Here is a 70,149-nt window from a genome sequence, read left to right as displayed (position 1 = left end):
ACACCTGGCTCAACTCCCAACACTGGCAAGGCCAGTCGTAGGAGACATCCTATACTTATACGTGGCGGTCAGTCCAGCCACGGTAAGCGCGGTGCTGCTAAGGGAAGAAGAAAAAGTTCAACAGCCGATCTATTTCGTCAGCCACACCCTGACGGATGCCGAGACGCGCTACCCATTGTTAGAAAAAGTGGCTTATGCAGTGGTGGTGGCTGCTCGGAAGTTGCGACCCTATTTTGATTCTCATCAAATAGCGGTTCTAACTGATCAGCCGTTAGAGAAAGTCCTCGGCAAGGTTGAAAAATCCGGTAGACTAGCAAAGTGGGCTTTCGAGCTCACCGAGTTCAGTATCGGTTATCAGCCGAGAACAGCCATCAAGGCGCAAGCCTTGGCAGACTTCTTGGCCGAGTGCTCCTATCAGGAGACTCTGGATGCAAGGAGGAAAATCTGGACCGTCTTCACGGATGGGTCCTCCACCGTGAACGGTTCGGGGGCAGGGGTCGTCATCACCTCTCCCGAAGGCAAAACCTTCGAGTATGCACTAAAATTTTCATTCAAAGCCTCTAACAACGAGGCCGAATATGAAGCAGCCATTGCTGGCTTAGACCTGTGCGTATCGTTGGAAGCCGAGCATGTCTACCTCAAGACAGATTCTCAGCTGGTCGCCAATCAGATCCGGGGGGAGTATGAGGCTAAAGAGCCTTCAATGGCAGCTTACCTCACAAGGATCAAATCGACAATTGCGAAGCTGAGATCTTTCGAAGTAGAGCTGATCCCAAGGGGTCAAAATGCTCAAGCGGACGCACTCTCCAAACTTGCAAGCTCAACTCTGACTGAGTTAAGCCGTTCTGTCTATGTGGAGGTGCGCCGAGAAAAGAGTGTAGCCGAAGCAATATCAATCTGCTGCGCTGCACTCGAGCCGAGCTGGATGGATGACATCCTGGCTTATAAACTCAGGGACGAGCTCCCCGAGGATAGGAATTCGGCCTCCAAGATAAAGCGGATCAGTTCACGATTCCTCGTCTTCGGCGGCCAACTCCTCAGAAAATCCTTCTCCGCTCCATTATTGAAATGCGTGGGTCCAGCGGATGCCGACTATATTCTCCGAGAGATTCACCTCGGCATCTGCGGAAACCACATAGGAGGGAGAACCTTAGCCCACAAAGCTCTCAGGGCAGGGTATTTTTGGCCTACAATGATCTCGGATGCAAAGAACATGGTCAGAAAATGCGAGAAATGCCAAAAATTTGCACCGGTAATCCATCGGCCATGCCTAGATCTCCAGCCAATTCTTAATCCTCTTCCATTTGCACAATGGGGGTTGGATATTCTGGGACCCTTTCCCGAGGCCCCATACAAAAGAAAGTGGCTGATAGTCGGAATCGACTATTTCAGCAAATGGATCGAAGCGGAAGCTGCTTCAAGCATATCTGAGCAAACTGTCAGACAGTTCATCTGGCAGAACATAATAACTCGGTTCGGCATCCCAAAAGTTTTTGTGTTCGACCACGGCAGACAGTTTGACAACCTGCCCTTGCGCCGATACACTGATCAATTCGGGATAAAATTGGCTTACTCCGCGGTTTGCCACCCTCAGAGTAATGGCCAAGCCGAAGCCGCAAATAAACAGATCCTTAACGCTCTCAGAAAAAGAGTAGAGGATCAAAAGTCCAAGTGGGTAGAGGAACTTCCGGGAACCCTCTGGTCACTCCGGACAACCGAGAAGGAGGCAACGGGGCATTCACCTTTTCAGCTGGTGTATGGATCCGAAGCAGTGCTTCCAGTGGAAGTGGGCTCAGAAAGCCTACGAGTGAATCTCTTCTCAGCCGAGGAAAATGAGCAGCTCATGAAAGAGTCCCTCGACTTCCTTGACGAGATTAGAGATCTAGCCCGAGAAAGGATGGCTGCACACAAGCTCAGAATGAGCAAGTCCTACAACCGAAGAGTCTATCAACGACCTCTCAGAGTTGGGGATTTAGTTTTGAGGAATGCTGCAGCTGTTCAAAAAAGTCGCATTCATGGCAAACTCTCAGCATCTTGGGAGGGACCTTATGAAATTTATCAAGAGCTTCAGCCCGGTACCTTCAGACTCAAACAAATGGATGGCACCGAGCTGAAAAACCATTGGAATGCCGATGTGCTCAAAAAATACTATGTGTAAATCCTTCGGATAGTACAATCTATGTAAGTACACTGATTTTGTTTATAAAAAGGCCATCGAGCCAGTATTCATTCAGATTGCGTGTATTCTTTAAGTCTTTATGCTTTCTACGGTTTTTCAAAAATTCAAGGTTTCATTCGGCGCTGTCCGGGGTATTGCATAATGATGCCTTGTACCTCGGCAAGCCGTAAAACCTGCCAAAAAAAGATACAAGCCCGAAGTATTGCATAGTGATGCCTTGTACTTCGGAGAATCTGTTCCTTTGGGCAAAAAGGCCATAGACTTATCCGAAACATAGCCTAAAAAATAGGAACTGATAAAGCCCCGAAGTATTGCATAGTGATGCCTTGTACTTCGGATGAATCAGTTCCGGGTGGTAGTTGCAACTCTGAAGTATTGCATGATGATGCCTCGTACTTCAGATAAACTGCTGCCCCGGCATGGTGTTTCGGATAGTTGTTCCCTTGGATGAATTGAAGAAAGTGTCACAAGAGTACCATCTCTAGAGTGAAAACTCTCAGGTGGGAAATCAGTACTTTAAAAACAGATGTAGAAAATAAAGCAAAGTGTTCAAAGATCCTCGGCTTAGCCGAGAAAAATTATCAGCCATTCCAGAATTCAGAAGACCTCATCTTCAGATTTCTGGGGGGGGGCAGAGGGAAATAGAGAAATGGCACAACTGATCTAATACCCTTCAGCTCAGCCGAAGTTTGATACTTATGTCAGTTTTTTCACAAGTTGAAAACATCCGAGTACAAACGGCAAAAAGAAGTCTCAGCAGAAATGATTCTCGCTAGCCGAAGTTCTGCACTTAGCAAATATTTGAAAGATCATTCAAAGAAAGCAGTAAAGTGCGAAGACTGGTAAAGCGAAGAAAAAAAAATACACAAGAAAGCTGAGAAAGTGAACTTCTTTGAAATAAAAATGTTGAATTACAAAAATAGTCGGCAGCCGCCCACAAGCGGAAAGTAACAGCTGCCGAAATACGTACAGGCAAAATAAAAATATAATAAGCTGTTGTACGATAAGGCAAGCTGAAGCAAAAAAAAACAAAAGGCAAAAATTCAGAAAGCGGCAAGTCTAAAGTTGAGCGCATGATGAACCGCAAGATTCTGAAGACGACTGCCCGAGTTCCTATGCTTCAGCCTGAGGATCAGACTGATCAGCTTCATTGGGCCCAATGGTGGTCTCAGCTCCAGCAGCAGAAGAAGCAGGCTTTGCACTTTGCCGAGCCTCCCTTTCCCTCTGCTCAGCCTCCAACTCCATCCTCTCAGCTTCTTCCTCGGCTTCCTCAGCCTTAAGGATTTCAGCTTCGATTGGAGTGGCATACTTCATGTGAGGGTCTTCGGGATCTTGGACCCATTCAGCACATTTGGACCAGTCCAGCTTCGGCTCAGCATGAAGGCAGACCCTTCGGCACACTCTGAACCCGTTTCTAAAACCCATTTCATACTCTTCTTGGGTATAGATACGGACTTTGAGTAGAGCCTCAGCATCGGCCAACTTCTTCTTCGTCTCCTCCAAGTCTTCCTCGGATCTCTTCAGCTCATCGACGAGCTTGGAGGAGGAGCCTTTCAGCTCGGTAAACTCTTGCTGAACCTGGGAAGCCTCGGCCTGAACTTGGACCATTTCTTCCTTCTTGGCAGTGAGCTGACCCTCAGCCTCTTGTAGCTTAGCTCTTTGAGCTTCAGCAGCAGCAGCAGCCCTTGAGAGTTGGACATCCCTAGCTTGGAGCATCTCTTCAGCAGCCATTCTGCTGGCTTCAAGAGATTCTAGCTGATGCTGCACTTCAGCCTGTGCAGCAGCTCCTTGGATTCGGCTCTCGATAGCAGCCTTGAACTTGGAGATGTCCACCCCCAGGTGCTCTTGGAGGAATTTTTCCCCTTCCATCAGTGGGGGAAAAACTTCCTTCTCCATAGCGTCGCAGAAGGTCTGGAGGGCTTCAGCAGCCTTTTTCTCGTACTCCTCAGCCTTCTGCTGCTTCTCTTCAGCTGCTGCCTGCTTCAGCTTAGCAAGCTTTAGCTCTTCCTCGGCTACCCTTTGATCGTGCTCGGCAGCGTCCACCCTATCTTGTAGGGAATCTATCAGCTCTACAGTGAGAGTCTGATTGTGCACGAACTGAAAACAGGGGCACAAGTTAAAAAAGTAAAAAATAATAGCTGAAAGGTTGAGTTCAGAAAGAAATCAAGGCAAGGAGAATTACCTGTATCATCAGCAGTTGGTTGGACCTGGCAGGGTCAGGAACTGATCTGCTGGATTCGCCCATCCCAGCAGTGGCCTTCAGCGACCAAATCCTTGCCCTATCTACTTCGGACAGGCCAGCAAAATCGCCGAAGTAGGCTGCAGCACCTTCTCGGTTCTGACCCCATATGAGGTCCCAGATGTGGTCTGGGACTGGAATTCGGGGGGCCGAGAAACCCATTTCTCCAGACTGCAGCGTCTGGAAGGAAGGGAAGGATGACGATGGAGCCTCTTTAGCTTTGGGTGGCTCAACGTCCTCCTCCTTCTCAGAAGAGTCAATTATTGTGACCTCTTCTTCTTCAGGTGTGAGGACGAAGGCCCCAACCTCTCTGGCAATGTCCGCCGTGAAACCCTCAGCACTGGGCATCACGGCGTCTCCATCCTTGTCCTCGGCGGCACTCTCTCGAGCTTCTTCCAGAACCTCTCCCTTAGGTTTGGGAGTTCTCTGATCCACCTCCATCTCGGGGGGTGGCGGAGAGGCCCTTGGGGGTGATTGAGGCGGTGGCCGGGGAACCCTCGGCGATCCATTGCCTTCCTCGGGTTCCCTTATTTCAACGCCGATGGTCATCGGCCTCCGCTGAAAGTCATGCGGGCCGATGATGGCCATTCTTCGGCGCCTCTTCTGAAGCGGCTGCTCGTCCATACCCGAGTCTGAAGACTCTTCTTGTACTTGGTCTTCGGGACGAACAGGGGCTTTCCCTTCCCTGTGTCTGCTGCTCTCTTCAGACTGTAAAGGGCAGGCAGGGGGAAGAATGTGAGTAAAAAAAAAAAAAGAAGAAAGACAAAGTTAAGTCTAAAGGCTCACCGAGGTCTTCAGCAAAGCCTCGTCTTCTTCAGCTGCCCTAGTCGCAGCTTCTTCAGCAACTCTGGAGGACCCTTCTCCACCTTCACAAGCTTCAATAACCCGTGCAACCTCTTCGGCTGTACGGGCAGCTTCAGCTTCTTCTTCCAGCAGCTGAAACAAGGGATCTCTCTTCTTCCACCAAGGCTTCTGCCTCTGATACAGAGCAACAGCCTCAATTTGGAAGTGGGAAGAGTCTAGGTGAACCTCTCGGCGCCTTGGTTCAGTGATAGGGGGAGCCCGATCAGTTACGACTCGTTCTCGGTTGACGCCAAGGCGAGCGTAATCAATGCCGACGTTGGTCTCGTCCCGTTCTGAAAAAGAAAAGGGGAGAAGTCAATTCAGTTAGTTCGGCACATCACAAGAAAGCAAAATGAAAGAAGAAAAGAGATAATTAAAAGGCCTCGGCCCCAGCCGAAGAAGATTACCATCCCTAAACTTTCGGCTGAGGCCGACAGCTGCCAGCATATTCTCTTGGAAAACATAGTGCGTATCGGGGAGCCAAGTCTCCGGGATATGCTGCATTCGGCCGCTGCCTCCCCGGTTCGGCAGCTTGCCGAAGATGTTCTGCTGATTAAGGTTCGGGTCTGGCCCGCTATCTTCGGGAGGACCTAAACTTCCCATATCAGGATCCGGCTCGGCAAGATACCGGGGAGCGCTGAAAACGTAAGGGTGGCTCGGCTCCGTGGGTGCCCTAACCCAAATCCATTGACCTCTCCAGTCCTTGTCTGAAGAGTCGTTCGGCCACATGGTTAGGAACGGGGGCCGAGACTCAATCCGATACCACCCAGAGCCATGGCATCCGTGCCCACTTTGAATGTTTGGCACTAGCCGATGGAGCCTTTTGAAGCAATGCAGGTTCGGCACGTACCTGAAGAATTTGCAGACCCATAAGTACGTCATTACCCTTCGGATGCTGGTGGGGGTCAGCTGGCACAGGGAAATGTTGTAATGGATCAGCAAGTCTCGGACGAATACGTCCAAAGGGAACCTCAGCCCGTACTGGAGTTGCCTTGTGTACACCCCCACATACCCCGGGGGTGGACGGTGGATTCTATCGGAGGCCGTGGGCATTCGGCACCAATACCCATCGGCTTCAAGGATGCCGTAATGCAACTCAATTTGCTCGGCAAACCGGTACTGATCAGCATTCTCCACCCACCATGAGTAGGGGCGGTTCTTTATCATGGCCGAAGCTACTTCGGCATCCTCCCACTCTGAAAACCCTGGGAGGATATCCCAAAGGACAGCGGGAACTTCATCATCCCGTCCTGAAGCGCTCACCCCCTCAGCCCTCTGAGGAGGAGCCGAAGAAATGGGAGTCGCCCTAACCCCTTCAGCAGGGTCAGACTCTGTCCTTCGTCCATTCCAGGTCCCAATCCTGTCCCTGGGATCGGGGATTAGCCTTGCTCTTCTTGGAGCACGGGCTCCACCTCTAACTCCCCTCACCATTGACGAATTTCGAAGGAAAAAGTCGAAAAAGGGGAAAGAGTGCAAAGTCGAAGAAAAATGAAATAAAATCAAAGGAATTTACCTTGATCTGAAGCAAAAGTCGCCGATTTACGAATTGGTAGTGACAAGTCTCAGCTTCTAAGCTTAATGCTCGGGGAATTTGCGAAGTTTTGATGCGGGCTCTTGAGCGTTCTTGAGAATTCTGGGTTTGTGTTGACGAATGAGTGGGGAGAGAAGACGCGCCTCTATTTATATCTCCAGAAATGGGAACTCAAGGAGTCTGCGTTTCAATTTCTCTCAAGCACCCCACTAAGTAACCGTTAAACACACGACCTTGCAGTTAAATCGCCCACTACCCGTCCAACTTCCGCAATTATCCACATTAACTGTTGTTATCTCATTAATCATGGGTTAATTACGGTTTAAATTCACATTTTTGGATTAACAAATCATTCACTTCCCTCCTTTTCTGATTAAATCAAACCCGACCTGTCATCCTTCCAAATCGGGTCTGGGGGGCAAGTTGTTTGGGTCCAATTTAGTCCAATTGGGCCTGGTCACTGAATGATCCAATTAAAAGCCCAAGGTTAAGGTTCAACTCTCCAAATGTGCTAAAGTCAAAAATCAACATCCTCAAAGCCATGTCAAGGTCAGTCAACGGCCCAATCAGCTTGGCCCAGCCCAACTGACTTCCGGGCCCAATCCGCCTCCTTCATTAGCCAAGGTATAAAAGCCAACAATTTGGTCAATTCTTGGTAAGACAATAAAGCCTCAAGCAACTAAACTCTTGCACAGCTTTCTCTCTCTAATATACTGACTTAAGCATCGGAGGGGCCTTCCTCGGCGTCCCCCCCGAGGCTAGTTTACGTGTATTTGTTGTGCAGGAAACCCTCGGCTCCTGCGTCGTTCGGACCGAGACCAAGTTCCCTCAAGATAAAAGGATCTTCCGAGATTCGATTGTTTTCATCCGAAACAGTGCTGAGGGTTTCACGGCGGACATTGCCAGAGAGGTTGGGGCCTTCGTCCTCACACCTGAAGAAGAAGAGGTCACAATAATTGACTCTTCTGAGAAGGAGGAGGACGTTGAGCCACCCAAAGCTAAAGAGGCTCCATCGTCATCCTTCCCTTCCTTCCAGACGCTGCAGTCTGGAGAAATGGGTTTCTCGGCCCCCCGAATTCCAGTCCCAGACCACATCTGGGACCTCATATGGGGTCAGAACCGAGAAGGTGCTGCAGCCTACTTCGGCGATTTTGCTGGCCTGTCCGAAGTAGATAGGGCAAGGATTTGGTCGCTGAAGGCCACTGCTGGGATGGGCGAATCCAGCAGATCAGTTCCTGACCCTGCCAGGTCCAACCAACTGCTGATGATGCAGGTAATTCTCCTTGCCTTGATTTCTTTCTGAACTCAACCTTTCAGCTATTATTTTTTACTTTTTTAACTTGTGCCCCTGTTTTCAGTTCGTGCACAATCAGACTCTCACTGTAGAGCTGATAGATTCCCTACAAGATAGGGTGGACGCTGCCGAGCACGATCAAAGGGTAGCCGAGGAAGAGCTAAAGCTTGCTAAGCTGAAGCAGGCAGCAGCTGAAGAGAAGCAGCAGAAGGCTGAGGAGTACGAGAAAAAGGCTGCTGAAGCCCTCCAGACCTTCTGCGACGCTATGGAGAAGGAAGTTTTTCCCCCACTGATGGAAGGGGAAAAATTCCTCCAAGAGCACCTGGGGGTGGACATCTCCAAGTTCAAGGCTGCTATCGAGAGCCGAATCCAAGGAGCTGCTGCACAGGCTGAAGTGCAGCATCAGCTAGAATCTCTTGAAGCCAGCAGAATGGCTGCTGAAGAGATGCTCCAAGCTAGGGATGTCCAACTCTCAAGGGCTGCTGCTGCTGCTGAAGCTCAAAGAGCTAAGCTACAAGAGGCTGAGGGTCAGCTCACTGCCAAGAAGGAAGAAATGGTCCAAGTTCAGGCCGAGGCTTCCCAGGTTCAGCAAGAGTTTACCGAGCTGAAAGGCTCCTCCTCCAAGCTCGTCGATGAGCTGAAGAGATCCGAGGAAGACTTGGAGGAGACGAAGAAGAAGTTGGCCGATGCTGAGGCTCTACTCAAAGTCCGTATCTATACCCAAGAAGAGTATGAAATGGGTTTTAGAAACGGGTTCAGAGTGTGCCGAAGGGTCTGCCTTCATGCTGAGCCGAAGCTGGACTGGTCCAAATGTGCTGAATGGGTCCAAGATCCCGAAGACCCTCACATGAAGTATGCCACTCCAATCGAAGCTGAAATCCTTAAGGCTGAGGAAGCCGAGGAAGAAGCTGAGAGGATGGAGTTGGAGGCTGAGCAGAGGGAAAGGGAGGCTCGGCAAAGTGCAAAGCCTGCTTCTTCTGCTGCTGGAGCTGAGACCACCATTGGGCCCAATGAAGCTGATCAGTCTGATCCTCAGGCTGAAGCATAGGAACTCGGGCAGTCGTCTTCAGAATCTTGCGGTTCATCATGCGCTCAACTTTAGACTTGCCGCTTTCTGAATTTTTGCCTTTTGTTTTTTTTTTGCTTCAGCTTGCCTTATCGTACAACAGCTTATTATATTTTTATTTTGCCTGTACGTATTTCGGCAGCTGTTACTTTCCGCTTGTGGGCGGCTGCCGACTATTTTTGTAATTCAACATTTTTATTTCAAAGAAGTTCACTTTCTCAGCTTTCTTGTGTATTTTTTTTTTCTTCGCTTTACCAGTCTTCGCACTTTACTGCTTTCTTTGAATGATCTTTCAAATATTTGCTAAGTGCAGAACTTCGGCTAGCGAGAATCATTTCTGCTGAGACTTCTTTTTGCCGTTTGTACTCGGATGTTTTCAACTTGTGAAAAAACTGACATAAGTATCAAACTTCGGCTGAGCTGAAGGGTATTAGATCAGTTGTGCCATTTCTCTATTTCCCTCTGCCCCCCAGAAATCTGAAGATGAGGTCTTCTGAATTCTGGAATGGCTGATAATTTTTCTCGGCTAAGCCGAGGATCTTTGAACACTTTGCTTTATTTTCTACATCTGTTTTTAAAGTACTGATTTCCCACCTGAGAGTTTTCACTCTAGAGATGGTACTCTTGTGACACTTTCTTCAATTCATCCAAGGGAACAACTATCCGAAACACCATGCCGGGGCAGCAGTTTATCTGAAGTACGAGGCATCATCATGCAATACTTCAGAGTTGCAACTACCACCCGGAACTGATTCATCCGAAGTACAAGGCATCACTATGCAATACTTCGGGGCTTTATCAGTTCCTATTTTTTAGGCTATGTTTCGGATAAGTCTATGGCCTTTTTGCCCAAAGGAACAGATTCTCCGAAGTACAAGGCATCACTATGCAATACTTCGGGCTTGTATCTTTTTTTGGCAGGTTTTACGGCTTGCCGAGGTACAAGGCATCATTATGCAATACCCCGGACAGCGCCGAATGAAACCTTGAATTTTTGAAAAACCGTAGAAAGCATAAAGACTTAAAGAATACACGCAATCTGAATGAATACTGGCTCGATGGCCTTTTTATAAACAAAATCAGTGTACTTACATAGATTGTACTATCCGAAGGATTTACACATAGTATTTTTTGAGCACATCGGCATTCCAATGGTTTTTCAGCTCGGTGCCATCCATTTGTTTGAGTCTGAAGGTACCGGGCTGAAGCTCTTGATAAATTTCATAAGGTCCCTCCCAAGATGCTGAGAGTTTGCCATGAATGCGACTTTTTTGAACAGCTGCAGCATTCCTCAAAACTAAATCCCCAACTCTGAGAGGTCGTTGATAGACTCTTCGGTTGTAGGACTTGCTCATTCTGAGCTTGTGTGCAGCCATCCTTTCTCGGGCTAGATCTCTAATCTCGTCAAGGAAGTCGAGGGACTCTTTCATGAGCTGCTCATTTTCCTCGGCTGAGAAGAGATTCACTCGTAGGCTTTCTGAGCCCACCTCCACTGGAAGCACTGCTTCGGATCCATACACCAGCTGAAAAGGTGAATGCCCCGTTGCCTCCTTCTCGGTTGTCCGGAGTGACCAGAGGGTTCCCGGAAGTTCCTCTACCCACTTGGACTTTTGATCCTCTACTCTTTTTCTGAGAGCGTTAAGGATCTGTTTATTTGCGGCTTCGGCTTGGCCATTACTCTGAGGGTGGCAAACCGCGGAGTAAGCCAATTTTATCCCGAATTGATCAGTGTATCGGCGCAAGGGCAGGTTGTCAAACTGTCTGCCGTGGTCGAACACAAAAACTTTTGGGATGCCGAACCGAGTTATTATGTTCTGCCAGATGAACTGTCTGACAGTTTGCTCAGATATGCTTGAAGCAGCTTCCGCTTCGATCCATTTGCTGAAATAGTCGATTCCGACTATCAGCCACTTTCTTTTGTATGGGGCCTCGGGAAAGGGTCCCAGAATATCCAACCCCCATTGTGCAAATGGAAGAGGATTAAGAATTGGCTGGAGATCTAGGCATGGCCGATGGATTACCGGTGCAAATTTTTGGCATTTCTCGCATTTTCTGACCATGTTCTTTGCATCCGAGATCATTGTAGGCCAAAAATACCCTGCCCTGAGAGCTTTGTGGGCTAAGGTTCTCCCTCCTATGTGGTTTCCGCAGATGCCGAGGTGAATCTCTCGGAGAATATAGTCGGCATCCGTTGGACCCACGCATTTCAATAATGGAGCGGAGAAGGATTTTCTGAGGAGTTGGCCGCCGAAGACGAGGAATCGTGAACTGATCCGCTTTATCTTGGAGGCCGAATTCCTATCCTCGGGGAGCTCGTCCCTGAGTTTATAAGCCAGGATGTCATCCATCCAGCTCGGCTCGAGTGCAGCGCAGCAGATTGATATTGCTTCGGCTACACTCTTTTCTCGGCGCACCTCCACATAGACAGAACGGCTTAACTCAGTCAGAGTTGAGCTTGCAAGTTTGGAGAGTGCGTCCGCTTGAGCATTTTGACCCCTTGGGATCAGCTCTACTTCGAAAGATCTCAGCTTCGCAATTGTCGATTTGATCCTTGTGAGGTAAGCTGCCATTGAAGGCTCTTTAGCCTCATACTCCCCCCGGATCTGATTGGCGACCAGCTGAGAATCTGTCTTGAGGTAGACATGCTCGGCTTCCAACGATATGCACAGGTCTAAGCCAGCAATGGCTGCTTCATATTCGGCCTCGTTGTTAGAGGCTTTGAATGAAAATTTTAGTGCATACTCGAAGGTTTTGCCTTCGGGAGAGGTGATGACGACCCCTGCCCCCGAACCGTTCACGGTGGAGGACCCATCCGTGAAGACGGTCCAGATTTTCCTCCTTGCATCCAGAGTCTCCTGATAGGAGCACTCGGCCAAGAAGTCTGCCAAGGCTTGCGCCTTGATGGCTGTTCTCGGCTGATAACCGATACTGAACTCGGTGAGCTCGAAAGCCCACTTTGCTAGTCTACCGGATTTTTCAACCTTGCCGAGGACTTTCTCTAACGGCTGATCAGTTAGAACCGCTATTTGATGAGAATCAAAATAGGGTCGCAACTTCCGAGCAGCCACCACCACTGCATAGGCCACTTTTTCTAACAATGGGTAGCGCGTCTCGGCATCCGTCAGGGTGTGGCTGACGAAATAGATCGGCTGTTGAACTTTTTCTTCTTCCCTTAGCAGCACCGCGCTTACCGTGGCTGGACTGACCGCCACGTATAAGTATAGGATGTCTCCTACGACTGGCCTTGCCAGTGTTGGGAGTTGAGCCAGGTGTTCACGGAGCTGCTGAAAGGCTGACTTTTGTTCGTCTCCCCATTCAATGCCTTTTGAATTTTGGAGCTTCAGCGCCTTGAAGAAAGGGAGCCCTTTGTCTGAGGCTCGTGAGATGAACCTGGACAAGGCAGCCATTCTCCCGGCTAGACGCTGAATATCCCTTTTTGTCTTCGGCTCGGGGAGGTATAAAGCAGCTTGTACTTTGGCGGGGTTTGCATCAATCCCCCTCTTGCTGACCATGAAGCCGAGGAACTTGCCTGACTTCACGCCGAAGACACATTTCTTCGGATTCAGCTTCATTTTGTATTTTCTGAGGGTGGCGAAGGTTTCGTCTAGGTCCGTGACATGATCTTTTTCTTTTATGCTTTTGACGATTGAGTCGTCAACATAAACCTCCATGTTTCGGCCTTTTTGCTCGGCGAAAACCTGATCAACCAACCTCTGATATGTTGCCCCCGCATTTTTCAATCCGAAGGGCATCATTCTGTAATTGTACAACCCGGAACTTGTTATGAACGCTGTTTTAGCTCGGTCCTCGGGGTGCATGAAGATCTGATGGTATCCCGAGAATGCGTCCATGAAACTGAGCAGAGCATGCCCGCTTGTCGAGTCGACCAGTTGGTCGATCCTCGGCAGCGGATAGGAGTCCTTGGGACATGCCCTATTCAGGTCCGTGAAGTCAACGCACATCCTCCAGTTACCATTTGCCTTCTGAACCATTACAACATTGGCCAGCCACTCCGGATACTGACAGGGTTCAATGAACCCAGCATCTAGGAGCTTATCGACCTCAGCTGCGATGTTCTGGTTCTTTTCGGCGGAGTAGTTCCGCTTTTTCTGCTTAATGGGTCGACTGGAGGGGTCGACATTAAGCCTATGGGAGACGAAGTCCGGATCAATCCCGGGCATTTCTGCGGCTGAGAAGGCGAACACGTCTCCACTGGCCCGTAGGAGTTGGACGAGTGCCGCACGGGTGTTTGGCTCCAGTGACGACCCGATGCTAACACATCTGTTCGGATCTCCTACGGTCAGTTCTATTGACTCGGTCAGGTCATCCGTCTCCATGCTCTTAGAGTTGGATTCCTCGAATTCCGGCCTGCTATCAATATTAGCAGACTTTCCTGACCGCGGCTGGCCATCAGAGTCGTTCGGCTCTGAGGCGGAGTCAGCCTTTTGGCCCCCATCAGATTTCTCGTTGTCTGGGGCTTCATTAGCCGAAACGTCTGAGCCTCTCGGCTTTTTGGCGTTTCGGTCCCGGTGCTTTTCCTCCCCATCGCCACGGTCGCCTCGGCGAGACGTGGATGGCTTGAGGTGATTGCATCGGCGGGCTTCTTTTTGACTGCCCTTTATTTTCTCGGAGCGTCCCTCGTCTGAAACGTATATCATGATTTGATGATACGTGGAGACGACTCCTTGAATGCCGTGAATGAGGGGTCTCCCCATGATCACGTTGTATGCAGATGGAGCATCTACGACCAAAAATTCGGCCATGATATTCCTAGCTGCTCGGCCTTCGCCGATGGTGACAGGAAGTGTAATCTTCCCGTCAGGATACGAGGAAGAGCCGTTGAATCCAGACACCGGGTAGGGTGCGGGGGCCAGGTGCTCGGCTCCCATCCTCAGCTGGTCGAACGCTCCTCGGAAGAGGATGTTCGCCCCGCTACCGCCGTCGACGAGGGTCCGCCAGACGTTGCGGTTGGCGATGCCCAGAATGATTACTAGTGGGTCATCGTGGGGGTATACCACCCCCTCACAGTCTTCGGCTGTGAACAGGATGTTCGGCGCCGGTGACTGGGACTGCCGAAGCTCAGCCTGATGAATCTGATGGGTTAGACCCCTCAGTTGGCGTTTGGCTGTGCCTCGCGAGATTCCCCCGGAAATAACTAGGATGTCGAGGGACTCCTTGCCCTGAGGTCCCTTATCCTTCTTCCGAGCGAAGTTGAGGTCCTGCCGAGAATCTTTTTCAGCTTTTTTCTCCTCGCGCCTGTCCGCGAGGTATTGGCTCAGGTACCCCTTGCGGACCAGATCCTCAATCTGGTCCTTCAGCTGGACGCAGTCCTCGGTGCGATGTCCGGGTGAGTCATGGAACTCGCACCACTGGTCCTTTCCCCTCGTCTGATGCCAGGGAGGCAACGGACGAGGTTTTTTGAATCTCCCCTCGTCCTTCGTCGTGCTGAAAATCTTAGCACGGGGAAGGGAGAGTGGAGTGTATGAATCGTACCTTCCCGTGTAGGGAAAGTGTCTTTCCTTCTTCGGCTCGGCAGCAGAGGACGGTTCTGAGGCCTTAGCCTTCCCTTTCCTCTGCGCCGAGACTTCGGGCTGCTGCCCTTTCGGCTTCTCAATTCTCGGACGAGACTGAGACCTGGATCTGTTCCACTCCTCGGCTCGGATGAACCTATCCGATGCTTCCAAGGCTTCCTCCAGGGTCTGCGGGGGATGCATGACCATGAAGTCCAGGAACTTTCCAGCTTGGAGGCCGTTCCGTAGCGCGAACACGGCCAGGCCTTGATCCAGGCTTGTGATTCCGGATGACTCGTTGCTGAAGCGAGTCAGATAGTCGCGGAGGCTCTCGTCCTCCGCCTGCTGCAGACTCATTAGCTCTGCAGTGGTCTTCTCTCGGCGGTTGGCCGTAGAGAATTTGCTCTTGAACTTGTTGGAGAGGTCGTTCCAACCGGTTATGGAGCCTTCCTTGAGCCCTTTGGTGATCCAGGATTGGGCAACACCTTTGAGGGTCGTAGGAAAGTATTTACACCAGGTAGCCTCAGACCTCGGGTTCAGATACATGTGCCCCTCGTAAGAGGCAATGTGATCCTTAGGATCTGAGGTACCATCGTAAGTAATATGTGCCGGGATTTTGACCGTTGGCACATGCTCTTCCAGAATCCACTTCTGGAAGGGCGAGTTCGATGGAACCATGACCGCCTTCCCCTTGTACCCAGCCTCAGGGACCTCGCTCCCTCCTCTCTCAGAGGTGGAAGTGGTTTTCGTCCCCGGCTGAGACAAGGTTGGGTGGGGTCCGGTATCCTCTGGGAAGGTGAGGCGGCTATGCACACTCACCTCCCTCGAACCCAAGCGTTCGTGAACGCTTTGGCGGGCGAATTCCGGGTCCTTGGAGGGCCCCATGGAATTCTGAGCTTCGGAGTGGTCAGAGGGTTGAGGGTTCCTCCTCCTCTCCTTACTGGAGTTTCGGGTGTCCCCTCGCCACCTCTGGCCGAGCTCTCTATGTGGTGGAACTTGTCCACCATCATCCTGACCGATCCTCCTTTTCAGGTTTCTCGGCTGGTGATCATCAGGCATCTGGATTGGAGCCCCTTGAGCTTTAAGGAACTCCATGCAGATGGCCACTGCTCTGGCCACTTCCTCGGTGGAGGGTCCGGAGGGAGGAGTCTCCCGCGGATGTGACCTGGATTGCACGCTATGGCGCGGCGGGGAGTTCCTCGCACCTGAGCCACTCGGTCTCGGGATGGCCCCGGCTGCCGAGTGTGGTGCGAGGTGTTCTCCTCCTGGAGGCTAGGACCTCTTGAGGCTTCCCTTTCCGGAGAAATGGGGGCCTCCGATTCGGAAGAGGCTTGCTCCGGGGAGGGATAAACCGGCTGGCGTTCCCTCACCGTAATCCGGCCTCCTCCCTTCTTAGCCTTCTTGGAACTCTTTCCACTCTTAGTCATGGCGACTGCCGGAGTGTTTGATGACTGACGCGAAATTTAGTAGCGTTCCCCACAGACGGCGCCAAATTGTTTCGGATGAAAACAATCGAATCTCGGAAGATCCTTTTATCTTGAGGGAACTTGGTCTCGGTCCGAACGACGCAGGAGCCGAGGGTTTCCTGCACAACAAATACACGTAAACTAGCCTCGGGGGGGACGCCGAGGAAGGCCCCTCCGATGCTTAAGTCAGTATATTAGAGAGAGAAAGCTGTGCAAGAGTTTAGTTGCTTGAGGCTTTATTGTCTTACCAAGAATTGACCAAATTGTTGGCTTTTATACCTTGGCTAATGAAGGAGGCTGATTGGGCCGTTGACTGACCTTGACATGGCTTTGAGGATGTTGATTTTTGACTTTAGCACATTTGGAGAGTTGAACCTTAACCTTGGGCTTTTAATTGGATCATTCAGTGACCAGGCCCAATTGGACTAAATTGGACCCAAACACGTGTAATTTTGTGTTGACTAAAAAAAATGTTATTTTCTGCGTCAAAAAAAAAAAAAAATGTTATTCCAAGTTGTGAAGGTCACGTATAATGTACAAGCTTGTCGACCATTAAGAGTTAAGGAGCTCCTTATATATAAGCGTCCATGAAGTTTGACATTTATAACTAATAACGAGTTGTATAAGTGTAGCACTACTATTTTAGAGGAAAGATAAATAAAAAAGAAAATACAAATGGGTCGTCGGATAAACTTCGTGGTGGTGGTGATGATATTAGCAACCATGACGATGAGATCGACAAACGCGGATTACGGAGCGTACACGCCATCGACCTCCTACACGCCGTCGACCTCCTATTCACCAACAGAAATATGGCAATCAGGGCATGCTACGTTTTATGGGGATGAAAGTGGCTCTGAGACCATGGGTTAGTCTTATTTTTAACAACGTATTATTAAGCTTTCGTATTAAAACGTATATTGTATACTTGGTACAATTTTATTCGTCCAATAAAATGTTTGAGTTTATTGAATATTTATCCCATACAATCATACAATACGTAATTAATTAATGTATATATAATGTTATAAACATACTACGTATATAGATACACATATATAGTCGCATACATTAGTAGTATGGATTGTTCCTCACCTCATGTAAATGTGGCCTTAGCAATATTAATATAAATAAATGGGTGTTTTTTTAAAAAAAAAAAAAAATATATCAACACTTTTACATTGTCAAATTTTGCATGATTCTATGAATAATAAAATGATGACCAAGAGCTAATTAATAATTTGGAGTTTTGCAATAATGTTGATTAGTATATTTTGGTAAAGAATGAATGAATTGAGTAAAAGATGGTGATAAACAGGAGGAGCGTGTGGGTACGGAAACTTGCATGATAGCGGGTACGGATTCGAAACGGCAGCACTTAGCACGGTGTTGTTCAACAATGGTAACGCTTGTGGAACGTGTTACGAAATCAAGTGTGTCGAGTCAAAATGGTGCTTCACCAATGCGCCTTCGATAAAGATCACAGCCACTAACCTCTGCCCTCCTAACTGGTACCAGGCTAGCGATGCCGGCGGGTGGTGCAACCCACCTCGCTCCCATTTCGACTTGTCTAAGCCCATGTTCATGAAGATTGCTGAATGGACTGCTGGCATTGTTCCCGTTAGCTATAGAAAGTATGTTTTCAATTCCTCCATTTCATATTATTTGTTCTTCATTTTTTTATTTCATACAACGCAAAGTAATCCCTATCATACGGTGTGGCCAGTCACATATGAAAGTTTCTGTATTCCTATCATATATTCATATGAAAAGCTTAAAAATATATTTTTAAAAAAAAAAAATTCTAACATCTTTCCAAATCAATCCAATCCATTATGACCGACAAACAACCCTATGTGTAATTTATTACAAAATACTCCGTAATATGTAATTCTACGTATAATATCATATAATATGTGTAACAAAAACTTACACTGTTACACAGTCCAAGATATGAGATTAAATCCAAATATATTCATGCATGCATGAGATCTACTAATAACCCGTATATGTGTGATTAAATCCAGATGTATTCTTACAATGTATGTGTGCGTTCTATTAATAATCGGGAAAAATTTATGTATATGCAGGGTATCATGTGGAAGGACAGGAGGAATTAGATTTCAATTCCAAGGGAATCCATATTGGCTCCTAGTGTCCGTGATAAACGTAGGAGGAGATGGAGATATATCCCAAATGTGGGTGAAAGGTACCGAAACTGATTGGGTTAGCATGAGCCGTAATTGGGGAGCTTCTTTCCAAGCATTCTCCAAATTAGGAGGCCAACCTCTTTCTTTCAAGCTACAAAATGCAGCTGGACAAATTGTTATAGCTTATAATGTTTGCCCTACTTATTGGTCTAATGGGCTAACTTATGAATCCAATACCAATTTTTATTAACCAACAACTAACCTAACCAGAAAAATAATGATCGATGATTTAGGACCGTCACATTATTTACGGCTGGTAGTCTTAGAGAATTGTTCACTTTTGAAATTGTAGCAATTTTTAACTATTGCTTTTTACATATGTAGGTAGCATTCTTTAATTTCTCTATATAATTGAAGAAAGCCGGCTACTCATTATGTCCTTGCGTGTTTTTATTGAATCCAAACATTTTGCTCTTTATTCATGATTCAAATTATAAACTATATAATACTTATAATTATCCTCTTAGTAAGCAGTAATAAATACTCAATAGAGATGGATTAGGTGTCTAAAAGACGTACTTCTATTGAATAAGGTTAGCAAGGCTCGCTCTTGCATTCAAGCATTCGACAACTTAAGTGCATGTACGTACGTCCAATAATAGTCAATGCTTATTAAAAAAAAAAAAAAAAAAAAAAAAAAAAAAAAAAAAAAAAAAGTCTTACATGATTCATATGTATTAACCAAATGGAGATCTCAATTCAAGGTCTAACACAACATATCTCACCTACCAAAAAATACCAATAATATTACTCACGATCAAGTTAACTTAGTGCTTAGACACTGATCAAAGAGGTTTTCCATGAAATCAGCCCCCAAGGCCCGGCCCCCTTCATGGCTACATGCATATTATATATTATTGGTCGTATGTGTTTTGAGTTTTGACATTAAACACAACCTTAAATCCTTAATAATTCTTAATTCTCATTAAATTGATTATTTAATACTCAAATTAAAACATACGGCAATAAAAACAGGTAGTCATATATTCATATGAGATTGACTATAAAGTGTATATACAAACTGCTATACAATTATAACCTTTCTTTTTACACGATATATAAAGTACTACATCTGCGTTACTAATCTTAAAACTATATGACCTACTATTAAAATTTATTTTACTTGAAAAATGAACTTGAATAACGCTTACTTTCCCTTATCAAAACATCTCAATTATTTTTCCTATATCTTACAATATCAAATTTATTAACTCTTTTTTGGAATTATTTTATTTGTTTGAAACAAAACAAATGGAAATATAGTGAAATTCCATGTCCCGACTTTAGTGGGGGCTCATAAAGGGATTAAATTATGGCAAAAGCTAATGAGCGCCCCCGGGGCGTTAGATAAGATAATTAAAATGCAAATATTAGAGTAAAATTAACATTAATTACACCGAACGACGCGTGATTTTGTCATGAATTCCTAACTTAATATCATTTCAACCAATATAATTTATCCTTATCTAACGCCCCGGGGCGCTCGTTAGCAAGATCGTTAAATTATTACTGAGTTTTATATTCATCAACTTAGGCAAATTGAAGTAGAATATAGAGAATTAATAGAGTAGTAGGCACTAGGCAGTAGCTGAAAATATATATGTAATAATTAAGCACCTCAATTAATTTAATTCAGTCACTTTAATCTCCTTAAATTATATGGTTCTTATAAGATTTGAACTCGCAACCTCAAATTAAAACTCCAATGTGTTAATCACTAAGCTATTACCATATTACATATCATTCAATAAAAATTAAATATTAATAAAGATTTTTATCATGAAAATAATGGAGTAACTCGGGACATCGCCCGGGCCTAACACTAATTATGATTTATATGGTGTCTGAAATGTATTGTCAAACATACTAGGTCTTGTAAAGTTGTAATTACTATACATGAGACATTAAACTTTTCCAATAAAGTTGTAATTACTATACATGAGACATTAAATTTTCCAATAAAAAGTTATTAAAGCCTTGCTTGTATGTTGGTAATAACCAATAAGTTTTAATCTCCCGCAATAACAATCGGGAGGGGACTGGAACCTAACCACCCAAAATTGATCCCCGAATCCGAATTAGCCCAAAGGGTGAACCGGGTAGAACACAAAAAAAAAATGTCTATATATATGCTAGATTATTCCTAAACCTAAAGTATTACTTGTATATATATTACCTCTAATGAATATTATGATACAACGTGTAAATTTGTCTGGACTAGCGAATGAAAGAAAAAGTATTATTCCAAGTTGTGAAGGTCACGTATAATGCATAAACTTGTCCACCAATTGGAGCTTATTAGGAGCTTCTTATATATGTTTGTTCATGCACTTTGACATTTATAACAAACAATTTACAAAAATAGCACTAAATAAAAAAACTAAAAAAAAATGGGTCGTGAGAAGTTGATGATGAGAGTAAATTTTGAAAGCTTCAACCTCATGGTGGTGGTGGTGGTGGTCTTGGCGACGATGACAACAAAATTGGCCGTCGTGGATGGGTCTTATGGACGGTCCTATGGCCACAATAAACATAGATGGTACACGTCGCCGTCTACCTCATACACACCATCAACCTCCTACACACCGTCAACCTCCGATATGCCATCGGCCTCTGACACTCCATCGGCCTCCTACACGCCATGGACCTCAGACGCACCGTATACGGACACACCGTCGACATCTGATATTCCCTCAACCTCTGATGTCGTGCCGTCAACCTCGTACTCGTCATCGTCATCGTCAGCATGGCAATTAGCTCATGCTACGTTTTATGGGGATGAAACTGCTTCCGAGACCATGGGTTAGTTTTGCTTCCATTTATTATATATGCCTTCATATTTTATACTCCATATAACTATATCAGAAAGACTTTTTGATGGCTACATACACAAAATTTATAGCTATTGTAAAATTAAAAGCTTGAAATTTAAAGAGGTTATATAATCTTGTCTATTGTTATATCATCATATAACACAAAGGGCATGCAAGTATTACAGACTACATACCTATGTTACCTTTGTCAGTCTGTCACATACTTCCTCCGTTCAATTAATATTGCAACAATGGACTTTTTGCACTATTCATCACTCTCGTTTGACCATATAACATGAGTTATACGTTAAGCAAAATATAGTCAAGTGAGATCTTGTTGGGTTCGTCTCATAAAATACTTTCACAATATCAACTTTTTATAATTTTTACTTTTACACAATTATAGATATTTAGCATATAAAATGTGTTTTGGATACGTAATTTCCTCCTTGTTGCAATATTAACTGAACGGAGGAAGTACATTTTATGTGCAACTTTTAAACCTTATTTATGATACATAAAAATATAATTAAATTTGATTATGAGCAGGAGGGGCGTGTGGATACGGAAACTTGCACGATAGTGGGTACGGATTTGAAACAGCAGCGCTTAGCACGGTAATGTTCAACAATGGGAAAGCTTGTGGGGCTTGTTACGAGATCAAATGTGTCGAGTCAAAATGGTGCTTCGCCAACGCACCTTCCATTAAGATCACAGCCACCAACCTCTGCCCTCCTAACTGGTACCAGGCCAGCGATGCCGGCGGGTGGTGCAACCCACCTCGCTCCCATTTTGACTTGTCTAAGCCCATGTTCATGAAGATTGCCGAATGGACTGCCGGCATTGTCCCCGTCAATTATAGAAAGTATGTATACAATCCTCTATTCTACTAAACATCCCTAATAGTGGACTTTTTTTTTTTTTTTGGGTACTATTAAGAGGCATTAAAGAAGTTTAGGTGCCACGTGGCGCGTTCTTACAAGATTTGAACCAACAACCTCAAGTTTAAACTCTAACGTGTTAGCCACTAAGCTATTACCATATTTCATGTCATTTAATAAAAATTTATTACTAATAAAGATTTTTATCATGGAAATAATGCAGTAACTCGGGGCATCGTTCGAGCCTAACACTAATGATCTTTTACTAATGTGCGGATTTGACATTGTTGCAGGGTGTCGTGTGGAAGGCAAGGAGGAATTAGATTTCAATTCCAAGGGAACCCATATTGGTTGCTAGTGGTTGTGTTGAACGTGGGAGGAGATGGAGATGTATCCGAAATGTGGGTAAAAGGTGCTCAAACAGATTGGATTAGCATGAGCCGAAATTGGGGAGCTTCTTTCCAAGCATTCTCCAAATTAGGAGGCCAACCTCTCTCTTTCAAACTCCAAAATGCAGTCGGAGAAACTGTATATGCTTATAATGTTTGCCCTACTTATTGGTCTACAGGGCAAACTTACGAAGCCAATACAAATTTTATAAACTAATACACTAATTATTCCGATCCTAACAATTACATGATATAGGCCATTCACGTTATTTACGAGTGGTATGTAGTCCTAGACAATTGTTCACGTACGGAGTTGTAACAATTGTTTATTGCTTCTTATATATGCAGCACATTCTTTAATTTCCCTATGTAGTTGAAGAAGACTGGTTACTCATCATGTTCTTGCGTGTTTTTAATGAATCCATACAATTAACACTTTATTCATATTCTTTATATCAAATATTCTACAAATTTTGCCTTATATATTACTCCTTATTACCCAAATCTATTAATAATTCTTGGGGATGTGTGTGTTTTTAATGGAGCAATATGTCATGATTCAAGTCCCACACCCACCAAGACAGCAGCAATGTCAATTGGGCACTAGGCAACAATTCGAGCCAAGGGAGATGCCCATGGATGCTAGGAAGCACCTTCCCCCTGAAGAGCTTTATGGCGCTAGGGGGCAGTTTTCCTAGTGAACACCTGATTAATAGTAACACAATAATGGGTCGTTTGGAGACCAAACGAAGCCCAAACTTTGGCTATCTACCGTTTTTGAACCCATGGAAGACATTGGTGCAGTCGGATTTTCGAGGAGAAGTCCGGAACATTCTATAATGTGTTAGGAGTCTCGGGATTTGTCCGGATACTTCTAAAACATTCTAGGATACCCGTATACATTCTCGTAGTCCTAGAACATTGTAGAATACTCCAAAATGTTGTACATAAGAGGTGTAACCAAAATTTGTATAGAAGTCTCTAGAAAGCTAGGCTTTTGGGACCCTCCATTTGAGGAGGTTAGAACTTTCTAGAGTAGAATTCTTTAGGCCTTGGGAACACTATAAATAGGGAGCTTCCCCCTCATTTGTACAATCATTTGTAAACACTATCATTCTCAAGCAATCAAAGTTCTCTTAACTTACTCTCTCTTGTGCTTACTTACTTTCTCACTTAATACTTAAGCTTTCGTTGCCTTCTTTGCTAGAAGCAATACTCGGGGTTAGGCCTTGACTAGCAGCAGGAAGTTAGTGGGGGGGGGGGGGGGGCGCGTGCACACGATTAGGGGAGTTAGTCCGCACGTGACAAATAGCTATTTTCTTAGAGAATATCAACACGTATTTTACATAATACAAGATGATATGATTAACCTTTAATTATTTACTTGATAAACAGTAATAAATTAAAGGAAAATATACATAATACGAGTATGGTGTTAACCTAATAGAGGTACTTTATCAACTATCAAGGTCCGTTTCCACATATTGTACCAAGAAAAAAACCAAAATAGCATAGACAACCATGAGTCCATGATCAGTTGATCAAAACTCAAATTTTTGACAAAAATGTACTCTTAATTACTTAATTTTCATTGCTAATCTTCGCATATATATGATCACACATCGCTTTTGACATCTCATCAACCATGAAGAATATTAACTTAATTCGAATTTAATTTAGCAATGTCGATTTAATTATAAACACAAATTTATGATTCAAGTGTAGAAATAATCTGAATAACCTAAAAAAAATCTAGTTGTCGTTTGAATGACGAAAAAAACATTGGTTAAAGATATATTATGTGAAGTACTTGTAAACTAAAACGTAAGTGAAACCCAAACCGATAGATGACGGTTAAAGAGGGCCGTGAGCGTGGCGGCACGAGCCCGGCACGACCACTGACCCATTTATGCTACAAACTTCATTTCACGTTTAAAATATAGGGGATTGTTCATATTTTCCAACTAAATGTTCAAAATTTGTAATTGTTCAGATTTTATACTAAATATTCAAAAGTATATGCGTAATACATTGCAATTGTTCATATATTTTTACAAAATGTTCAAAATTTGTGATATTCGGATTTTTTTTTTTCTAAATAATCAAAATTTGCAATTGTTCAGATTTTTTTTACTAAATGTTCAAAAGTATAGGCGTGGTACATTGCGATTGTTCAGATATTTTTATTAAATATTCCAAATTTGCGATGTTCGGATTTTTTTACTAAATGTCCAAAATTTACAATTGCTCAAATCTTTTTAGTAATTGTTCAAAAGTATATGTGTGATACATTGTGATTGTTAAATTTTTTTTACTAAATGTTCAAATATGCGATGTTCGGATTTTTTTACTAAATGTTCAAAATTTGCAATTGTTCAAATTTTTTTACTAAATGTTCAAAAGTACAGGTGTGGTACATTGTGATTGTTCTAATATTTTTACTAAATGTTCAAAATTTGCGATGTTCGGATATTTTTTTTACTAAATTTTCAAAATTTGCAGTTGTTCAAATATTTTTACTAAATGATCAAAAGTATAGGCGTGATACATTGCGATTATTCAGATATTTTTACTAATAAATATAGATTCAAATTACACAATCAACAATAAAATAATGGATCAATGAGCATAGAAGTCAGAATTATTTATGAATTGATCAATTATAAGCTATTAAAAATTAAAAATAACATTCAAATATACAAATAATCATATTTAGCAATGTATTCAGCAAATTGAACTAATATTGAAATAATTTCATACAAATTAATGAAATCAATCACATTCATACAAATTAATGAGAACGATCAAATTAATCGATCAAATTAGTGAGAGAAATCAAATATATCAATCAATCGATCATAATGGATTGAAATTGATCGGATTAGATTCAACAAATTCAATTGATATTAAAACAATGATTTCATTCATCCACAAATTCATCTCAAAATCAAAAAATAAATCAATATTGATCACAATGAATTCATAATAACTAACCTAGATTGGTCTCTTCGGGAATTTCGACAATTTTCATCACGTTAAATGCAACAAATCAATGGAAAAAATTAAAGACCAAAGGGGAGAGAAAATAAGAACTAGGGAAAAAAAAAGGAATGAATTAAAATAAAAAAGAAATAGAAATAGATCAGATTAAAAAAAAAAAATATTGTAAAGAAGAAAACAAAAAAGAAGAAGAAGAAGTTAAGATGGCAGGAAAAGCAGTAGTAAAAATGTAAAATGAGTTGCGTTTCATTCATATAGACATGTGTTTAGTAAGTGGTGACCAGGGACTATAGAAGAATTTGCAGCACGACACGGTGACCAATGAATAGGTCGTGTTGTGAACACGATTTCAAGAATTCGGCACGAGCATGACACGAACTTGTAGGCGGCATGGTAGTTTGGCCCGCCAACACATCACGCCAGGCACGACCATAAAATAACATAAATAATAAAAAAGAACTATAATAATAAAATAAGAATAATAAAAAGAACAATAATAATATAATAATAAAAACATAAATACAAATTAATAAAATTATTTAAATAATGTATCCATTTTAAAATTTGTTCAAAAAAATTTTAAAAATTATGGACGGCTCGGTGCTCGGCACGCGGCACGTCAGGCACGTGGGTTGGGGTTAGCTAAATAATGGCTCGACACGATACGACACGAGCCACCACCAAATACGGCGAGGTACGACCCACGGCGGTCCAACACGACACGCTGGCCACCTCTAATGACGATTCCTCCCAAAGCTTGCCCTATAAGTTTATCCAACACTTGAAAAAGCCCTTCATTTCCGCAATTTCCTCAAATGACAGACCCCTCTATGCAAATAAACTAAAAATAATTCACTTTGGTGCTCATCCTCTTAAATGGCGCTTTTTCTCCAATTCAACTTAATTATCCCCAAAAATTAGGGCTTTCTTCATCTTCCATCTTCTCTCTCTCCAAAAACCTCTTGAAATTTCCCCAATTTTCTCTCTCCTAGGGTTTTCAATCCCAGATCTCACCATTAATGGCGATTAATCTAACAGAAGGAGCAATCGAAGCGATGTGTAATGGCGACACTGAGCTTAAACCGTTGCTTCAAGTAGCCGATATTCGACTCGTTAATACTCAAAATGCGACCAGTGCGACTGAGCGTTACCGTCTTTTGTTGTCCGATGGTTTGCATTTGCAACAAGGGATGCTCGCTACTCAGCGTAATGAACTCGTTAAAACTGGGGCGTTGCAAAAGGGTTCTATTATTCGATTGATGCAAGCCGTTTGTAATGTCATTCAAGGCCGAACGTTAGTATCTTTTCTCTTCTTTGCCGTTTTCATTTATCTGTAATTGATGTTAATTGATTTTTAATAATTTGATTTTGGATTGATTGGTTGATTGTGCTTTAGATTGGGTTTTAATTGGAATCAGGGGTGTTGTTGGTTTTCTTTAATTTTTTATGTTTTTGTCTGGTTTTTAAAAGATTTAATTAGACTGTTTAAGTAGGTTTTTTTTTTTTTTTTTTTTTTGTGGGGTAGAGACTGTTTAAAAGGGAGGTTTTGGGGTTCTTTAAATTTTCGTGTATGAAGTTCTTTGAATTGGGATTGTGAGTAGGCGGGGGGTGTTCTTTGATTTGGGTTTTTGTGTATGTTTGATTTTGAAATATTTTATCGTTTTCAGCTGATTTGATTTGGTCTTTAAGAAACTAATGTTGGGTTATTATACTTGCTTTGATGGGTATTCCCTTTTTTGTTCTGATGGTAGGAAGAGAATTATTGCGTTAGGTTTCTGGTTTTTTAGTTTGTTGCTGATGGTTAAAAATTGGTTTTTTTTGGTGGGTTTGGCAATCTTTTGTGTATATATTGAAGATCGCAAGGATTGGATTTTGGTGGAATTGCATGAGGATATGTTTGTAATAGGCAAGTAGCAGTAACGGAATTGTTGGTGCTTCTAATTGGGCTAAAGGTTAGGATTGTTTGTCCTTTTTGTAAAGGGCTAGAGCCTTTACAGGCATAAGATTCATTAGTTCACTTTAAGATTACAACTTGAGTTGCTTAATGATTGATGCAATTGATTTTCTCATCTGAAGTGATTGTATTTCGACCGTGGCGAGGTATAGATATGTATTGTACTCTGTGAGAGTAAGTGAATGGTTTTAGCTGCTCCTGGATCTTTTGAAAGCAAATGTGTCATGTCTTCAAACATCTAGGTGATTATATACTTCTTATAATTAAAAAAAAAAAAAATCAGATGCAAGGTGTCTAGACTGTCTACTCTTCAAGTCCAGACACCAGACTTGTTGTAGTGGCATGGCTATTCATGTGATGCACTAGAATTATGATCTGGAGGGAAAGTCAAAGTATGCTGAGGAATCTATAAAATTTTAATTATGCTTTCAGTTATTCTTAGTTTGCTGATAGTTAATTTATAACATCCTCGATAACATAATTTTAGTTTGCTGATTGTTAGCTTATAGCATCCTTGAATTTATGATTTTAGTTTGCTGATTGTTAGCTTGTAGCATCTTTGATAATACATTTGCTGTGCTGGACTCTTTCTATCTGCTTATGTGTTGTTTTTAGCAATCCTTGATTTCTTGAAGATATTAAGGATTTGGAGTGTGCTGACTTGAATGGTCAAATATTATGCAGGATTATTATTATTATCGAACTTGAAGTGATACAAGAGACGTGCCCAACAATTGGCGAACCAAAGCAAATTGTAAATGGTGATGCTAGACACATTGCTCAAGTTCCTTCCCCTGTGGGTCAAACTGGGATGATTTCTGGGAATGTCCAGCAAGCAAATCTTCAGCCACCAGTCACTGGTTCCATTCCTAGACCTAGTGGTGCAGGGGGTGGTGTTTTGCAGCAGCCAAATCTTGAACGTACTGCTCAAGCACAGTCCTATAGTGGTTCTGTTACCACCCAGGTCTCAGGACATTATCCTACAAATAATGGATCTCCCTTGCGCCCTAAACCAGAATTTGCTGCTGGGAGCACTTTTAATGCTCCTGCTGCTGGTCCATATGGAGCCTTTCACAATGCCAAAACAGATTCCTTACGTGCTCCTACAAATGCTTATTCACGCAATCAGCAACCTGCCTATCAGCAGCAACCACCTTCAATGTACATGAATAGGGGTCCTGTTGCAAAGAATGAGGCGCCCCCTAGGATTTTTCCAATTGCTGCCTTAAATCTTTATCAAGGTCGATGGACAATCAAGGCTAGAGTAACATCAAAGGGTGACCTTAGGCACTATAACAATACACGTGGAGATGGGAAAGTTTTTTCCTTTGATCTTTTAGACGCTGATGGTGGAGAAATTCGAGTTACTTGTTTTAATGCTGTGGTTGATCAGTTCTACAACCAAATTGAGGTAGGCAAAGTATACATGATATCTAAAGGGACGTTGAAACCTGCTCAGAAGAATTTCAATCATCTTCCTAATGATCATGAGATATGCTTGGACACCACATCTATAGTGCAGCCTTGTTTTGAAGATGACAGTCAAATTCCTAGGCAGCAATTCCATTTCCGGCCTATCAGTGACATTGAGGGCATAGAGACCAATGGTATTATCGACGTGATCGGTGTTGTTTCTTCTATAAGTCCATCATCCACAATTATGAGGAAAAATGGAACTGAAACTCAGAAAAGGAGTCTTCACTTGAAGGATATGTCTGGAAGAAGTGTTGAATTGACCTTGTGGGGAAATTTCTGTAATGCAGAAGGACAGACCTTGCAAAGTATGTGTGATAATGGAAAATTTCCTGTTTTAGCTGTCAAATCAGCCAGAGTATATGAATTCAACGGGAAGGGTATTGGAACTCTTTCCACAAGCCAGTTATTTATAGAGCCAGATTTTCCAGAGGCTCAGAACCTTAAGGAATGGTTCGATAGGGAAGGAAGAAACATGCCTTCTGTTTCTATTTCTAGAGAGACAACAAGTTTGGCTAGGACTGATGCTCGTAAGACCTTATCTCAAATTAAGGATGAGAAGTTGGGGACCTCTGATAAGCCTGATTGGATAACAGTCTGCGCCACAATATCATTTGTCAAAACAGACAACTTCTGCTATACAGCATGCCCCATCTTGATTGGGGATCGTCAGTGCAGCAAAAAGGTCACAAATAATGGAGATGGGAAGTGGCGTTGTGATAGATGTGATCAGTCTGTTGATGAATGTGAATATAGGTATATTCTCCAGCTTCAAATACAGGATCATACTAGTCTAACCTGGGTAACAGCTTTCCAGGAAGGTGGTGAACAGATTATGGGCATCTCTGCTAAAAATCTGTACTATTTGAAAAATGAGGAACAAGATGATGAGAAGTTTACAGAAATTGTTCGTGCAGCTGTTTTCAATAAATACATATTTAAGCTGAAAGTAAAGGAGGAGACTTTCAGCGATGAGCAGCGTGTTAAGTCGACAGTAGTGAAGGCAGAGAAGGTCAATTTTACTGCTGAATCCAGGTCTATTTTGGAATTGATGAATAAAGTTAAATTAGGTGATTCTGGTGCCCCAGGTGCCAAATTAGGGAATGCCTCTGCCAATTTTGGAGCAAACAGATCAGGAATTGGTCATGCTGGAATTAGTCAGCCTGCAGTTTCTGGTGTGAGCTATGGAACAAACTCTGCTCTTTCTGGGAGAGAAGCAGGCATGCATACTAACAATAGCCAGTTTGGGAATCAGTATAGTGGTGGGTACGCTGGTGGTGCTACTGCTTCTGGAATGCCTATGACTTGTAGTAGCTGTGGTGGTATTGGTCATAGTTCAGCTACTTGCCCTAGTATTATTAACAGTCCAGCAACCTTTGGGAATCAAACAGTTCCTGCCGGTAGCAATTCTGGACAGTGTTATAAATGCCAAAAATTTGGGCATTTTGCGAGGGACTGTTCTGGATTAAGTGCTGTGCCACCAGCTTATGGTGGTAGTAACATGGGTCCTGGTAGATATGGTGGTGGCCAGAGACAACACGTTGGAGGTTTTTAAATTTTAGATATTAGGAGACGTCTGTACAGAAGTGTTGGCGCTGGATTTTGATTGATACTTTATATCTCCTGGCTTAGGTTTGACACTGTTTCTGGTGTGTTTTGACTCTGTACAGCAGTCCGCAGATGTCTGTAATAAATAAACTGATACTTTGTCATCTGAGCCTAAGGAGATTCTGGCACAGTAGATTGGTTTTGCTATGATATTGTAGTGTAGTTAAGAGGTTTCCTTTTCTTACATTATTTTAGTTTCACATTTTGACTTGGTTTATCGAATGGATATTAGTTTATGTAATTTAGTATAATCTGCTTTCACTCTGTACTATATGTAACGTTTCCTTAGCAGCTTGATTGTGCATAGTGCCTTTTGTTTCTCCTGGTTGGATGCAATTTCTGTTTTAAAAAGTCTTTTACTGTGAAATACTACTCATAAACTGATTTTGATGCTCTTTTTTCACAGCATTATGACAAAAAGGATACCCCCGTCCTCTGTTTTACATCAAGGACATTTGATAATCTATTTAAGAATACGGAGTAAAAGCAATTGTAGCAAAATTGATTTTTTTTTTTGGTAACGGAAAGATGTACAAAGCTAGGGGAGTCCCCTTTCAAGAGTTCAAGGCAATTGTTCGTTGCACAAAATTAACAGAACTCTTTAAAGTTGAGAACATTGTACTACGTATTTGCCTGTTTGGTTTTGTATTTTAGTTCAATATAGACAGACCGAAATAGTGTCAATGAAGATCACTTAACACAAACTTAAGCAAATTACAAACTAGTATAATCTACATAGCAAGCTTTATTGGTTTACTAACTCAATTAGTTCATAATGTCTTATTTCATCTTACTCATTCTTAGAAACATACATTAGTTCCAGATGAGCCTGCATTATTGTGCTTGCTGGAAAGTGTACCAAACATCACCTGCTGATTCCCACAAGAATTAGTGATGCTGTCATCAACACGGCCTGTACTACAGCCTGGAAATTCTTGATAAGCAGCTTTCTCTGAAGTTATAATTTGATTTTCAGTCACTGCGTTCATCCGAATTCTCTCTGCTCTTGAGCCAATTACCTGGCCTAGAATTGACGCACCAATTGTTAAGGCCATTGCAGTCTTGGGCATCAAGACAGCCTTTCTAAGCATAGCTACAAAGGGTACAGCAGCATGAACTGCAATGAACCATGACAATGAAAACTTCTGGGTGTGTTCTCTCCAAATCCCAAGAGGTACATTAGCTGCCATGCCCAATGCAGCAATGCAGAGCATCTTTGCTGGTAGAGGTTGCGGGCGGAGGTTTTTCACAAAGGCAGTTCGAGCAAGAGCAGCCCTGGCAGCCACTATAGCAGGTGGACAATGGAGCTTCATACCTGATGGTGGTTGCAGAGCCTTGGCAACTAGGGGAAGCACGTGACCTACAGCCCGGTAAGACTTTGCGATTGGGCAGTTCCCGCTTTGTAACCACTCATTGCTGAGGGCCTCATGTTCTGCTGGATTTCCTTCCTGAATATGAGAAAACATATGTAAAAAGGTTCTTTATTTTTTTTAGTCCCTCAAATGAAAATAAATGACAAGTGATGTTATGTAAAAATCATATAGTTTTGTGGTTCATGGTTTTCCTACAAGTATCAATTTCTCAGAGCACACCAAGAAAATTTTATGAAACTTGTATTCCAACGAGCCCACAATTTGTTCTTCAAGAAAAACGCAATAACTTACATGAGAAACACGATCCTTTTTTCCTGAAGACTCAGATTTCTGCTTCTGTTTCTTCCACTTGTCAGAAAAGAAATTGAAGCCAAATGGGCCCCCAAGTCCAAATGCTGACAAACTAATCGTGGCTGCCTTTGTAGCCAACGGGTTAAACATCGGAGAAGAATGGGGTTCCAAATGATCATCAGCATGAGAATTTGGCCTCCTTGTGAGTGGAACAACCCCATCCTTCCCATGGAAAAGGTTGAAAGCCAAATCGAAGTTTGGACCATCTTCAAAAATTGGACCCTTGGATCCAGCAGCCTGCAGCAGTAGAAGCAATTATGATTTTCGGAAATAGTGAAGAGAATTGACATCACTATGAAATAAGAAATAATATACCACCAAGTAATACGTAGTTGATAGATAAGAAATCTTGTGAATTTTCTAGATTAGAAAACCATAGACAAGAGACACTGGATTAGCAATTTAGCACTCACTGGAACTGGAAGATTCACAGGTGCGAATGACAAGTTTGTGGGTTTGCTAATGTTCCTCAAGAATGGACATTGCTGGATATCTTGTTCATCATAGGGGCATTCAGATGCCGTCTCCTTCATTTTGTTAAGAAAGAAATCCATAAAACCTCTTGTGGCTTTGGCCTGCAAGAAGAGAGATTTCCAGAAAATAAAAGCTAATCAGAATATGATATATTAGCACCGACAAGGCAACAAGCAACAGAAATGTTATGGAGAAATGCACAGGATTGTCTTCAATATGCACTGGATCAGTAAAAACGTATCAGTTAGGCTGAATCAGGGTTCTGCTAAAATTATATTAAGGAAGCTGGGGCGCTATCAATATTGATAGTAATCAAAGTACCAAAGTATATATCATCTAGCACTCTAGCAGGCTTTAAATGGACAAGAGTAATTTGCAGCCACCTCTACCCCACATCCTTTGAATGATTCGTAGGTTATTTATTTTTAATCAGTCCAGAAGTTTGAGTAGTTCCTCGTTTCCTCCAGTCAAATTTACACAGAGAAAGATGTCATCGAGAGAACTTTATACCTCCACTCTAGGAACAACAATTAGCAGTACTTCATACAAAAAAAGCAAAATTATTTCTGTAAGAATATTAAGCGTCGCAATTGTGATGGATTCTTAAGCTCATTCCCTTTGAGTCTCCAATGTAAACACAGGCAATTCAGCTAACACTATAGCCATTACCAGTAGAAAATATTGTTAACTTAGTGCACATATCATCACACTAAAACATATAAATGTTCATAATGAATCCTATTACAATGGTGAGCAAGTATATTCTACATCCATGATCCAGCAAGCTTTCTTGTTCAACAATGTCTCTAACTAATGGAGCTTTTGATCATGGCATTTTTAACCAAATGTAGCATGCGCACGCTACAACCAAGACTATTTTTTTACACGTACCGAGCAATTGATTGTACAATAGATATTGTAGACCAAACAACTAGCATGTACAGATTCCCCTAAGGTAGATTAACAAGGGTCCTATCTCACCTACCTTAAAACCCCCCAAAAACAAATTAAAATTTCCCAGTTACAAAATTGGACAGAACCCCAATTTGATTCACCCAAAACAACATATTTTCCCCAGAGAAATCCAGAAATTACAACAAATTATGATTCCAAAACAGTACAATTTTCGCAGAGAAACCCAGAAACCCATTTTCATAAATACAATGATTAAGAAAATGCAAATGTACAATTGACAAGAAAAGGAAAGATTCAATCTTTAATTATAACCAAATTAAATGAAAATACATTAATATTAAAAAGGAGAGAAAATCTTACAGAAAAAATGGGATTTGGGGAAGATGGAGAAACAAAGCAGAGAGAAACGTGTGGAGAGCACAAGTTTTGATTGTCCCTAAAATTTTCAATGAAGGAGAAAATTGGGGAACTTTTTTGTAATTTAATATGGAAAATAAATTAAGGTTAACATTGAAGAGAAGGAAAAAAAATTAAAAAATAATAATAATAAAATTGTTGGTGGAAGCTTTACAGCTCTGACCCCACCTGTATTGACTTTTTTGGTGGTCAACAAGCCTTTGTTTGGGTATAGTGGGCTGGGTCGAGATACAGTTTGAGTAATTGTCATCGGCCCATAATGAAACAGGGCCAGCCCATGTTCTAGTGAAGGTTGAGAGATGGGCCGGTCCTTATAGCCTTGATTTGTCATGCTTTTGTTAGATTGAATGAAAAGTAAACTCCATTAGATACTTTCGGTTGTTTCACATAAAAAGGTACTCCGTATGAATGTAAAGTAGTATTTGATTTTATACTAATATTGATTTATTTTATATAAATGTAAAATTTATTTGGTATTAGTTTTATTTTTGCTAACATTTTAGTGTTCTATTTATCCACTTTTTTAGATTAGATATAGTTGGTTGTGAATGAAGTTGATGATTCTATTGAAATAGAAAATAAATGGTATATATGTTTTTTTATTTTTTTAAATTATATTTCTTACATATATTTATCGAGTTTCCATCTTTGACATAATAAGCTTTCTTAAACAAGATAACTTATTAACTTAATATGTTTAATTTGAATATAGATCATATGGTCCTATTGATCATATCATATCACTAATATATAAAGTCAGTCTCACAGTCATGTCACGAGACAGTGTCACTTGACATTCTGGTTTTTTTCTAAGTGTCGCGCCACGTAGACAAAAAATAGGTATCATTTATTTGTCTTAAAGATTAACTTCTCGTATTAATAATAAACTTAATTATGAATTTATTTCATCTTATGATTTGTTATTGTTATAAAAAGGCATTAATTCTAATTAAATAAGAGGTTTGTAACTTCTTTTAGAATTAAATAATGCAAATTCCATAAGTAAAATTGGCGAATAAGATTTTAAAGCTTAAATTAATAAAATATACTCCGTATAATACAGTATTTTGACATTAGGAAATTCATCTAAATATATAATGAATCGGAGAAAATTCCCTTGAAATCTGCATACAAAAACAATATAAGTTGTAAAAAAAAACAAATAAATGTGCCTCGCACGAACTTTATTCAGATCAGTAACTTGTATTTAATAATTACAAGCAAGGACTTATTTAGTATGTACGGAGTACAACCATTGTGGATGGGTATTACAAGTACTCCCTCCGTCTCTTTATTAGAAGCCTAATTCCAATACTTATTACACACATAATAAATAAAAAATAAATTTGTAATTTAAAGACGGAGGGAGTAACATTTAATTTAATTTAATATAATCGGGTAGAAATAAAGAATACCCTTACATAGAAAGATAGATGGAATGGTTGGGCAAATGATATTGCGGAGATCGATCAATCTTTATAGCATGTACCAACCAGGGAATAGACATGGAAGCGGACGCAGTGAAAGCCATTGCAACAGCTACGGCCAAGATAACAATCTTCCGTAGCTATGCCGCACGGTTCGCATATATAGTCGGCTGCAAAAGAAGGATTACACTCGAAGCCGTAGCAACATTGTTCATCATCATCGCACAATTCGCCCTCTTTAAGGCATTGACTATCAGTGACCCGCGCTCCTTGGAGCATGATGTTAGCAATTGGGAGAAACTTCTCCTGCTTCTTGGTGGTTTTTTCACCCCCAAATTGCCCCCCCCCCCCCAATGCACCAATAATCATGGCTATCAAAATTAACATAATAATACACTTCATTTTTATTATTAGTGCTTGCTACCAATAAGCTTGGACAAATGGATACAGGATAACCCAACATCGTAACCGGATACGGCATATATATAATTAAAATAAGTACTACGTAGTACGTACTATCTATTGATATTACTTGTATCAATTTTGTACACCACCTCAACCTACTACGTATTATCTGTAGAATTAATTATATGAACAACTCCTGCAAACATATTACAAGTATTAAGTACTACCTCCGTTTTTTTTTAGTTGACACCGTTTGACTTTTACACTATTCACACACTACACTTTGACTCGCTTTTGTGACTTATAGATACGATAAAATATAGTCATATGAGATCTTGTTTGAATCTTCCTAATATATATTTTTATTAATATCGAGTACTTTTTATAATTTTACAATGTTGATAATTAGAGATATTAAATGTTAAAAACATGTGTTGGCAAGCGTGATATTAGAAAGGTGTCAACTAAAAAAACAGAGGTAGTATAACGTAAGGTTTAGACTAAAGAGTAAAGACTAAATACAATACGGAGTATAAAAAAATTTAAATTGTAACTAATTATTTTTGTTACATGTGTTCATATGTATACTTTTAAATGTTCTTTGGATTGGAGCAATTTTTTGTTGATTATAAATTTTAGAGAAATTCTCTATGGTAAAATCAAACTTTTTGACACATTCCTTTAGCCACGTTCGCCAATGTACAACTTTAATCTTTAATATTTTTAATTACCAATAAACAAAAATTATACTACATAAAAAGTTGATATTTCAATACTATTATTGAATTTGCAACTTGCTAACCCATGTGATCATGCAAAAAGTAACATAAAGTAAATGAAAGTTCGATTAAATGAAAAAAAAAAAGTAATTTATCAATCATGGATTCACATTCGTATAGTAGACATAAATTCTAATAAGGAGGACATTCTATCCAAAAGAAAAATCAAGGATAACAAAAACGTCGGCGAAAATGCTCCCAAATTGACGGTACAATAAATTAATACTAATTAGTTAACTAAAATTTGGACAAGTAGTTTGAAAAGCCAAATATTAATCTTTGATTTTAAAGTCTAACAACTAAGATGAACATGGACTGTTTTGGCTGTTTTTGTGTAAAGTCATGTGGATTTTCTTTGATAAACTTACTCCTTTGTTTTATGATACTTATTAATACCGACATATTTATAAATAAATATCATTTTCTTTACAACTATATACTATATGTATGACGGCAACTCCATGCATTTGTCCCTTTCTCGATCTCTGATGTTTCATTTAAACTTCGTGAATGTAACAGTGGTGTATAATGTATAGTTCTATAGTTTCACATGCATGCAGTAATATTTATTGTGCTACCTTCATTCATGTCTCAAATTAGGTGAAATATATCAATATACAATAGGTCCATACTCCATAATACTACTATGGATCGGATCTCAACTAGTTATGATTGAGCACGTATCAAGTGTTTGGAATAGGTTTAGGAATAGTCAAGCCTTGTGTACAAATAAATGAGTTGTGTTTATTAGAATGGGCCAAGAGAAAGTCATAGAATCATAGCGAGCTAGTGTCAATCATGCATATATAGAGTCCATGCATGGCCTATACTGTCCTACATGCAGTATCATGTCATGCTGGGCATGGCATATACATGTGACAGGTTCTTGCTGGATTGGGCCATTTTCATGTCGTGCTTGACCGATTAATCCTCAAACTTTAAAAGGCATAATCAAACTCGGCCATCCCCAATTGCCCATCTTTACAACTAATGTATGTAGTTATTATTTTACAAATTGTATTATAAGGTGACCTGGCCTATATATCACAAATCATATTATTATTGAATCTCATCTACATCATATGTCCGCTACTAATATACTATTATAAATTAATAATGATCATAAAATGTGAGTGTGAGTGACACTGATAATATGATAGGACGATATTTGCTAAGTGTGGTGGCGCATCATCAGGAATGAATGGTGGTGGCCTAAATGCTTGACCTCTAAGCCAATTGTCCAATTTGATGTATGAGTTAGATTTCAACAAGTACATGTATGGTTGTGGCTAAGCTAGCTAGGACAATTGCTATGATTGGTGAATCGAGGGGGGAAAAAATACATAAATTAAAATTAGGTAGACCTCTTTATCAAAAATTTAATGGGTCATAGTCAATATCTTAATTAGCTTGAATACAAGAAATAATGAAGGAAATCCAACTACCCGTATATAGTAGAATGTAGATGGATTGGAGCTATACAAATACAATCAAACGACGAATTAAGTCACATGTAAGCGGGTCCTTTCCACCCTACCAAAGAAAGGACATGGGTTGCCATGTGCTTTGCTACATAGTGAATCTTAAAAGTTTGAAAAAAAAAATAAATAAAAAAAAAATAAAAAAAAATAAAACACACTCTAAAATATTAAAATTAAAAAATCATTTCTTTAGTTAAATAAAGGGTAAAAAAAATTATGTAGTATATTTTTGGATGTTCACCCTACTCAATGCTCTTATACTTTCAAAACTGCTTAATGTTCTTATACTTTCATATTTTATATATTTTTTTTTTTGGAATTATAAATTTCTCAAATGAGTTCAATTTGGATGTGGTTTGAGGCAAATATACTAGGCTTATGATTGATAACAAAAGTTGGAAAATTAATTAAAATGATGAGAAACTGTTCATCAAATTTAACGTTTCCAATTCCAAATATTTAGTCGTGCACAAGCAAGTAGCAGGGCAATATTGCATTTTTATCCTTTGACTTCGAGCTAATTGATGTGGCAAGCAAGGCTGAATGTGGTCTTAACTATTACGAGTATACGGTTACACCACATCTATCTGAAACTAACAATATCTTAAAATTTTTGCGAGTTATAAATTAAATTGAGATATATACAAGTGTAAATGTGCGTTTAGGATTAAAGTGAGTACTATATAAAGATGTTTAAAAAAATGTTCACCAACACAAATATACGAGCATAAAGTATATATGGAGGAAGTAGACTCTTTATTCTTATAACTTAAGTTTTGTTTGGTTAAATTTGCAAGATATTTTAGATTTTGTGAAAAGGTTCCACTATACTATAACCACCAACATTATTGTGTTGGTGTACTAATTTATTTAGTATTCACAAAAGTCAACTTTTTATTTGTTAAAGAAAAAAAAAAGAAAAAGAAAGAAGACAAGTGTCAACATGCAAGACGTAACTATTGCAATATAAGTATGCAACAATGGTGATGAGTACTATGATAACCATTATATTCAATTCCTCATGCAACTAATTAATTAAGTTGTTGTTTTCAAATTATTATTTTATCAGTGTACGACAATAGTATAGGGGATTAGGGGTAAATCTCAAAAAGAAAAACTAAAACTGATTAACGTCTGGCATTAATCACACTCTCGGACTAATTAAGCGTGCCACACCTCAAACATCGTCGTCTAAAATTTTATATTAGTGTATTTGATTTGATTTGATATTTAATTGATGTAATTATGTTAATTGGCAAATGGCATTTAATTTCGTAAAATTCACGTTGTGGCATGTTAACTTGCATTGGCAAGCAACAATTGTCTCTTGGTTGGAGTAAATAAGTAAATTTAGGTCAAAATCCATGATTTAATACCCTATAATTGTTTTACTTAGTTCATTGTTTTTGTCAAAAACAATCATTAGTTTAGTTTACCCGCTATTTGGGTGCGGTTGGACTATAAGCACCACGCAAACAAAATATTTGCAATTTGTAACGAAATTAGAGAAGTGCACTGACGATTTTGTCAAGTGTCAACCTAATGATATTTGAGTTTGAATTCATGGTAAGACGGATAAAGTTATTGGATATTTTTTTTTATAATTTTATGAAGATCTTGACTTTAGAAATTTATATTTAAGTTTTTGTACATTTCACATAAGTTTTCGAAATTTTTATATAAGTTATTGTACACGTCAATTTTTGGATTTTTATATATTGGGGTACGTGGACTCACGGTGAAACAAACTTACTCAGTACTTTGTGTACTTGCTCTATGACTCTACACTACTAACATAAACTCAGGAATGAACCTTAAATAAAAATACATAATACTACGTGATTGATCGATCGATACCTTGATAAGATAGATAAGTAATAGTCCATAGCGTATTAAATGGTGAAATTGGATATTACATGGACATTTTATTTATTATAATTTGAACAACTCTGTCACATCCTTAATTATTATTAGTAGTACTAGTATAATCTAATTTGTGACAAAGGGATAATCTAAAATATAAAATTTAACAGTATTAATTAATTAGCTTTTTTATTTTTTTACCTATCTAGCTATGGGGGCCATGTCATATTGGAATGGCCTGGGTTGATGACTTTTCCAAAAGGCCATAATATTATTAATTATTTTATGGGATTCTTTTCTTCCTAAACCTATATTGGCATATATATTGTCTCACATGAAGTTAAATAAAACAAGCAAAGACAAAATTCATCAACTCGTATGTAACATTCTGTTGCCTGAGGAGTGGATTGTCGGTGGTAAGTGGTAGCATTAACTATTTTACTGTATTAGATTGGCCAATACTCAGGTATTTATTTTATTCAAATGGAAAATGTGACCTAATTCAAATTACAAATAAGGGTAGTCAAAAAGGTGAACCTTTCATTCTTAATACTCGTAACAAAGAGGTATTATTTGTGAGACATAAAAAATTTATTTGTTGCGAGTAATAAGAAACGGAGGTAGTACATTATAAGCAGTGGGTCAAGAATTCATTGTTATTCTAGTCTATTGACCAGATATTATTTCATTCATGTAAACACAATAAAATGCTTTTAATTTTTACACCCATCCAAAATGACTTAAATAATTCCATTTTATGTTTTGGATATGAGCTTAAGTAGAACAAAATCTGATCATAATAAAACTCTGATCATGTAAGGAATTATTTGGAATAATTTTTTCCTCAAACAACAATTTAATTAAAATAATACAAAGAATTTCATTAATATAAAAAAGAAAAAGATATATACAATCCTAATGGCTTCATATAAAAAGCTAAAAATGAAAAGAATGGACAATAAATAAACATTTATTGCATGGATTTACTCGTAAATTGTTGATAAATTATCAGCTTAGTACTAAAAAATGAAGTATAAAAAATATAGAGAGAGAGTAAAAAAAAAAAAGAACGCTAGAAGGGGACAGGGGAGAAGTACAAATTTGACGTGATCTATCTCATGAACTATGCACAACACAATGCACATGAATGCATATGGAGTGTATTTTATCCGATCTAGCACAATTGTGATATGCGTTATCCAACGTATATATTTTTAGTACTAAAAAATGAAGTATAAAAAATATAGAGAGAGAGTAAAAAAAAAAAAAAGAACGCTAGAAGGGGACAGGGGAGAAGTACAAATTTGACGTGATCTATCTCATGAACTATGCACAACACAATGCACATGAATGCATATGGAGTGTATTTTATCCGATCTAGCACAATTGTGATATGCGTTATCCAACGTATATATTTTTAGTGATAGTCTAGCTTAGCCCTACATATCTTATATCACCAACTTATTTGGTCATCCACAAAATTCATTTACTCGAAAACAGTTACTAAGGTTCCATTTAGCTCGATCCCGTTTATAATAAAGATAAGTTGATCTAACCAAAAATGACCTTTAATTTAATTAAAAAAAACACGACCATCTAATCTTTATAGAGTTTAATTACATAAACGCGTCTATGTACGAAGTACTCATGTGGCCATAAATACTGAAAACATATCTTAAAAACAACCGAATGATCCCTGACCCAGTACAACCTTCACATACAAGAGGTATTTTATCTAATACTGAGAAACAACTCTCATGACTTTCATAAATTGTTATTAAAACACAGTACACATTTAAAGGCACCTGCTTCTGACAAAATATCAATACTCTTATTAATGAGAGGATTACGGTGATTTATTTAATAAAAATCATACATTAAAAAAGTTAATTATATAAAGTTAAACCTTTTATTCTGTAAATGATGATTATGGACAGAAACAAAGCAAGGAATAAAGTGGGCCTTTAAATTAACAGTGTCATTCATTGTGAAAGTGTCGGTAACTTATTATTGAAATTATTCTAAATTCGTTTTCAAGTATAAATACGAAAAAATAAAGTCATAAAAATGTGGATTAAAAACCTTATCAAAGTATTTTATTTTATTTTTGGTACGATTCTTTATGGCAAGAGTGACAGTATTTTCTTTTCTTTTTATTAGTTACTGTCATTACATTAGAATCTTTTTTGTATTCACGCTAATTTGGGAATAAAAAAATTGTCTAAAATGTTATTGTAAACTTTGAGACTTTGTACTGTAGTGGTAACTTTAGTAAGAGTATACGACTGATATACAAAGCTAGAGTTCAATTTGGGACTAAAATACTTAATTCTATTTGTGGAATATTCATTTTTTTTAAAAAAAATATAAATTTTATAATGGTAAAATTAGTTATACTTGTGTTTTATACAATGCGGAGTACTTTTTATTTACGAAGTATTAGACTTTTTATCTTACAATGTTGTGTTCAAGGATTGTCATTGCAACCGTGCAAAATAGATTGAATTTTGTTATGCCGTGTTTGACAACAGTTTTTAGAAGTGTAGAAATTGTTACATACACGGGGTAAGGAGTAATAGTGTTTGAGGGGTTGACAAAATAGTGGTAGACGGTTGCTTTTATTAGGTTGATTCAATTTGTTATGTATATATACAGAGTTTAACACATCCAAGGAGTATTACACAATAAAGTTTTTTTGTTCAAATTGGGCAAAGAAAAATGAAAAGTGATACTAAGTTAGAAATGGTGGCCGAGAGCTGCCATTGCTTACCAAATTAAATTAGCAGTTAATCAATCACTAATATAATCGGTGGAGATCATATCTTTTTTGAGGAGTAAATTATTTAATAACCCTTTTCAGCCAAATATCTAGATTAGTAAATTTAATGATATGTTAAAGATACATGTTTTTGTAGTAATTATAAGGATAAATTTTATAAAGCTTTTTTTTTTTTTTTTAATATTATCATGACAAATTGTCGAAAGTAAAAGTAATTTTGTATTATCTTTACAATTACTCCGCATCTTTAATTTGATTAGATATTAGAAAAAATTTAAAAGGTTGATTTTGTGAAAGTACATATTAAAACAAAATTAATAAGATTTCACTTTTTTTAACATACATTCTCCAAATTTAACTTCTTTTTTTCAAACTATAATCGCGTAAATAATGTAAAAATGGCATAAATAATATCATTCATTCATTTAATTTATTAAAGATACATCATTTTAGAACCATCCCAATTCCCAAATATAACATGTCAAGAGTCTACCATGAACTAAATTCATGGGACACCCCAGCAGAACATAAGCAACCAACTAGGGATTCTCTCTCTCTCTTTTTTTTTTTTTTCATTTACTCCCTCATTCTTTTGTATTGTTTGCACCATTTATTTTTCCACGGTCTTTAAAAATACGTTCGATGACCAATTATATCTTTAAAAATGATTAAAGTGGATGAGAAATTGAGAAGTGTTCTATTTATATTTACTACAGACTTACAAAGTGCAATCAGTACACCGTATTTTATTTTTTACTTTTTTTTTTCCCCCTTTTCTATGTAGTAAGGAGAAGGTGTGTCACAACGTACGGAGTAACTGTTAAGTGTTCTACCGGACCGGAGTCTTACACCGTATCTGCAACGTACATAAAGGGTATACCTGTATTAAAAATTGATACTTGGTACAATTATTAAAATGTTGGCCTCTTTTATATAATTAAATAAATCTTCCATAATCATAACCTTCCAAATTTCTCTCCCCATATCTCTCTCTCACTCTTACTCTTTCTCACTTGACTTCCATCCTCTCTTTCTCTCTCTCTCTGATTTTTTTGGAGAGAGAAAGTTCTCCACCATCCATTTTTTGGGTGATAATTTCTTTGGTGTTCTGTTGCTAGATTCAGGCAAAAGATTAAGAGTTACACAAAAAGTTATAAGGAAAAAAATAAGGGTATTTTCTTCTCCCATTTTCATCGTAATTTCTCTGATTTTTCTTTGATTTTATTCCTTTTTACCTTCATTTCTGCAATGTATTAGCTAGATCTTTACATGGGTATCTTTGATTTCATCATTTTGAGCTGCAGATTGAAGTTTAATGGTTTATAATTGATGGGTATTCAGTAAAATTGAATTTTAAATAGTGTATGATTGAGAAATTAAATCAATCGAAAAATAGGGTAGGGATTTTGCAGTTCAAGAATCTATTTAATTGGTTTCTAATCAAATATACTCCTTCATTTCTTATTGGAATTGATTGGTGATTTATGTTTTTACTTTATTCATTTTTCTGGATTTTAGAGTATGTTCTGCTATTTAAATTTATTATAATTATTTTCATATTGCTTTTTAACCATGTATACGTTGAAAAGCATTGATTGGTGAGGAAATTAGGGCATGATTTAAGGATGAATTCTTTTTTCCGTTCCTTAGATTTGAAGCAATGATCTTGTAGTATTTCATGTTTGTTTCTGCTTTCCATTTTAGTTATAATTTAATGCAAGAAATTGTCAACAATTGTATATGATTTGCTTTTATATAATTTCCACCGCTTTTTCTAAGAGTGGGGATGGGGACTGTGGTTGGCCTTTTCCATGGAAAAGATTTGTAGATTGGTTTTAGCATTTTGGGACCCCACCATTATGTTGAAATCTTGTAGATTGGTTTAGTATTTTGGTGGGCTGCCATTAAATTCCAATTTACTTCTTTGACTAGTAGATCTGTTGCCATTATAATCATGGTTTAGGCTCCTTAGTCTATGGTACTGTCATTGTTATTTACCTTTCCGGTCAGACCGTCTTATACAAGATTTTACGTGTGCGCGAACACTTCCCGAGTTTGATGTTTTTCCATTAGATTTGATTGTGGAAGTCTGAAGTGAGTATTAGTAATCATCTAGGTCTAAGTAGCTTTGGTTCTTCCATCATTTATTACTGGTGTTTGGTTTTTCTGGTAACTTAAAATGTAATAATGTAAGTGTAAAGTTTTACTTAATTTGTTCAGTTTGAAGACTTGGACTTATTATATTGGTTGGTGGGTTGATGATTTGTTGGCTACAATTTGTTGTGCTTCTTGCTTTTGTTTTTTCTTTACCAGAATCTCATATTAGGGTATTATCTGTACCTAAGTTGCCAAGATATGCACATTTTTGACATGTTTTTGTATGGATTTGTTGATGTAGGTAAATAATCAAGTCTAAGTAGGATGAAGTTTAAGGATGGAAGGTCGATTTCTCACCCTGATAAAGCTGTGAAGATCGTCCCCCTGTCGTTCATCATTGTTCTGTTATGTGGGATATCATTCTATCTTGGTGGGGTATTCAATAATATTGATACTAAAGATATCACCGACGCGGTTACAAAAACAGAACAAAAACGGACGACAAAATCAGCTGTTGCACCTCTACAGATTAAGTCTGTTTCCTTCCCTGAATGTGGCGTTGAATACCAGGATTACACTCCCTGCACTGATCCAAGGGTATACACAATACTTTGCTATTCATATCATAGATACTTTTTCCCCCCTTAAGTACACTGCTCAAGTTATGTTGGTTATATGTCTTGTGTATCTTTATACAGAGATGGAAGAAGTATGGTTACAAACGGCTTGCTTTCTTGGAACGACATTGCCCACCAATATTTGAAAGAAAAGAGTGCTTGGTGCCTCCACCCGAGGGTTATAAAATGCCAATTAGATGGCCAAAGAGCAAGAATGAGTGTTGGTACAGGTGATTTTTATTGTCAATAACTCCATATAGTTGTCCATGGGCCTTGTCATACTAGATTATGTGGTAATATCTAAAAATAAAAACTTGCTGATTGTGTGAGATTATTCTTGTGACTTATTTGTAGAAATGTGCCATATGATTGGATCAACAAGCAGAAGTCTAATCAACACTGGCTGAAGAAAGAAGGAGAAAAATTCTTCTTCCCTGGTGGAGGCACGATGTTTCCTAAGGGAGTTAGTCATTATGTAGATCTTATGGAAAACTTGCTTCCTCAATTGAAAGATGGAACTATTCGTACTGCTATTGATACTGGCTGTGGGGTAAGTTTTACATCACCTGAGAATAGGATAGTTTAAATTTATGTTAATGGGTTCTTCCTGAATGAAATATCGCTCTATATTGGAGTGTATAACCAAACTATTGATGCTGTAATTAAATATTGATATTATGAACTAATTGACTTGAAGGTGGCTAGCTGGGGAGGCGATTTACTGGATAGAGGAATTCTTACTGTTTCCCTAGCCCCAAGGGATAACCATGAGGCACAAGTCCAATTTGCCCTGGAACGTGGTATTCCTGCAATCCTAGGAGTTATTTCAACACAACGACTTCCTTTCCCTTCCAGTTCGTTTGATATGGCTCACTGCTCAAGATGCCTTATCCCTTGGACAGAGTTTGGTATGTTCATTAGTTTATGTTTGTTTCAGCTCAGAGGTTTTTTTGTGTGAAATTTAGGTTGAAGACTTTCACCTAAGATCTCTTATAATCTGGTTATCCTATGTTAATGCGGATGTAATTTTTTGAAATGCTGTCTCTAGGTGGACTCTACCTCATGGAAATTCACCGTATACTTCGGCCAGGAGGATTCTGGGTTCTTTCTGGACCACCTGTGAACTATGAGAACCGTTGGCGAGGGTGGAATACCACTGTTGAGGAACAAAGATCAGACTATGAAAAATTACAGGAATTGCTTACATCTATGTGCTTCAAACTGTTCAGCAAAAAGGATGATATTGCTGTGTGGCGGAAGGCTTCAGACAATAGCTGCTATGATGAGAAGCTTGCTAATCCTGATGCTTATCCTCCCAAGTGTGATGACAGCGTGGAGCCTGATTCAGCTTGGTACACTCCTCTACGCTCATGTGTGACAGTCCCAAACCCAAAGTTCAAGAAATTGAGTTTGAAATCTGTGACAAAGTGGCCACAACGTTTGGACGTTGCACCAGATCGCCTCTCTGATATTCCTGGTGGGAATGGTGGTGCCTTCAAGCATGATGAAAGCAAGTGGAAGGTCAGAGTTAAGCATTACAAGAAGTTGGTTCCGGCCTTGGGAAGTGACAAGATAAGGAATGTTATGGATATGAATACAGTGTATGGAGGTCTTGCAGCTCAACTAATTGAGGATCTGTTTGGGTTATGAACGTAGTGTCCTCCTATGGTCCTAACACATTGCCTGTGGTTTATGATCGGGGTCTCATTGGAGTTTATCATGACTGGTAAGTGGTAACCGAATATTTCCTTTCTGGACAAGAATCTGGATTTGCACCATTCACTATTCTTTTTGTTATACATTTACTATTCTTTTGGTAGAAGATCAAAGAAAATGATTGAAATTCTTTGTGATTGTTCAAGCTTATGCATCTCCATTGACAAGCATCTATATATGTTCATTTTCATTGCCGCCCATATGCACATTACTAAATCGTGGAAGTGGCAATGATAATGAAGATGAAGAAACAAAAACTATTGTCCGATGGAGATTCATTACCTTGGTTGTTTGCATGACACACTTTCCATGTGGTAACTTCACAAATTCATTATGGGGTTCCTTACTAACGACCTTTATGTGATTCAGGTGCGAGCCATTCTCTACTTATCCAAGAACATATGATCTTCTTCACGCAGATGGCCTCTTCACTGCTGAAAGTCATAGGTAACTCCTTGTTTGTAATCCCTTATCATTGTTTTATATCATCATCTGAGTCTTGCAAATACTTTGCCCCATCACAAGCAAAAAATGTAGTCAAGGACCTTTGTAATGTATTTTACTATATTATTTGACAGGTGCGATATGAAGTATGTGCTCTTGGAAATGGATCGAATTCTTCGACCTAGTGGGTATGCTATCATCCGGGAAAACAACTACTTTGTGGATTCTATCAGCACTATTGCTAAGGGGATGAAGTGGGAGTGTCGCAAGGAAGAAACCGGTTACAACAGTGAGAATGAAAAGATACTAATCTGCCAGAAGAAACTCTGGTACTCTAAACAGAGTTCAAGATGACAAACTACAAGAGTCTTTGAATCAAGAAGGCCATCGAGTTTTCTGGTTGAGAATGAAATATAAGTTATACTTGATGTGATTTAGCGAAAGCTCAAGAGCACAGGTCTAGAAAGGCAAAGCATATATAGATGATTCTTTTTGCCGCACGAGAAGGAACGTGCTGTCTATCCAATTCATTATAGAAGAAATTCAAAGGTTAAAGAAACCAGAGCTTGTCATACTGAAATCAGTCGATTTTAAAGGAATATTAGAAAACAATAAGATCTTATTATTTTGTAGTTAATGTATTTTTTTTAATCAAGTTTATACATGCTCCCAACATTGTACTTAAAATAGCCAGTACCTTAAATTTTGTGCACGTGATGATATAAAAATGTGCTGAGATTTTTACATCATGAATTGTCAGCTTTTATTGCAACTCCAGTGGTTGTTTCTGAGGATAATCTTTGTAACAAATGTTTATCTCTTTTCAGTCATATAGAACTTCTTGTGTCAATAAAAAGGCTCTTTTTTGACTAGGTGGCCAGGTGGGGGTAAAAGGTGGCCAGGTAGAATAAAAAGAACTAGTGGCTAGGAGTCATTGGATCATTATTTTTTGGTTCGAATATAAAGATGGCTTTCGGGGTGTGTCAATCCACGTGCTTTGGTGTTAGTTAGGTCCAGTCCACGAGTTTCGTGACATACTGTGCCGGGTCAAAGTTATCAAAAGGTTGGCCCTTTTATGGCCCAAACCCATGTGTCATCGTGGCAGTCTTACGTGCCTAAGCAACATTGCATTGATTACCATGTTTTGTCGTGCCAGGCCCGGCCATATCGTGCCTTATCGTGCTTGTCTCAAATAAAAGCGACCCAAGCCCGATCCATGGCTCACTTGCACAGTACCGGCGTACCGTGCTGTGCTTTTTTTTCGTGTTGGGTTGTGCCGGGTTTCGGGCCTGCCCAACCCATTTTAAGAGATGACGGGAGCATTATTACACTGTATGATACAGTATAGAAATGAAAATCTGATTCAAGGGACTAGGAGTGATTTAGTTTGACGATTTGCTCTCTGTTTCTTTTCTTTACATTTTGTTATTGACACTAAGGGTCTGATCTAATAGACTGAAATCAGCTGAACTGAACTGAACTAAACTGAAAATAAACGTATGAGAACAGACCCTAAGTTCGTTCACCTATTAAAGATACCATGTAATTTAATCTCTATAATGGGTGTGCTTGCACAACAATTCATTTTACGAAGTACTCCCTCTGTCCCTAAATTTCATTCCTGTTTTCCTCTATTATGTGAGGAATAAATGTTAGAAATAGGAATGTAATTTAATGATGGAGGAAGTATAATTTATCACCAATATCAAGAACAACTAAAGTTTTTCCCTTACAAACTAATTAAAAGTTAGTGTTATTACATCCTATTCCTGTTAATTAATTTATATTAGTGCTCTGATTTTTGAAAAAAACAAAAAGTAATTTATTTGTAGCATTCAAATGATAAATCATGTGAAATGAGTGAAGTTAGAATTATTCAGCAAAACAAGGTGAATAATAATTTATTTTCTTTACAGGAAGTGACAATTTTTTTTTTTTTTGTTTTGATACTAGTCAGAATTTATCTTTTCAAATATTCCCTGTCCTGGAATTTGTTTTTCTTATATTTATTCTAGGTGAAGTACAAACTAAAGGATCAATATAATTTCATTTTCAATTGTATTCATCGTGTTCTGTATTGTTAGCCTGTCCAACTATTATCCCTTGAAATTAGTACCTGAGTTTTGTCAATGGTCTAAAACATATGAACATTGTTGAAAACAGCGTCCAATATACGAAGAATCTCATCCACTGTATGCTCGTTGCTCAGGCTGTGTCCTCTACCCAAACCACTGCACGACATATTCAGTCGGTAAACCTCACACGCTGCACAAAGAGCACCACCACTATACCTGAGGTACCTCATTAAAGTATATCGAGGTAGCTGTGTTGCGCCATTAAAACCATTTTCCTATCGACAATGTTTATAAGCACAAATATTTATACTACGTATATGAAATACTAAAACAATTTACTGATAAGATAAAGCATAGCTGGGTGTAAAAAAATGTGAAACAGTCGATTATTTGGCATTCTTAAAACAAAGAGACCAAAAAATTATTGTGCAATGCTCCCAATAAATAACCGAGCTACGAAGTTTATAAATAAAATACATGCTCAAGAAAGCAGTGCAAACAAGTGCCGAGGATTCCTGCTCTCTAAATCCACCCTCTCAAGCCTTAAATAGTAGTACAAGAAATTGCGGATAATTGTCAAAATCACAAATACAGCTGCTTCTTGTTTTCCCTTGACAATCTACATGGTCCCTCACACTAAAAGAATATCTTAATGTACACACCAACTAACCAAAGAACCCCAATTTTAGAGGACCTGAAAACGATGGGAACCTTTATTGAAGCCAGAAGACTGATAAACAGCAATGAAGAACGAATTGAAAATGCCGAATGTGACAAGGACACTGGTGTACTGAGTCATTTGTCGATTAATTTGAAGCGTCCCGACTGTAGTACTGGTCGAGGGTCTTTGCTGGGATACGGTGGAGAAGCTCACGGGGGAAGATCCTAAGGAGCGTCCATGCTAGATCAAGTGACTGGAAGATGGTACGGGTGTCATATGCTCCTTGGGCCACAAACTTCCTCTCAAATTTGTCCAAAAATTCCAAGTATAGCTGAACAATTAAAAAGAAAAGTAATTGGTTAACTTGTGAAATTTATGTTTATAACCCGGGAACATCTGCAGTAAAAGGAAGCAAAAAATACCAAATCTTCTGAAGAAAGAGCTTCCTCTCCAACCACAGCTTTCATGGCTTGTACATCCTTACCAATGGCATAATTTGCATATAGCTGAAAACACAGAAACAGGACACATTACAAATATTACTCAAATCAAGGCTCGGAAACAAGTCAAATAAACACGAAAACATGTATGCTGGCAGACCTGGTTGGAGACATCAGAGTGATCCCTGCGAGTCATGCCTTCACCAATAGCACTCTGTACTCAGAGTCACAGGTAAAAGTCAGCCATAGTTTAAAAAAAATATGACATGAATTAACATTCTAGAAGCACTAAAATTTGATCAACTGCTCGACAGGATATACCTTCATAAGACGAGAAAGTGAGGGGAGGACATTGATTGGTGGGTAAATCTGTAAGAGAAAAAAATTCAGTCAACATAACATCTAGACACTTTTCCCACCAATAATTTCTCTACATTTAAAAAAATTCAGTCATGTGCATACTTCACAAAAGTACAATTGAAGACATAACACATGAAATTATGAAAACTAAAGGCTTCATATAGTTCAAGAGCCAAAATCGATACTCACCTGACGATTGTGTAGCTGCCTGTCGATATAGATTTGCCCCTCAGTAATATACCCCGTAAGATCAGGAGTTGGGTGAGTAATATCTAAATTAGAGAAGACAGCAAAAGGTGTTAGTAAAAGTAGGATTAGAAGAATAAAACAGGCATGATAGAGTCTAAAATAAATTATTACCGTCATTAGGCATAGTTAAAATTGGAATCTGAGTGATAGAGCCTGATCGCCCTTCAATACGTCCAGCACGCTCATAGATGGTGGCCAGATCAGTGTACATATAACCTGGATAACCACGTCTTCCAGGCACTTCTTCACGGGCAGCAGATACCTGAAGAATAAATTAAATCAAAAATCAAGATGCTGGAGCACAACAATGCCCTCGATACTGCAGTTCAAGAAACACGAGTTCATAAGATAGTTTTTAGCTAAGGGGCAATGCAAGCTCACCCCAGAAACTGCAGCATATTTACATCTAAAAGAGTTTTCCATATTTCATTTCCAGATCCTAGACTAAACTCAAAATAAAAGCAACTTAGAACAAAGAGCACCCAGAGTAGATGCTTCCCTACACTGCTATAAGCAGTCGACATGAATGAGAATTGACCGCTTAAGACTACTTGAGAGGTTTCAACAGACCTTAATTAACAAGAAAAAATGTACAGAAATGACATAGCATAAGATGTATTGCTGATGTGTTACAGCTGATCGTATAAATATCTTAGCTGTAAACTATCAGAACCACGAGTATATATTCAAAAAAGCCCATACACGATAAGAAACCAAAAAAGTTTTTGCAAAGATTGACTGCATTATTCCGAACAAGGTTAACATTCATGAAATATTATGTTCAATTAGATGGCTAAAATACAGTATAAGTTGAATTAATCTACTAAATATGCTCAACCATTAGCATTAGGCATTTGAGAGCATATAGTTCCCTGGGCAATATGAAGCTTCATTATAAAAATTAACCATGTTGTAAGAAAAATAGTTTCTTTTCAGTCCAGGAAAGAGACAGAATCTCCATGAACCAAAGTCTGAACAACTTCAAATACAGAACAGAGCAACAATTATTCAGCAGAAGTGCTGAGAATTAAAAAATAATAATAAAAAGCCACAACAATAAGACTATTATTTAGACTTGATGATAGCAAAACTTACAAGCAACTCTTTCTGTGGATTATTAATTCAGTTAATATTAGACCTTGTATTGAACCTTGAAAGCCTCAACAATAGCAGACTGAATAGAATTCATCAAAATCATTTTCTCAAGCTAAATGCCTTTTTAATTTCAATTTTATAATAGATAAAACACTACCATTAAGCTTTTAACCCATTGTTACACTAAGAAGTACAAATCAGTAGCTGCCACCTCACAGCCTCAGGCACACTATCAGCTAGGTGTGATCATTAAATAGTATGAGTTGGGCAAATTGAAGATCATAAAATAGTATGAGTTGGAAAAACTGAAGATCATTGCACTTATTAAATCTTTGCCTAAAAAAGCTATATATTATAGCCAAACTCCTAAACTCTTCGGCTGTCCAAAGCTCTCATCACGATTAAATCCTCATCAAATTTGCATCTTACAGTAAATCATCAATTATGATGACAAAATTTTACCTCACGAAGTGCATCTGCGTAAGAACTCATATCAGTCAGGATAACAAGCACATGCTTTCCACATTCATATGCCAGGTATTCTGCAGTTGTGAGGGCAATACGAGGAGTAATGATACGCTCAATAGTAGGGTCATTGGCCTGAGAAGAAATTTGAAAAGAATCAGAAACTGACTCAACATAGAGCAGAAGCCACAACCAGAGAGAAATTAACACTAAGCAACAGCCATAGAGAAGGAAATACCAGATTTAAAAAGAGAGTAACTCTCTCCATAGATCCATTCTCCTCAAAATCACGCTTAAAGAATTGAGCAGTTTCCATGTTAACTCCCATAGCTGCAAATACAATGGCAAAGTTGTCCTCTTCACCACCACCCTGCATAGTGTACAGGCAAATCCTCATATAAGTATGCAAGACAAGTTTGAGATTAAAGAAAACAAAAAGAAATATTACTACTTTTATAGATATTATTAATTGTGAAAGAAAAATAACACCCCCCCTTCCCCCCGCCCCAATCTTTCCCCCAAACAGGCTGGAAAGACGGAGGAAAAGATAACAAAAGCACATGAATATATTGATTAAATTAAAATTTTAAAAAAAAAAAAAAAAAAAAAAAAAAAAAAAAAAAAAAACTAACACTTGCACCACCAAAATAAGCCCCAGATTAGGAATGAGGGAATCATATACAAATGAAAAAAAATAGCATTTAAAATATGGTTCAGTTGTTAAATTGAGAAAAGCAAGTAGATCTTTTGCAGGCCAGTAATGTGCTCATACCTCCAAAAGGTTGTCAGACTTCTCTAACCGCTTCACCAGACCAGCCTGGCGACAAATCTGTGCAGCAATTTCATTGTGAGGAAGACCAGCAGCAGAAAAAAGAGGGATCTTTTGTCCTCTAGCAATAGAGTTCATGACATCAATAGTGGAAATGCCAGTCTGAATCATTTCTTCTGGATAAGTTCTTTCACTGGGGTTGATTGAACTCCCTGGGAACAAGACAAGAAGGAAGGTTTCCAACTTCATCAGAAAAAAATTGCAACTACGAATAAGTTCAACTAACAACGTAACAAGTCTCAAAGCTACATACCAGAGATATCCAAGTAGGCCTCAGGGAGAATAGGAGGGCCATTGTCGATGGGTTTACCAGATCCATTAAAAATACGCCCAAGCATATCCTGGGAGACAGGAGTTTTCAAAACCTGCCCACGATGAAAAGATGGTAAGTGTGCAATCGATTGAGCTTTAACCAAGCAGTCAAAGACTGCTAAATGGTTTGTATCAGAAGACCCACAAAGTTAAAAGAAAATCCATTTAAGAAGCTTCCTATAGGTACAAGCAGTAATTGTAATGAATCCCAAATAAGATAAGAAAAAGAGACATACAGCAACAAAAATCAGGAAGAGGAGGAGGGGGGGGGGGGTAAAGAGTAAAGGAATATGCAAGAAACAAAATATAATCACTTGGGGCCAATGTCTCATGAAAATCCTTTAGGTACTAGCAGATATTTCATTCTGAAGATTTTTTTTGAGAGAGAAGCACTTTAGCATCACATAACTTCCCTTAAATACTGAGCCATTGAACTGGAGCTTCCCGAGCATTATATTTTAATTAGCAGAATTTAAGACCACCAATACCCAAATCATTAGAACACTAAGTTCAAACAAAGCAAGAAAAAAGAAGAGCATAGAGACACAGCAAAAAGATGAGTTATGTTTAAAAACTACATAGTCATCAACCATATTTATATAACTAGCAATTAATAAATAACACACATTGAAGATATAGATAAAACTTGAAAACACTGAGAATCCACTCTTCATAAAATACAAAGAATCTAATCTAACAATATTCATGCAATCAACCATTAAGTGCTATAGCTTGTGTTGCTAGTCTTGTAACTGAAAATCACAGATAGTCTGAGTCTCCTTACCTCACCAGTGAACTGCACGGTAGTATATTTGTTGTCAATTCCAGATGTTCCTTCAAACACCTGTCAGAAATATAAATCAGACTGCCTGAGTAAATTTCCTTTCATAAGACAAAAACTGCTCAAAATTCTCCCATTTGTAGAAGCATTGACTGATAGTACTAGGATTAGTGACAGCAGGTCAGAAAAAACTAGTGTCACAAAATGTAAAAGATAAACAAACAGTTCAAAATTCAAACTTTAAGTACCTGAACTACAGCCTTCTCACCATCAACTTCCAAAACTTGACCTCTGCGAGTTGATCCGTCTCCCAAACGAATATTCACGATTTCTTGAAATTTAGGTCCCTGTCGCAAATAGGCATACAATTCATTAAAATTGTAAATTTAGCAGTAAACTAAGTAAAATTTATCCAGATAGATATAAATTGGGACAAAAAAAAAAAAACAAAAAAAAAACAAAAAAAAAAAAAAGACACCAGACTTACCTTAACCTTCTCCAGAATAACTAGTGGCCCTGCCACTCCTGAGACTGTTCTGTACTCTGCAGAAATTAAAAATGTAACTTAGTAATTCGATAACAGAATTGGCTATCAACATCACACGGTTCATTCTCTCCCTTTTCCACAAATCACACACAACATAATACTAAGTAATAAATAGATCATGCCATGATCATACAACCACCCGTACAGGTCATAACCAACATGATTAACTACTCCTTATACTCTCCAAAGCCTCATAATCATGGATACGACACTGCCCCAAGACATTCCATATTCAATAACAGCACAATAAACTACTGATACTAGCCTCATCAGATCATCAGGCCCCTCAATGTGCAAGTTCGAATGAGGGTCATCCAAGTACCACAAATTGATTGATTCACAGAGAGCAAGCCGAACATTGACCGGCAATTGAGATTTCAATCATATACCTCACTACTCAAAGTCAACTATCTAATTTTCTACTATATGATCAACTTTTGCCTGCCATCCCCAAAAAGGTAAATGATTTAACTTTTTCGAATACAACATCATTCCTATCAATGAACGTCCAACACCACGCCCCGAGGGCAACTACATCAAACTAAAGCGGCTCGTTTCTAAACCATTAAACCATAGATTGTTATCACCTACTTCAAAGGCAGGCCATTCTACAATAGATCAAGTAAATGTGAAACAACAAATCTATCTTCTCCAACACCTTGAAACATTTTCTTACATTAATACAAAACGATCTTCCTATAACAGATGCTAAAATTTAAATCAAAATCAAAAAATTGATCAATTCAGTTGACATTCAACAAATAAATGAATCACAATGCAAATGAAGAACACTTACCCATTCCAACCTCCAGGTTTCCATCCTCAACATCCAGAGCACCCATTATCGATCAAAAACTGAACAAAAATCAAACAAAATCCGTAAATACAACTGAAACTCAAACAAACACATTAAAAATCACAAAAAATTAGGGCAAAATTAAAATCAGTAGGAATTCAAATCAGGACCAATCGAAAATCGATCAATCAACCAAGCAACCGATGAAAATTCTAGAAATTGAATCAATCAATAAATTAGAAGAATCAATCAAAAATTAAACTCAAATTCGAAATTATTGTGAAATTTCAGTGATTCATAAGAAAAATAATTAGGGTATAGATCTGCGAAAGGAGGATTACCTGCGATCGCGAAGATGTGATGAGGAGAAGAGGATAGCGAAGATGAAGAGGAGAGAGAAAGAAGAGAGAGAGACACGAGAAAAGGTAAAAGATTTTAAGATCTCACAACACTCTTCAAATTATAATGTTGGCCCCAAAAAAAAATCAATCATTTAATCAGTAATTATTTTTTTTTTAAAGGAGTAATTTTATTTATGGTCCAAAATAAATATAATATGGTTGTGTTAATATTGATCAGGTAAAAACCAACAATAAAGAAAAACGAGATCTACTGTTAATGAGATCATCTTTTTATAAACTATATATTGTCTTATATATATGCTGCCCTTTTTTTTATTATTATTCAACAAATAAACGAGTTAATCATAATCATAATCAATCAATTGTCTTATACTTCGTATATAATCCTCCCTCCCCTTCTTTTCCTTCCTCTAATGTTATTCAAACACACTCTGTAAGTGATAAATGAAATGGAAATTCTTAACAAGGAGTCAAGATGCATCTTACTTTATCACGAGATTCATGATATGTTTAGTTAAACATATATTGCTTATACACTTATTTACAAGATTATAAATTATGAACAGTTCTTTACATAAATTTGCTTTTACTCGTGTTTTCTACTATGAAAATATGTGTCAGTAATTAGGGAAGTTTACGCTAAACAAAATGCTGGATTGAAGGTACTTTACTTCTTGCATTAAATAGGAGGTTTATATGCTTTAATTAAGGTGGTTCAAGATGTACTTGTTACGAAAATCATATCGTTTATAGATCAAGTACTCTGTAACTATTTGTTTATGTACTGCTTTGAATATGCATATAGAACATGATCATGTCATGTGGATAAGATTGAAAATGGTGTGTATTGAGATGGGTTTTCGCCATTATAGCAACAACCATTAATCAATGTTGTTTGAAGGAAGTAACTTGTAAAGTTCTAATTTACTATCTTTGTTTAATTTTGAAAGATTATTTTATTAGGAAAAAAAAACAATAAAAATTATTAAAGTTATTTTAGTTGTGAATTTAACCTAAATAACCATTTAATTTTAATAGTCGTTTAATGATGTCTTGCTACCTATCAAATATTTGATTCACCTAGTGCCATCTTCATATGGTGTACGACTAGAGCTGTCAATTCGGGTAAATGGGTCGGGTTTGAGTCGGGTTAGTGTGGGTCGGGTCATCTCGGATCGGGTCAGTACGGGTTAATGTCGGGACCTATGCGGGTCGGGTTCGGGTTGGGTCATGCTTGAGTCGGGTCACGTCGGGTCATACATCTTATCGGGTTTGGGTCGGGTTTAGGTCGGGTCAATAAAAGGTCGGGTTACATTCGGGTCGGGTGAAAAACAGGTCGGGTTACATTCGGATTTTTACGGGTTTAAACGAGGTAGGGTCCTGTTCGGGTTCGAGTCGGGTTCGGTTCAAGTCAATTATTTGCGGGTTATAATCAGGTCGGGTCATTATCGGGTTCGAGTCAAGTCAATAATTTGCGGGTTATAATCACGTCAGGTCATTTCCTAGTCGGATTATTCTCGGGTTCGAGTCAGGTTCGGTTCAAGTCAATAATTTTTTTTTTTAATTTTTTTTTAAAGCTCCAAATCAAATTGCATAATTTAAAACATTTTAAAAAATATTAAAATAAACAAGTGAATACTAAAATTTGAAAAAAAGGATCAATAAAAGGATTATAAGTTTTTTTTTTTTTTTGGTGTACAGAGAGCCACAAGGGCGGGGGGTGAGAATCGATCCCAGGTCTTCCTGGAACCGGGAGAGAAGCTCTAACCACTATAAGCAGTTATATGGAAGTTTATTTTGAAGATAAATTTAGAAAAAAAAAATCATTTGGCTGATTTAATTAGACAAAATCACTATCATCGATTCACCTCACTCACCTCATATAGCCTCAAATACGTTTAAATTCGAGTTAGTAATAGGTCGAGTTTAAATTCGAGTTAGTAATAAGTCGAGTTTAAATTCGGGTCGGGGCAATAACAAGTCGGGTTGAATTTGGGTCGAATCAATAACAAGTCGGGTTGATTTCGGGTCGGGTTTGTAACAGGTCGGGTTTAAATTCGAGTCGGGTTAGGAACGGGTCGGGTTGACCTCGGGTCGGGTTAGTAACAGGTCGGGTTGAATTCGGGTTTTGACGGGTTAAATCGGGTTTGGGTCATTCTCGGGTTCGAGTCGGGTTCTGTTCAGGTCAATAATTTACGGGTCACATTCGGGTCAGGTCCTCTCTAGGTCGGGTTATGGTCGGGTTCGGGTCTCAAATACTCGGGTCTAGGGTTGGTTTCAGGTCGGGTTCGGGTCACCATTTTTTTCGGGTTCAGACGGGTTAGGGTCGATATTTCGGGTCGGGTCAGTTTTTGACAGCTCTATGTACGATTGTACGGCGAGTAGAGCCGTCTTTCACATAATTAAGCCACGCATGACAGTAAGCATTGCTGAGCATAGTTAACCAAAAACCATCCATTAGATGAGTCTTTGGAGGAAGTATAAATGGAGTGTTGTGAGACAAATGTAAATGTCTCACAACCATTAAAATAACATAAAAGTAAAAAAGAAGAGAGAGAAAGGAGTAGAGAGATAGGAAGAGTGAAAAAAGTGGTGTGGGCCCCACTAAAAATTTTCATAAATGATTTCACGTGCAAAAAGGATAAAAAAAATTGGGACCACAACTACTGAGAATATATTTTGTACCACTGGGGGTTTTTATAAGTACCACTAAAACCGCATTGAGTACCACTGAGAGTGTATTTTGTACCACTGAGCTCTAATTGTATTATTTGACAGTCTAATTAGACATTTGAACCTTTTTTTAAATACCACTAAAATTATATTTTGTACCACTGAGAGTGTATTTTGTACCATTGAATCTAAAAGGGCAAAATTTAAATCCTGCATAAAATGACCAATTTACCCCTGCAAGACACTTCTACATCTCTCTCAACCCTCCGTTTATATAACCTCGAGACTTTGAGACCACTACTTATTTGACTCATTATCCATGTGTCAGTCAATTAAATTACTATGTGGTCCTTGGAGTCTTTTGTTATTATCAAAGACGAAGCTTCAGTGTCCCTTCGGATCTTGGCCCAAATAGTAACAGTACAAAAACCAAACCCGGCCCGTCACATTGCTGCCCCTTTTTTTTAACCTTCTTGGGCTCAATAAAACAAGCTTGCTTACCATTAGAGAGACAATTATACTTTGGATCTTGATTTTAAAAATTGACCAAAAGAAGTTACTTCATCCGTTTCTTTTTAGTTGACATGTTTTTTTAGTCAAGTTTGCCAAGCACAACTTCAACCATTCATATCTTTAATTACAGATAAGAAAAAATTATAAAAAGTTGATATTTTGAAAATATTTATCGTGACGAATCTAACAAGATCTCACATGACTATATTTTTCATTATGTATAAAGCACAAAACATGGTCAAAGGGAAGTGTGTGAATACTGCTAAAGTCAAAACGTGTCAACTAAAAAAAACAAAGGTAGTATATTTTTAAAGTTCGGTTACCATTTAAATTTGTTACATACGAATTAGGGCATGTTCTCATACGTTTATTTTTAGTTCAGTTCAGTTCAGCTCTTAATTTCCTTCTCTTATAAAATATTCATTTCATTTCATTTCAGTTCAGTTCAGTTCAGCTCAGCTCAGCTCAGCTCAGTTCAGGTTCAGCTCAGTTCAGTTCAGTTCAGTTCAGTTCACTTCACTTCAGTTGAGTTCAGTCTATGAGAACATGCCCTTACTTTATATTTTGTTCCATACAAATCGTGATGATACTCTGTATATCTAAATTCTCATATATTTATTTATTTATTTATTTGGTGAAAGTCTGAATTCTCATATATTTATTGTTATTGATATAGCGATTTTAAGTTTAAAAAGACATTTTAATGATTACGAGTACATGTCAAAAAAAAACAAAAAAAAAATGATTACGAGTAGAATTAAGTCAATTTACACATCACTTTTTCATTTCAAAAAAAGTCAAGATATGGACTGGAGTTCATTACTAGGCCCTGAGGGTGACTTACGAACGTTGTATTCCTTTCTGTTTTAACTGGGCTTGGCCCAATTAACAACAAGTTTGCTAAATCTCTCAGTGGGCTTACAGCTTTGGACATACGTCAAAGAGAGCATAAATTATACGAGTATTGGGATTTTATTTTGTTATTAGTAAGCTGATAAAGCCAATCTACTTCCTCTAGCAAGAGTTTGGAGAAACTACCCAAACATAGAGTATAATCAGCATAGATCCCGATGATGCATGCACGGATATTGCTAAGATTTTCTTAAAATTAATTCAAAGACTAGATGATAGGAGTAATATAAATAATAGGATAATGGCTGCATATAAGCATTTAGTATCCTTCATTTTTACTCCGTACGTATTAAGTTGGAGAATTTATCGACAATTCACGAGTAAATCGGTGTAATAAATGTTTATTTATTGTCTATTCTTTCCACTTTTATCTTCTTATATGCAGCTCTTAGGACTGTATATTTTTCATAAATAATATAATAATATTATCTATATCAAAATTGTATGTAAGCTTGGTGCGCTGATTGAGCAAGAAAAAAAAAATCAAAATAAAAAAAAAGTTCTAGTTTTTCAAAATGATGGAGTAGTAGGTCATAATTTTCTTTTCGTTGATCCAAACTTCTATAATTCTTGCATATTCTACCCTAGGATCACAAAGCAACCACCACTGTATTTGCAATCTAAAAGGGGGCATTTACTATATAAATGCTTTCTTTATTGACTTGTATCTATCACACTATATACTTAGAGATTACGAGTAAAACATATTTCGCTATATATAGAACAAATAGAAACCATGATTTATACGTAGTACATTAAAGTAGCTACTTTATCATACATCCTTATATTTACGAAAAACTTTAGAAAAAATTGAAATCGATCTCTACATCAAAACATGTCATGACATGAGACGGAAAGTGATCGGACTATGTTAATGTTCAAAGCACATTAGTAAGAGTGATAGCTAACACTTATAGTAACTTCTATTTGCCAACGTTACTTCTTTCGAAGAATCTAAATTTGGAGTGATATCAAATAGTGGTGGTGTGAGGACCGCGCACATTGTGTAACACACAATGAGTCCTTGAGTAGTAGTACTTTGCACATGTTTGAATTGATATAGATGTTTTTTTTTTTTTTTTTTTTTTTTTTTTTTTTTTTATTTTTTTTAAAAAAATATATCACTCATTCTAGTACTAGCAAAAAAGTGATAACTTTGAAGAAAATTTAAAGAAAGGAAGGAGGAACACGTAGTTGGAATGAATATAATGGAGCACCTTGATTGTGATTTGTGAGTCTTAGGTTAGAATAACAAATAAAGTGGATGTATTAGACTAGGTCAAATTTTTCTTAGAGGATCACGTCGTTGGAATGAATATAATGGTGGATGTAGGAAATAATTTAGATCGACCTATTAGAGGTGGAATGTATTACATAGGTCAATTCTTTTTCATGAAGAAAAAAGTTAGAAAATCTAATATATATATATATATATATATATATATATATATATATATATATATAAAAAGTAGGCATTTTTGGAGAACATCTGGCGCGCCACATAAGAAAAGATGTTATTTTGACCAATGAAAAATTAGATTAATAATTTATTTTAGAATTAAAAAATCCACTCGCCACCTAAGCAAAAGTGACAAATTAGATTTGAGAATTTTGCCATAAATGTAAAAACAACGAATAGTGATTTATTAGGATTTAAATTATTTAAAAAACTAAAAATTATCCTCTTTTTTAGAATTATGATTATATTTAGATATTAAAATAAAATTTAAGTTACAAAATTTACAAAAAAAAAAATCATATTTGAATTTTAAAAAAAAAATTGTATATGATATCTTACACACACACACAAAAAAAATGATAATTTTTTTACAAAAAACGTATGATTATATAGATTTTTATGGTGTAATTATCAAAATGAAACATGATAAATTAGAAAAAAAAAACCATATATATATATATAAATCCGGTTTAGATGATCTAACGATTGGGATTACTCATGCCCTTGATCTAACAGCTCAGGTGAGTTACTTTAGAGAGGCTTTAGGAAAAATGGAGAGAAATGTGGGTCTGGAGAAAACGAATTGGACTATACAAAATGCATATCTTTAATATTGATTGGATCAAATGATATGGTGATTAACTATTTTGATTTGCCAACTCAAGCTTTGTTATATAACCTTCAAGTTACTCAGATCTTTTTATTTCTTTAAAAAGAGAATATTTATGGGTGATATATTTTGACGAATGAGATACCATATTTATCATCGATTTAGTAATTTAAATACAATTTTCACATAATTAACACTAATGAATAATTATTCACTTACAATAGGCGGGTAGCAATTTAAAAAAAGAAACACCAATGAATTAATATAAACTATTCTTTTCTAACAAGAAAATTAATCAAAATATTATATGGTATAATTAAGAATATTATCTTTTCATAATATAAATAATAAAAAACTATATAATTAAATTTATCTTTTTCTAACAAGCAATTTAATCAAAATATTAAATGGTTTAATTAAGAATATTACCTATTTATGAGATTTAAGTACTCAAAAAAAATAATAAAAAAATAATAAAATATCCGTGCATCGCGCGGGCTTTCATATAGTTATAAATTAAAGCGGGTTTAATTGACATCACATACTTCACATTATTTACTTGTAAAAAACCGACTTATCTATACTTTTAGTTTTAATTAAAATATGGCCTTGGAAATCTAGTTGACGATCATCCTTAGATATTTTCACCAATCATGTATGGTATCACTCACAAAAAAATAAAAAAAGTCTCTTTTAGAGTGTTATGGTCACCTTATTTTTACTTATTTTAGATTTAATAAGTTTAGATAAGTCAAGTTAAATTCAGATAAGGTAAGTTCAGGAAAAATAAGTTATGATAAGAGTTACTCAAATTTAAATTACAATTAACATAAATTTTAATAAGGAATAATAAGTTTAATTAAGTTCAGATAGGTGAAATCAAGTGAATTGTGAGCCAAAAAATACCCAAATTAAAAATTATTCTTATTGTCCCACATATTTGGCTAAATTGAATATGTTTTCTCTCATTTGTAGAAATTTGAGATAATTATGACCACTACTTTCTTTTCCCCTCGAGATCTATATATACATAGACTTAAATGGTGAATTAGTATATGGTATACGTATATGACTATATGTAGATATGTATGCTCAAAACTAATAACAGTGACAATAGCGTTATATAAGTTATAATTACATCGATTCAAAACTAATATAATCGACAATAATGTTATAAAATAAAGTACATCGATAAAAATGAAACATATAATATGAGCATCACATACGGTTCCATATGCAAACCAAATAATTTAATAGTAGACCTCGCCAAAAAGTATATTGCATATCAAAAAGTAAATTCCTAATTTATAATCAAGATTGTACATAGGTGAAAATGTGAAATACTCTTAACAAAAATTAAATGCCCTAGGTCCCATAAGATGAATTTTGACTACGGAGTACTTGATTAGCTTGAAGATAACAATAAGATCATTGGTTTAGTTAATTTGATGGTAATACTTTTACCATAAGTTTAAAACTCATTTACATTATCGCCTGCCATGATAATTTCGATCTTTATTATGTGCCACACTTAACTTGATTGGTCCTACTTACTAATCGTAATGACTATTTGTTAAGGGACCTTAAAATATGTATGATCACGATTTTATGTCTATAACACGTACTCAATTGGTCCCATTAACCTTTAAATTTCTCCAAAGGCTATAAGATAATGGAAGAATTGACGGGCAATGATATCATTTTATGTCTAGCAGGTTGATTAGTTTATGGTTGTACACGTCGGTTTACCATGAGTCCACCCATTTAATATACGTATAAAACTTTAATAACTAATACGTCCAATAATTTGCTATATGAAGTTTTCAATACAATATTTAAAAAGAACAATTTTTAGTTAATTTATAAACTCCTTGGGTTCATGGGTTGTCCACACTCTCATCCTGTTCTCCTACACACATTTAGTGAAGGCCAAATCGGGCTTTCCCCTTGTAAGTAACAAGCAAACGACCATAATCGTGCTAGTGAACTACGTATTACTCCCTTTATCCCGTTTATATATACACTTATACAGTATATACTAAAAACAATGATATGGTTTAAGAAACAAACGGATCGAAGGGGATACCCGACTACCGCCTCATGTACCTCATCCTCTAGCAATCTTAGCTACATGTAAACATTTGTTTTTACAGGTTTTAAACATTGTCATATTGAAATTCTGGTCATGCAAGAATTTGTATTGCTTTTCAAACTTTATGTTGGTATTGATAAATTGTTATAGGCCTTATAACTAAAGTGGATACACTTATATTATTAGATGAAGACTTGAAAATGAAGAGTGGAGAAATTTATGCCATATTAATTATTGTTACAAAATTAAATTAAGCTAGGCTAATATTTGCCAATCAAGCTAAGCAATACATACGTGATAAACCGCATATTTGAACTTTTGAAGTGGATAAGAGTACAGTTCGGCGGTAGTCTGTAGATTGTGTGCAAAAATTATTCTTGTAATAACGACAAAAATGCGTTTACACTTTACATACATCTAAATTCAATAATTGTGGTAATATTCTTTGAATGTACGTAATGTTATAAATAAATGAAATTAATTGAAAGAATAAAGGTATTAAGCTAATATATACTCTTATAAATTGAAAGTAACTTTTCGTTGATATTTTAGTTGAAATTTATAATTGCATTGATATTTTTAGAATCGTGTATGATTGAGTAATCTTATAATTAAATGGCACAATGCAGATTGAAGGGTCAAGCTCGTTATGTTGTACTCTTGTAGATGGTTGTGTGAAAAATCTGATAGATTGTCATGGAAAAAATCCGATACTTCATATTGTATATATAATAATGATAAAACACGTGTACATAACAATAATTAAACATAAATTGTTTGATTATAAAACGGATAGGTGGTTTCGCCTTACATAAAGTACAACAGTTACACAAGATATTTTTATGACAACAACGTTGATATTGTATTATGAATCGAAAATGAAAGAATAATAATAATCATAATTAATAAGAAAGGATGGATGGTTCGTTGATAGTATTGTTAAGAAAATGTTTAGTACTCCGTAATGAAATAGTTGTAGTGGTATTAAATTAGAGAGGAGCAAGAACACGAGTACTACGTTGTCAATAATTAATTAGTTGGTGGATCTCCATCTGTCTCGCACTATCAGCCTATCAGAAGACAAATAAAGTGCACTATCTGCGCCTTCTATTCAAAGTTGACAATTTTCATCCACGCATTCTTATTCCATCAACAACATTCAACACTATTTTTGCTTTTCATAATGTTGTATTTGTATGTATTATTCAACAAAAGTTCTATTAATGATTTTAGTATATTTTACTTTTGATTTTGTGATACTTAAGCAGGTTTCAATAATCCTTATGCAATGGGAATATAAGGTTTTGAAACTTGCTTGTTATAACGTGAAACACGCAATCTCTTTTAATGATAACTAATTATGTGAGTACAAAGTATATGCTAGTTAATTAAGTATCTTCTTCTTACTTTCATAGATTGATGACAATAATATGATCTGACATGCATGCATATTGCGTAGCCATGTAGTATATTATAGATTACTCTAGAGGCCGGAATGCCGGATACACTTTTTTGAGCTCTTCTTTTGATTTTGTACGGACTACGGAGTATATAGTATTGTGGTTTTCTATTTTTTGGGTTTTTATTTTTTAAAATTATATGATATATGTCATATAATGAATAAAAAAATTAGTTAAACATATTAACATTATGATAATTTTGAAAACTGATAATGGAAAAGAAAAGAAGAAATGCTTTTTTTTTTTTTTTGTTAAAAACTAATAACGATGACAAATAAGCCCTAATTACTTGAAAAAACTAGACCATACATGTTAGTCATACTTGTAATGGTTTACAAACATAGCAATTTAAGACTGCTTTTATTTGTTTGTATAGCATTATTTTGGATCTAGATTTTTGGGGGGTCAGATCTTTAATGATGAAGAAAACATACAGACAAATTAATAAAAACAATACAAGACTGCTTTGTGTATAAACAATTATTTTGATTCTAATTTTTGGTGGCCATGAATGTTGAAGGAAACAAATCTTTAAAAACAGAAAACGACATTGTACAACTAGATTGTATAACCATATTATGTTGCTTATTCTTGAACTTTAATCATATAAAATAATGCACCTTGTTAGTGCTTATAATCTTTAAATTATTACAACCCTAACTATAATTTGTGAGATAAATATTTGTGGATATCATCATTCAAATTTTAAATTACCTCATGTTCTTTTCACCTATATTACTAATTTACAATAAATAATATTTTATTAAACAAAAAAAAAAGGTAGTATGCACCACATTGTTATTTTGATGAAAGCTCAATGTAGTGTTAGGGTGAAGTACGTACTCATCATAATTAATTAGGTACCTAATGTAGAATCATGCTAAACTTAAGGCGCCCAAATTAAAATGGATCTGATCTCATATAAGTGAAGGTAAAAGAGTGAATTTTCTTAGCCAAAACGAAATTAAAGCAATATAGAGTAGGAACTTTATTTAAATAACTAACTTAAAAAAAAAATCGCAATATGAAGAATTTTTAAAAGCAGGTATTATAATAATTATGTCGGGCCATAAATTACTTATGACTGTAATGAGTGCACGTTTCCCTTAAATTCATAATACACCGTGGGGGAGTAGTAGACAATACGAATTCTAGTACTCTAGCCAAACCTTCTAGGAATCTAGCTTAGGTACAATGGGAAATCAATGAAATTCTTAACTAAAGTGAAAGAAAACATGAATGTCGACCAACTAATTCGTCTAATTAAGCACAAATAAGCTAGAATAATGTATACATCTTTTTGTACTAGTAACAAGAATTGTAAATTTGTAACCTACGGGGTACGAAATATGTGATTGAGATGTTATAGAGATTATCAACCACAAAATAGCAAATCGTGAAAACATTAGCCTTTTCCACTTTAATTTTATTTCATAATGAGAGTGACTCCATTGGTTCGTTGTATATTTGTATGCTTGTATCTTATTATATATGATATGCCCGACAACAAATTTGTATAAATAATGTCAATGTATATTATTAAGTGACCCACTAAAAATAGAGTTGTAACAAAGGAGGACCTTTAAAAAAGAAAGTTCCTAGCTAGTATAATTATATATATTATTGGTTCAATTTCATAATATAACGAACCATATAAGCTAGCCAAGCTAGAGATGGATGGTGGTGGTGATCAAGTCATTGTGTTCATGGCCGAGGGTCATAGCAACAGCGGTCAATCCGTAGACTCGGAGTATGCCAATGGCAACTCTACCAATGTTGATCGACGTGGTGACAAGAAAAAACCCCCCGCCCTACAATCAACTAATACTCTTAGAAAGAGAGCCACCCTACGTCGCCTTAGCTTTTCTAAACCTAAATCTCGAAATGTTGAGTTTAACCTCCCTCCCAAAATAAATGTCATCGACGAGTTTGATAGAGATCAAACGACTATTTGGGAGGAAGAGATAAGTAATAATTGTAATAATGGGGGTAATAGTGGTACAGACTTCTCCTCCTACTCGACTTCTGAGGAGGAGGAGGAGGAGGAGGAGGAGGAAAGCGATGGTAAAAAATATCACAAAGCTAAAAAAAAGAAGAGAAAAATTAAGTGGAGGAGAGTAGGAGAATGGTCAATATTTTTTGTTATATTGACTTGTTTGATCCTTTCTTTCACGGTGAAGACCCTTAGGGACTACCCTATAATGGGTCTAAGGCCGTGGCAATGGTGCCTAATGGTGATGGTAGTGTTTAGTGGCCGGCTTTGCTCGGGGTGGCTAGTGAGCTTCTTGGTGTTTTTGATAGAGAGGAATTTCATGTTAAGAGAAAAGGTGTTGTACTTTGTGTATGGTTTAAGGAAGAGTATACAAAGTTGTATTTGGTTAGCACTTGTGTTATTAGCTTGGACTTGTATGTTTGATGCTCAAGTGCACCAAAATAACAAGGTGGTTAAGAGGGTGTCACAATTGTTAGTCGCGGTTCTAGTTGGTGCAATCATATGGTTGGTTAAGATTGTGTTGGTTAAGACCCTAGCTTCCTCTTTTCATGTGCGGACTTACTTTGATCGTATGAAGGAAAGCGTTTTTCATCACTACATACTTGACGCACTCTCAGGTTCTTCATTGTTTCTTGCTAATTTTTATTTATATGCATCTTATATTTTCTTACAAAAAATGTTTTCCTTGTACTCCATCCGATTCTTTTATTCAATTTTCCAACTTTATTTGAATTTATTATCTTATAAAAGGATTTCAAATAGGAAGAATTAAAAGGATTAGAGAAAGTGTGTACTCTAAAATTAATATTTTTAAATTAGTTAATTGATCAATTAAAAAAAAGAGACATTTTGTTTAATAATTATGGAGTTACACTACAATATCATATTGTCATATGTATTGGGGGGGGGGAAATCAAATTTTCTAATCTTGCACTTAAGATGTACTAAGAAAAACTACAAGTGTCCCTAATTATGTTGTAATCCCTAATTTTCTGTTTAAAAAACAAATTAAAAAAAATAAATAAAATCAGATTTTGATCTTAGATGAGGAAAGTACCAAGTTTTTTTAAAAAAAATCATGGTCTAGTTTAGTAAACAATAATATGATGCAATTTTTTTTCTTTCAATACATACAAGAATCTACTAAATACTTTGTATGTTGTAAGATTTAAGATAATGACACCAAAAAATGATGTTTCTTAATAAGTTAAATTAATGTTTCGTAGATCGATAGAAGAGTATCTTCAGAAAGTGACAAATCTGAGTTTAAGTAGATAATATGCTTCTTAATATGCATTGATTAATTAATTAAGCAGCATTATTAAAGCATTCAAAATTGGGAAAGAATGCTTAAAAAAAGATGATACGAGTAACACGTTATAATCGATTGCTCACAACAACTTTTACACTACTTTTTGACCTGAAATAAGCCAACTAGCCTAGTGTTTGAATGCTCCTCAACCAACCAATTAATAAACAAAGTGAAAAATCTAAGCCAACCATATAAATTATATATACTCATGTACTTATTAATGTGATATGAAAAGGTAGAATTATTTGATTTGATACCTAATTTGTTTTAATAAGAATCACATTCTTACAAATTCAGAACTTTATGACTTATTTCTTATTATTCTTCTTATTATTTTTTAGATTTACTTCATGAAATTCGTTAGTACCTTTGACCTTAATTAATTTGTGTTTTTATATTGCTTTATTGTACCTTGACTTCCATCATTTACATTCATCAATTTGACTGTATTTTTTTCTACTGTACTTTGACTTTGACTTTGACTTTGACTTGCATGATTTTTAGATAAGAAATATGAAGTAACTAAAAATGAGAATATTTTTTTTAATGTAAAAACCAC

General features: G+C 37.6%; 5 protein-coding genes and 2 pseudogenes across 5 annotated transcripts; 5 read left to right on the top strand and 2 right to left on the bottom strand.

Annotated features, from left to right (window-relative positions):
• Window positions 1–16,713: 16,713 nt before the first annotated feature.
• LOC110729980 (expansin-A18-like) lies at window positions 16,714–19,161 on the top strand. The gene is made up of 3 exons (XM_021909767.1): window positions 16,714–16,996; window positions 17,447–17,762; window positions 18,219–19,161. Exons 1-3 carry the CDS (start codon window positions 16,804–16,806, stop codon window positions 18,526–18,528), a joined length of 819 nt encoding a protein of 272 aa, XP_021765459.1. The 5' UTR covers window positions 16,714–16,803; the 3' UTR covers window positions 18,529–19,161.
• A 1,413-nt stretch (window positions 19,162–20,574) lies between these two features.
• On the top strand, window positions 20,575–22,861 carry LOC110729979 (expansin-A18-like). The gene is made up of 3 exons (XM_021909766.1): window positions 20,575–21,140; window positions 21,701–22,016; window positions 22,326–22,861. Exons 1-3 carry the CDS (start codon window positions 20,729–20,731, stop codon window positions 22,636–22,638), a joined length of 1,041 nt encoding a protein of 346 aa, XP_021765458.1. The 5' UTR covers window positions 20,575–20,728; the 3' UTR covers window positions 22,639–22,861.
• A 3,352-nt stretch (window positions 22,862–26,213) lies between these two features.
• On the top strand, window positions 26,214–30,823 carry LOC110730074 (replication protein A 70 kDa DNA-binding subunit A-like). Its single transcript, XM_021909842.1, has 2 exons — window positions 26,214–26,715; window positions 28,060–30,823. Exons 1-2 carry the CDS (start codon window positions 26,441–26,443, stop codon window positions 30,401–30,403), a joined length of 2,619 nt encoding a protein of 872 aa, XP_021765534.1. The 5' UTR covers window positions 26,214–26,440; the 3' UTR covers window positions 30,404–30,823.
• A 123-nt stretch (window positions 30,824–30,946) lies between these two features.
• On the bottom strand, window positions 30,947–34,067 carry LOC110730075. The gene is made up of 4 exons (XM_021909843.1): window positions 33,930–34,067; window positions 32,594–32,755; window positions 32,121–32,417; window positions 30,947–31,904 (listed from the first exon to the last, which is right to left on the bottom strand). The coding sequence occupies exons 2-4, from the start codon at window positions 32,732–32,734 to the stop codon at window positions 31,257–31,259; spliced, it is 1,086 nt and encodes a 361-aa protein (XP_021765535.1). The 5' UTR covers window positions 32,735–32,755; window positions 33,930–34,067; the 3' UTR covers window positions 30,947–31,256.
• Window positions 34,068–43,669: 9,602 nt separating this feature from the next.
• LOC110730072 lies at window positions 43,670–48,347 on the top strand (annotated as a pseudogene).
• Window positions 48,348–50,033: 1,686 nt separating this feature from the next.
• LOC110730073 (V-type proton ATPase subunit B 2) lies at window positions 50,034–56,661 on the bottom strand. The gene is made up of 15 exons (XM_021909841.1): window positions 56,546–56,661; window positions 56,205–56,263; window positions 55,349–55,404; window positions 55,110–55,208; window positions 54,865–54,924; window positions 54,022–54,133; window positions 53,712–53,920; window positions 53,178–53,309; window positions 52,937–53,074; window positions 51,491–51,641; window positions 51,320–51,402; window positions 51,092–51,139; window positions 50,931–50,984; window positions 50,753–50,836; window positions 50,034–50,661 (listed from the first exon to the last, which is right to left on the bottom strand). Exons 2-15 carry the CDS (start codon window positions 56,248–56,250, stop codon window positions 50,476–50,478), a joined length of 1,458 nt encoding a protein of 485 aa, XP_021765533.1. The 5' UTR covers window positions 56,251–56,263; window positions 56,546–56,661; the 3' UTR covers window positions 50,034–50,475.
• An 11,215-nt stretch (window positions 56,662–67,876) lies between these two features.
• LOC110730071 overlaps window positions 67,877–70,149 on the top strand; it is a 5,418-nt pseudogene continuing 3,145 nt past the window's right edge.

Source organism: Chenopodium quinoa, unplaced genomic scaffold (genome assembly GCF_001683475.1).
Source record: "Chenopodium quinoa cultivar QQ74 unplaced genomic scaffold, ASM168347v1, whole genome shotgun sequence".
Classification (NCBI taxonomy): domain Eukaryota; kingdom Viridiplantae; phylum Streptophyta; class Magnoliopsida; order Caryophyllales; family Amaranthaceae; genus Chenopodium; species Chenopodium quinoa.
Note: the sequence above shows the minus strand (reverse complement) of the source record. Positions and strands in the feature narration are given on the sequence as shown.

Coding starts and splice junctions, on each gene's coding strand:
- LOC110729980 (XM_021909767.1), top strand. CDS start 16,804: ATGGGTCGTCGGATAAACTTCGTGGTGGTGGTGATGATATTAGCAACC. Junction 16,997..17,446: donor AAGTGGCTCTGAGACCATGG/GTTAGTCTTATT, acceptor GGTGATAAACAG/GAGGAGCGTGTGGGTACGGA. Junction 17,763..18,218: donor GTTCCCGTTAGCTATAGAAA/GTATGTTTTCAA, acceptor ATGTATATGCAG/GGTATCATGTGGAAGGACAG.
- LOC110730074 (XM_021909842.1), top strand. CDS start 26,441: ATGGCGATTAATCTAACAGAAGGAGCAATCGAAGCGATGTGTAATGGC. Junction 26,716..28,059: donor AATGTCATTCAAGGCCGAAC/GTTAGTATCTTT, acceptor AATATTATGCAG/GATTATTATTATTATCGAAC.
- LOC110730075 (XM_021909843.1), bottom strand. CDS start 32,734: ATGGATTTCTTTCTTAACAAAATGAAGGAGACGGCATCTGAATGCCCC. Junction 32,418..32,593: donor CTGTGAATCTTCCAGTTCCA/GTGAGTGCTAAA, acceptor CTACTGCTGCAG/GCTGCTGGATCCAAGGGTCC. Junction 31,905..32,120: donor AAAAGGATCGTGTTTCTCAT/GTAAGTTATTGC, acceptor TCTCATATTCAG/GAAGGAAATCCAGCAGAACA.
- LOC110729979 (XM_021909766.1), top strand. CDS start 20,729: ATGGGTCGTGAGAAGTTGATGATGAGAGTAAATTTTGAAAGCTTCAAC. Junction 21,141..21,700: donor AACTGCTTCCGAGACCATGG/GTTAGTTTTGCT, acceptor GATTATGAGCAG/GAGGGGCGTGTGGATACGGA. Junction 22,017..22,325: donor GTCCCCGTCAATTATAGAAA/GTATGTATACAA, acceptor ACATTGTTGCAG/GGTGTCGTGTGGAAGGCAAG.
- LOC110730073 (XM_021909841.1), bottom strand. CDS start 56,250: ATGGGTGCTCTGGATGTTGAGGATGGAAACCTGGAGGTTGGAATGG. Junction 55,209..55,348: donor TTATTCTGGAGAAGGTTAAG/GTAAGTCTGGTG, acceptor TATTTGCGACAG/GGACCTAAATTTCAAGAAAT. Junction 51,403..51,490: donor TTTAACTATGCCTAATGACG/GTAATAATTTAT, acceptor TCTCTAATTTAG/ATATTACTCACCCAACTCCT.